This window comes from Pipistrellus kuhlii, unplaced genomic scaffold (genome assembly GCF_014108245.1).
Source record: "Pipistrellus kuhlii isolate mPipKuh1 unplaced genomic scaffold, mPipKuh1.p scaffold_m20_p_9, whole genome shotgun sequence".
In the NCBI taxonomy this organism is placed as follows: Eukaryota; Metazoa; Chordata; class Mammalia; order Chiroptera; family Vespertilionidae; genus Pipistrellus; species Pipistrellus kuhlii.
This window is the reverse complement of record NW_023425595.1, coordinates 31,554,302-31,625,682: the sequence shown is the minus strand read 5'-3', so window position 1 is coordinate 31,625,682 and position 71,381 is coordinate 31,554,302. Positions and strand designations below refer to the sequence as shown.

Here is a 71,381-nt window from a genome sequence, read left to right as displayed (position 1 = left end):
GTGTTCCCTGCTGCTCAAACAAGTAAAAGATGTCTTTCAGGACTCGCCCACAACTCTCACAGGGATGGCTCTTCTGGGAGGATAAAGCTACCTTGGGGTTCTTTGCCTGCGACACTCTCACAGAAATAAGCTCTTCAGTAGGTACCTCCACATCCTCTGCTCCACAGCAGCAACCTAGAGAGGATGTGAGTTCAAAGTTCTCCAGCATCACTTCCAGGAACAGGTGTCTCTGAGCCTCATCAAGGAGGCACCATTCCTCCTTAGAGAAGCGCACAGCAACATCCTCAAAGGTCACACCAACCTTAGATGGGGGCCTCTGTGAATTGAACGGGGTGAGGGTGTCAGGAGAGGGGGCAGCCAGGGACACAGTGGTTCCTGTCCCAGGCCCAGCACTAGTCACCTGAGAGACTGTTTGGTGGGGATCAGGACTCTTGCGCCTTCTCATTCTGGCTTCTTTGCCAAGACTCGATGCTTAGGATGCTCTGACCCACGTTGGTGATCCTGAGAGAAGTGGAAATGACCATCAGAAGGAGAGCACTGGAATTCAACTATTGACTTAATTTTTACCTAGGTATATGCCCTCGACAGGAATCAATTCTTGGAGCCTTCAGTGCAGGCCAATGCTCTTTCCCTGAGCCAAACTAGCTAGGGTCAACTGTTCACTTTAAAAACTGCAAACAACTGCACTGCAAAGCTTTCTATAAGAACCTCATGTAATCTGTTTGAGCAAGCATAGCTTAAAATGAGTCAGTTTACCCATGTCCTAAAGTACACTTGTTGCATGAGTTATGAAGTAATTTGGATTGGATAAACAAACTCATGTGTTTGGCCACAGAAATATAAGAGAATTGCTACAGATTTCAGATGAAAAAGTGTCTGGAAATGTTGGACATTCACACAGAAGTAATTACAGAGAGACATAAAATAACTTTGAGAAACATTTTCTTCTAGGATAAATTTTTTTAAATGGATGAAAAAGCAGTAACAAAAAAGACATTCATAACATTAACAAAAACACTAACTGAGAAGCCAAGATGGGGGCGGAGGCATAGGTAAACACGTGAACGGCTGTCTCCCACAACAACTTCAAAACTACAACTAGGGAGAGGATCCAAGATGGCTGCTCGGGTAGACACCTAACCGCAGCAGCACACAACAATTTCAATGGAATACAACTAAAATGTAGAGTGGACATCGCCCAGAGCTACAGGTAGTCAACTGACTGAAAATTCTACAACAAGAAAGAAAGAGAAAACCAGAAGGAAAATCAGAGGAGCTGAAAAAAAGCCTAAGGTATGGAGACATGCTGCGTGCGCGGAGAGGTCGCAGCCGGAGAGGAGGAGAGGGCTGGGTGCTGCCTGGCGTTCCCTAGCAGGAAGGAAATAAAACCCCCAGCCTGGGCTAAACCCCCAAACCAGCAGCGCTGACCCACAGTTATGAGCCAGACCCTGGGGACCCAGGCTCCGGCGGGGGAGACGGGGCTGTGAGGCGGAATCCCAAGCAAGTAGCGAAAAGCAGGGGCCCCGGGGTCGAGCGCACATTGTGCGCAGAGGACTGAATGTTGACTTTGATGCTGGATTACCCTAACGTGAAGAAACAAAGCCTCTGGCAGCGCTGTGCCTCAGTCCGGACTGCTCTGAACCCCAGTCCTGGACCAGCCCATGGGGACCCAGGCTCAGGCAGGGGGATACGGGGCTGTGAGGCGGAATCCCAGGGGAGTGGCGAAAAGCGGAGCCCCCAGAGTCGTGCGCGCAGAGGACAGTCTGTTGACTCTGATCCTGGATTCCCCTAGCGGGAAGGAGAAAAAAAAAAGCTCCAGACTGGAGGAATGCGACAGGGAGCAGGAGCCCCTGCCGGACACCAGCCAGCCGGGCGCCGGCAGGGAGCCGGGCGACAGGGCCCCCAGTGGGGGGGGGGGGTGGCCCTGAGCCATCGACCTATGAGCGCGGGCAACAGAGCCAAGGCCGGGGGCTGCATCCTGGGCGGCGCCGACCCGGGCAACAGGCTGGAGCAGCACGGGAGCCTGCGGAGAACAAAGGGGTGCCACAGGCCAACCTGCTGAGCTCCCAGGACAGGAGGAAGAAACCAAAGTTCTCAATGTGAAGATATCAAGTGATTGCAAAAGATAGTAAAATTACTTAAGAAAGAATACAAAGAAGATCTTGAAAATTCAAAAGACTAAGTCAGAACTCAACTCACCAGCCAACATTGCAACATAAATGCGTTAAAAAACAAAAAACAAAAAAAGACAGAATGTTGGAACAGCGGCGGCCAGGCCTAGAGTGCCCGGGCACAAAGCAATGGCAACCGGGCCCGGAGCAGCAACGGCCAGGCCCCAGAGCAGCAGCAGCCAGAACCAGAGCAACAACAGCCAGCACTGGAGCAGCCAGACCTGGGGCAGTGGAAGCCAGGCCTGAGGAGGAGGCAGCCAAGCCTAGGGAGGCCAGTCCAGGAACACCCAAACCCGGAGTGGCTGGGCCCGGGCCCAGAGCAGCCGGGTTGGGAGCAGCCAGGTCCAGAACAGCAGTAGCCAAGCCCGGAGCATCCAGGCTGGGAGCGGCCAGACTCGGAGCGGCCGGGCCCGGGGCAGCCGGGCCCAGAGCAGCCGGGTCTGGTGCGGCCAGGCCCGGAGCAGCGGCTGCCAGGCTGGGAGCGGCCAGGCCCGGAGCAGTGGCTGCCAGACTGGGAGCGGCCAGGCCCAGAGCAGCCGGGTCGGGTGTGGCCAGGCCCGGAGCAGCAGCAGCCAAGTCCAGAGCAACTAGGTCGGGAGCAGCAGTGACCAGACCCGGAGCAGCTGGTTGTGGAATGAACCAGAGCAACAGAGGCCAGGCCTTGAAGAGCCAGGCCCGGAACAGCTCGCTCTTCGCCTGCCCCTTCCCCACGGCTGCCTCTCAGACATGGCTGGAAACTTTTGTGGGAACTTGAGGGTCTGCTGAATCAAGTGATGAAGGCTTAGATCTGGATGTGTTGAGTTAGTATAGCGCTGGGGTGTTGATCTGTGAGGGCCTTGGGTGGGGCCTGGATGAGGCTGGTTGACCTATTTGGAAATGTCTTTTGTGTGAAATGTATCATTGGGCATGTGGTGGTATTATTGATATGAGAAAATGCTAAGTAACTGATTTACTATCTGAAAAGGGATTTACTATCGGGGAAAGGGAGGGAGGAAGAGACTGAACATAAACTGCACCTATGGATGAGGACAATGGGGGATGGGGAGGGGGCGGAGGGTGGGATGGGAACCTGGTGGAGGGGGGAAGAAATGAGGAACCTTTGTAACAATTTGAACAATAAAGATTGATTAAAAAAAAACAAAACAGAAAAAAAAAACTACAACTAAAAGACAAAATGGACATCATCCAGAACCACAGGAAGGCTTGCTGAGTGGAAATTCTACAACCAGAATGAAAGATAAAAGCACTCTGACACTGAGAGGAATTGATGAAGTAAAGGCAGAAGTAGAGAGGTACACATGGAGAGGGCTGCCAAATGAGTATGCGGCTGACTTTATCAGGTGGGAGGGAGAGAAAAGCTCTTGAATGGTCTGAACTCCCAGTTGTGGGTGAGACTTTGGGAACCCAGACATACGGGAGAAAGTGGACTGACACCGGGTGGAACACAAGGACAGCTTTCTCTTAGAGGTGCGTGCAGTGATTACTGCAGGACACTGAGACTCCGGGGCCTCTGAGGGCAGGGCTGATGGGAAGCAATTGCTGTTTCCTCTTCCCTGAGACTGTCCCATGCAAGCGGCCCATAGAGATCTTCCATATGAATAGCCTGGTGCTTTAAAATCTAAACTTACCTAACAAACTGCAGCTCAGTCAGTGAGACCCAGAACATCCAAAAGAAGGTCCGAGGCCTCGCAGCAGCTTTCATTTGCTTCACAGTTGGGCCTCATCTAGGAATCTTCAAAACCGAAACAAAGAACAGGAATCTAGAGATCTCTCCATAGCTCCTGCTGGGTGGCCAAAGGCACAGGCTAAGTTCACACCTCCTTTGAGACCCAAGAGCCAATGTACCCAGGGGTCAGAGTAGGACCATCCAGATTACAACTCCTTAGATCTACTAGGGACACACTCAGGGTGCAGACTCAGTGAGCACTATAGGCACACTAAAGCATGTCTTGCTTTATAAGTGTGTCTCAAGCACAGAAGTTCTCCCTTCATAGACACAGCTGACCCTCACTGCCAATTGTCCTGGAGGTCGATTCCTCCCAGTGATAACAACAATCAAGGCTTAACTACAAAATGACTGTGCAAACAGCCCACAAAGGGGTGAACCAAATGTGTCCACTTCAGGTAACTGAGGAGGCTGAGCCACTGGGCCCAATTGGACACCTCGTGCACCAAACCACTCTATCAACACAGGCAAGCAGCCAAAATGCGGAGACAAAGAAACAGGTCATAAATGAAAGAAATGGAGGAAAGCAAACACCTGGATATGGGGTTCAAAACCAATAGTTATAAGGTGTTTCAAGCATTTTCTACAAAAGGCTGATAAATTTAGTACACCCTTAAGGGTAGAAAAAGGACCAGCTAGGAATTAAGCATACACTCACTGAAATTAAAAATAATATATATAGAGATCCAACAGCAGACTAGAAGATTGCAAGAGTCAAATAAAACTTGGAAATACAAAGTAGCAAAATATACACCATTGGAAAAGCAAAAAAGAATCCACAAATATAAAAATAGCATAAGGAGCTTCTGGGAGAACTTCAAGTGTATCAATATTCAAATTATGGGCATACTAGAAGAAGGGAGAAAGCAAGATACTGAAAACCTATTTGAAGAAATAATGACACAATACTTCCCCACCTGGTGAAAAAAATTGATTTACAAGCCCGGAAGTGCAGAGAATGCCAAACAAATGGAATCCAAAGAGGACCACACCTATGGTAGGGGGTGGGGAACAATGGTAAGATATGTACACAAATAATAATTTAATAAAAAAAAAAAAAATTAAAACAAAGCACACACACACACACACACACACACACACAAAAAACAAAAACAAAAAACAGAGGACCACACCAAGAAACATCATAGTTAAAATGCCAAGAGCAAAAGACAAAGAGAGAATCTTAAAAGCAGCAAGAGAAAAACAGAGTTACCTCAAGGGAGCACCCATACCATTGTCAACTGATTTCTCAACAGAAATTATGCAGGTCAGAAGGAAGTGGCAAGAAATATTGAAAGCGATGAACAACAAGAACCTACAACCAAGATTATTCTACCCAGCAAAGCTATCATTCAGAATTGAAGGTCATATAAAGACCTTCACAGATAAGAAAAAGTAAGAGTTCAACACTGCCAAGCCAGAATTATATAAAATGCTAAAGGGTGTTCTGGAAGAAGAGGAAGAATAAGAACAAGGTAAAGATAAAAATTATGAGAAACAAATACATATGTATCAACAAGTGAATTTAAAAATCAAGTGAATAGCTGAAACCGGTTTGGCTCAGTGGTAGAGTGTCGGTCTGCGGACTGAAAGGTCCCAGGTTCGATTCCGGTCAAGGGCATGAACATTGGTTGTGGGCACGTTCCCAGTAGGGGGTGTGCAAGAGGCAGCTGGTCGATGACTCTCTCTCATCGACATTTCTAGCTCTCTATCTCTCTTCCTTCTTCTCTGTAAAAAATCAATAAAATATATTTAAAAAAAAAAAAAAATCAAGTGAATAAAAAATCTGATGAACAGAATAAACTGGTGAATATAATAGAATCAGGGGAATAGAAATGGAGTGGGCTGACAATTCTTGGGGGGGGAGGGGGGAAAGGGTTGTAGGGTATGGAAAGAGACTGGACAAAAATTATACACCTATGCATTAGGATAGTGGTGGGGAGGTAAGGGAAAAGGGTGGAAGGGGAAAGGGGTAGAGGGGAGGTATGGGGTAAAAAAGAGGAACAATTGTAATAATCTGAACAACAACAATTTATTAAAACAAACAGCCAGGACTGGTTTGGCTCAGTGGATAGAGCGTTGGCCTGCAGACTGAAAGGTCCCGGGTTCCATTCCAGCTGAGGGCATGTACCTTGGTTGCGGGCACATCCCCAGTAGGGGGTGTGCAAGAGGCAGCTGATCAATGATTCTCTCTCATCGATGTTTCTAACTCTCTATCCCTCTCTCTTCTACTCTGTGAAAAATCAATAAAATATATTTAAAAACAAACAAACAAACAAACAAACCAACAAAAAGCCACTAACTATAAGGGAAAACCATCTCAGTAAAGATGAAAATTAAATACATCATGTTTAGCTAATAGTAAAAAAATCTTAAGTTGATGAGCAGTTCAACAGTGGCCAGAACTGACAGATCTCCAGAAGTTCCATGGAGCCACATGTCACCACTTCCTCTAGCTCTTAGTGCCACCTCTGTCATCTGTGACTGCACTGGGCCAAGCTAAGAATACTTCCCTGAGGCTAAGCAAGAGATGAAGAGAAACAGTTACCACAGCACTGGAGATCATTTTTGATGACACAAAGTCATGTCCTACCTAGACAAGATAAGGCTCTGAGAAAATTCTTGCTCTACATCACATGTGTCAAACACAAGGCCCGCGGGCCAAATCCGTCCCGCCAGGCCTTGCAATGTGGCCCGCACAGCGCTGTCAACACTGCACTCCGCTGCGTTTCCATCACAATGACAGTTTATGACTGTTCAGTAAACCATTCGGACCTCGATTTAGGCTGGATTTTAGATTTTGGCCCCTTCTCTGATTGAGTTCGACACCCCTACTCTACATGTTCCCCATCTGCAGAGCAGAGAGGTCTATATGAAGCAGACACTTAATTGAAAGGTTTGTTTCCTCACGTACTTTCACACATTTAATGTCAACAGCCTCCTTTTAAATGTAGACTTATTGTCTGCACAAAATGATAGTGTTTAATATGGAAAGTAAAACTATGGAAATTTAAGTTCGACAAAAAACACGAATGGATCGGTACACTTGTACCCCCACCGGCTCATCCTCAACAGTAAGGGAAAGAGCTTTACATATTCACTAGTTCAGACTACAAGCTCCAGCTTTAAGTGGGGGACTGACTCAACCCAATTTTCCTGGGGCTGCTCTGGCATGCTCGTCTCCCTCCTGGGAAACCTGGGAAAATTGCCATTGGAGCTGCACAGGTCTCTGTGAGGCCCAGGGAAAGTAACTGGATAAACTGCAGAAAAACAAAAGTAGGTTCAGGCAATAATTTGGTTCTCCTGATGGCAATTCCCTTTAAAGTAGGTGGTGACGTCGCAGAAATCTGACAATGATGAGGAGAGCCCAGCTGGAGAGAACTGAGCTTCAGGCAGGGAAATCTAGACCTCAGCAAGCCCTGGATGTGATTTTCCCGGGAGGGAAGTCATCCTGAGAAGTGGGAGGGAGCCGAGGGCACTGTTACAGAGTTCTCTACTCAGGTCTGGACATATTTCTGAGGCTTATATATGAACTATGGACTAGAACTCACCTGAGCAGTGTCTGATGGATCTTCTTGTGGAAGAAGAGCAGTTGCAGCTAAGGTAGCTTGGAGGAAACACACAGGAAAATATTAACCTGAGTACTTCTTCCAAATTAATTTACTGTATGCCAAAATGATAGTGCTTCATATAAAAAGACTCTGGAAATTTAATTTTGAAAGAATATTAATGGATCTCTACACTGGCATACTCATTGTCAAATTCCTCATTTTGGGCCTCAAAGAACTAGGAAAATGTTTTTATTGCATGACAATGTTGATTTCTCTGTCCTACTCACTGCAGTAATTTCAACTATATACTCAGTATGTGACACCTTTTTAAAAATTTTAGTACCAGTGACCTGGTGCACAAAATTGCTGCACATTCAAAGGGAATTAATAAGACCAAATATTATAATATTGGTATTTGCCCTTTCACTATAATATGTGTCAGAGATTAAAGAAAATTAGTAAACTATCTATGAAAATCTTCCTCTCTTGTCAGAGTCTGGGGTGTGCCAGGGGACCCAGAGTCACGTCCCCACTAACCTGTGCACTTTTCATAATCATGCGAGACTCAGACCTGTCCTGTCCCAGCCCCGCAGGACCTGAGGTGCAGCCTCAGGTCCCCTGGGCCAGTCAGAGCGCAGCCTTAGGTCCCCTGGTGTAGTGTCCAGGGCAAAGTTTCGTGGCTGCAGTGAAGACCCACCTGGTTTTGGGATGTATCCTCAGGTTCTCCTGACCTGAGCTGGGGATGTACCTTGAGGGCCCCAGTCAAGGCTTGCTGGGTGGAGATGTGGTATGAGGTTACCGGCCTAGTGCCAGGGCTGGGGGGAGTTGTCTGAGGTCCCCCATCAAGTCCTGCCGTGTGGGGGACATGGCCAGAGATTCCCCTGTCAAGCCCAGCTGGGTGGGGGACCCAGCCTCAGGTCCCTCTGATTGCTGGATAAGTCTCATTAAGGCAACTCAGCCTCTGCTTGGGTGCAGCAATCTTGTGTTACAAAAACCCCTGCCTCTGCTGTAGGTACAGCCATCTTGTTAGAACCCCCACCCCCTTCTGTGGTCGCCTCCATCTTTGTGGTTGTCAATTTTCATATTTTCTCTTTATTAAATAGGATATTTGTATTGATTTCAGAGAGGAAGGGAGAGGGAGTGAGAGGAAGATTCTCATGATGAGAATCACTGATGAGCTGCCTTTTGCACGCCCCACACTGGGGATTGAGCCTGTAACCATGCATGTGCCCTGAGAATCAAACTGAGACATTCTTGTTCATAGATCAATGCTCAACCTGAGCACCCTGGCTGGGCTACACAACTGTTTAGCCTTGCAACTGATGCTTACTACCTAGGGGCTGGGAATCTAGCCCTGGGCTCTTACTGCTTAGGAACTGAGAAACACCCCAAGTGGAAACTGCACAGTGAATTTTGGGCACATTTCTCCAAGGTTTCCACTTCCCTTTCAAACCTCAGACTCCATGGTATTTCTGAACTCCAACTTCCTTCTTCCCAGCCAACTGAAATGCCACCAGCCCTGGCCACCTCTTTCAGCTTGGTCCCTGTTCCTTGCTCTCTGAGTTAGTAAATGTTCTTGGGGGAAGCACAGGTAAATGTGGGCCTTCCTAGGTGCTCCCACATTCTCTGCAGCAATTTCCTTCAAGTTCTGTCTGACTTGATTTTTCTCTAATACCTTCAGTTGCTCTCAGTATTTTATTCAGCTTTTCTATGATATAAGCAACACTTGTTGTCACTCTCCGATGTGGAGGTTGAATGTACTTCATGCTCATCTACAAATGTCCTAAAGCTCCAAGGTACTGACTGGGTTAGGTTTCATTCAATCCAGATTCCTGACTGTTCTCTAACCCCTTCCTTACATATTTAGAAGCACAAGAGACTTGTTTTTTAAAGAGTACATTCTGATAACAGGGTAGCGAGTGGAAGGCTGCCTGTCCTGTTTATTGTAATTCCGACTTATGGGAGTGTCGAAGGTGGCACTCCTAAATATTTCTTAACCTTTCCAAGCAAGTCTGTGCTTATGCAGGCCCCGGGTGTTTACTCAAATCCTCCGCTTAATCCCTGGATGACCTTGTCTAGAGCAGCGTTTTTCAACCGCTGTTCCGCGGCACACTGTTGCCTGGTGTGCCGTAGGTGCAGACAAGACAAGAATTTTATAATTTTTCACTATTTTGTTTACTTAATATTTCATAATAAAGTAATTACAAAATACTTTCTTTGTGTTTATTTGATTCCTATTCAAGAGAATTACTTTATATTTAGTCAATATAGGCACAGAGTTAAATTTTTTAACATTTTCTAATGGTGGTGTGCCTCGTGATTTTTTTCATGAAACAAGTGTGCCTTTGCCCAAAAAAGGTTGAAAAACACTGGTCTGGAGGACAGTGTAAACACGTGTATCTCTCCCCCTTCCCCCCAGGATCTAAACTAATCTAACATATAAAAGCCTAGAGTTAGTTTGGTTTAATTTCTTACCTTTTGAAATTCTAAGAAACTAATTCATTATTTCTGAAGGAGGCCAAGGGAGGACGGTAGGCATACCTCTCCTCTATAACCTCTGTTCCCACTGCCAAATCTTAGACTTTTCGGGCTTCAGTATAAGTGGACAGGACGTACCTACAAGCCGCCCTTACCAAATCCAATGCCTTCATTTGGTTCTTAGTGTTCCCCACGGCGTCTCAGTGGCATTTAGCCCAGGGAACACTCGGCTCGCGCGGAACCTTCCCTCCCTTGGTCTTCACAACGCCTTTTCTTCATTCTCTTCTCTCTCTATTTCTCTGCCTCCCTGGCCCTCGCTGCCCAGCGCCGTCTGCGGTGCTGCCTCCCTGGGCCCCGCCAGACTCACCTGCCCCCCTTCGCCTTCGCGCTTCCCTTTGGGTCCCGCAGGGAACGGCAGCCGGCGCTCCTCGGGCTCCGGACCGGGCTCCGGGGTGGCGGGCGGGGATCCGGGCGGCCGAGTCCAGCCCTGAACTTGTGAGGAGTCCGCGGCCGCCTCTCAGACGGTGGAAAGCGGATGGCTGGGTCCCGGGCGAACCAACTCCACCGGGCGGGCGCGCTCCTCAGTCCCCCGGGACGCACACGTAGTCACCGGAAGTGCGGTGTTGCCGGAAGCGCCTTCTTGGAGACTCGCCCTTGTGGGCGGGGCTACACAGTCCCGCCCCGTGAGAGGCGGAGCCAGCCTCTCGGTGTGGCTTGTGGAGGCGCCCAGCTGGGGTCTGGGTGCGGGTGAGAGGGGAGGGGAAGACCCGGGGTGGGACCACGTCCTCTGGCCGGTGCTTCCCCGTCCTGCCTGGCTAGAGGCCCGGCTCCCAGCCCCGGTGAGGCCAGTGGGCGCGGCCGGCTGCGGGGCTGTGGTAGGAAATGCTCTGAAAAGGCGCCGCGGGAACTTGGAAATCGCGCAAGGCCGACAGGAGAAGGCGCCGGGCCCAGCACCCCGAAGGGAAGGCGGTTCTCTGAACCTCTGAGGCGTGGCTGCACCGGCTCCCATCGGGCTAAGGGCGGGGCCTCACCCTCTGTTGCGAATATGATGGGTTTGGCACTTCAGGTCCCACTGAATCCTGGGCCATGGGGCTTAACTCATTACAAGTGTGAAAGAAAAGAGCCACATGCTAACATGACAAGCTCAGGGAAGGCCTGTGTGGCAGTGTTGCAAACCCAGAGACCTAAGATAACCACAAAAGATGGTTTGAAAATTAAATATCTAACAGGTTATGGTAGGTAGTCATGTCCCAGATATTTCACCTGACAAAGATCAACTTTGATCTTTTACAGAGCCCATCTGCCTCCCGGCATCTGAGAAAACATATCTGTGAAACAGCTGGGTAAAATGTAACTTCCTTTTTACTCTGGACCTCTCAGGGCACAACAAATGGCCTTGAGACATTCCTCATTGTTATTGTTATTCAGTTAATTGTCAACTGTTAATTAAATACAGTATCCTGTATCCATCTCTGTAATAGAAGCTCATGTTTAACCTTTTACCCTATCCCAGAGGTACCCCCCCTTCGCTTTGTCCCACCTCCCTAATCTATCACCAATCAATTTCATGTAACTAACCTACATCCCTTTCCTTTGATTGCAATGTATAAATATAGAAATGTAACCCGCCGTTCTCCGGAGCATTATCTCAGTCCGTTGAGGTTCTGCTTCCTGGCATATGTCGACAAGTTAAGCTCAAATAAACTCACAAAAAAAATTCTTTACAGGTTTCAATTTTTTTTTTCCTCCTTAACAGAAGGAAGGGAAACCGCAACACTGATTTGATCCAAGTGTACATAAGAAGGAAATAAAGTTAGTATCTAAACTATTATTATTTGACAGAAAAGACCCCTTGATCCCTACACTGACACTGGTGGCTTAACTCCTCCTACCCCTGCGGTTCCTCTGTGGGTCCCACTCATGAGGTCCCAAGAACAAGGATGAAACAGACAGTGTGTATCTTTGAGGGGGACCAGCTTAGTTAGGGGTTAGGTGAAGAAATAGTTACATCTGTTCCATGCACTACAAGGGAGTTGTAAAACGAGAGTGCAGGATGGAGATCTTTTTTCCTTATTAAAGTTTTTTTAAATTGAATTTATTAGACTGACAGTGACTTACAAAACCATACATGTTTCAAGTGTACAACTCAATAAAGCATCATCTTGTTAGCATAAAAAACATTCAGACCTGTAAAGAATTTTTGTGTGCTTATTTGAACCAAACTGTCCACAAATGCTGGGAAGCAGAATATCTACTTAATGGGATAATCCTCAAGAGAATGGCAAGAGGCTCAAGTGGGTTAGATGAAATCCATTTTTGATGGATTAGGGAGGCGGGAGAAAGCTAAGTGGGAAGGGGAAACCTCTGGGATTGGATAAAAAGTAAGATGATAGACACATACTCCTTTATTTAGGGGGTGCAGGAAGTTAACAGCCAACAATTAAGATGATTACAATAACAATGAAGGGATTTGTGATATCTATCCTGAGGCCCTGGGCTTTTTTGGTTGTGCCCTGAGGGGTACGGATAAAAGGGAAGTTACAAGTTATCAGACATTTCAATGATCTGTTTTATAGCTGGGGGGAAAAAGTCTCAGATAAGGTAAAGATTGACCTTGCCAGGGAAGATACCAGCCTAGGTTGTGATTACCCAACAAAAGTGCTTTTAGTTGAGGTTTTAATTTCACACTGTCCTTTGTGGTTGCTTTGAGTTTGCAAGACTGCCATGCAAGCTTTTCCTGAGCTTGTCAGATTAGCATGTGGTCATTTCCCCCCTTCTGCCCCCCATCTGCAGACAGCATTATGTGCCTAATTCCAGAGGCAAAGTCTCTTTACATTCCCATTTCTACCACCCTTTGCCCACCTCCACCTCCCCTTCTCCTCCTTTCCCTCTAGGTATATTTTTTGGGTAATCCTGTCACCTTTCATCTGGCTCCTCCTCCCCTCCCCCTGACAGCTGTCAGTCTGTTGCATGTATCCATGCCTATATTTTTCTTTTATTCATTAGATTCCACTTTGTCCCAGTTATGCCGCAATTAATTGATTATCTGTCTAGACTTAGTGGGACAAACGCAGGTGACCAGGAGTCAGCCTAACCCCTGGTACTTCAATGTCTAGACAGCTGAGCCGAACCTGAACCCATGACACACAGTCAGAATCAGGATGCAATCACACAGGGTTTATCTACCTATTCCTAGTGGGTCCTGGCTCTGGCAAAGGCTACCCGGCCATGCACACTGAAGGACAGACGCCGAAAACAGAGACAGGCAGGCGGCCGCAATTGGTTCCGGCTCACCCAGCCGAGCAACCAGGGGCTTGTCTCTCAGAGGGACATGGAGTCCTCCTCTTATGGGGCAGGAGACCTCAACTGAAGCTGGTCGGGGGTTATATGGACCGCCATAAGCAAATTGTGTCCTTATCACTGTGGGCCAGACGGTGTGCCTTATGCTGGGAGCAGGGCATTTACATTTTAAGGGCTCAGAGCTTTTACATCAAGATAGTGGGATCTTCATTAATTTTGGAAGTTACAGAGTATTGGGAGTTTCCATACAGCAAACATTTCACACAACAATTATTTCATACATTAGAGGGGTTACATTATTATAACATTCCACTCGGTGGTCCCCGAGGGACATATATGGAGGAGGATCCGAGGGAGCCAAACTTAATTTAGTTTATTCTTTCTGCTGCCTAAGAGTCTAGTGAAGAGGGAGATGAGGTAGATAATGGCTAAGAGAAAGAAAGTGGTTTTAGCTGTTTGCCAAGCAGAGATAAGGGAGTTCCATGCTTTTTGGATGTGATAGATGGGGTTAAAAAGATTCCAGTGAGGGGTACAAGTCCTCCAGAGAGAAACAACGATGGTCCCAAAGTCACAAAATTTATCCAGGTCCCCCAGATCCACAGCTGTGTTTAGGATCATGCTGTTGTTTATCAGGAGCAGGTGGTCAATGGCTTTTGATGTTGCTTCAAGTTTCTATTTTTTATTTTTTTAAATCAATCTTTATTGTTCATATTATTACAAAAGTTCCTCATTTTTTCCCCCCCTCCACCAGGTTCACACCCTACCCTCTGCCCTTTCCCCACCCCCCATTGTCCTCATCCACAGGTACACAATTTATGTTCAGTCTCTTCCTGCACCCACGACTCCCCTTTCCCCCCCAAGAATTGTCAATCCACTCCTCTCCCGTATCTCTGATTCTATTATAATCAACAGTTAATATTGTTCATCAGGTTTTTTTTATTTCCTTGTTTTTTTTATTAATAAACTTTTATATTTTTAAGAATAAATTTTAAAATCTAATAATTTTAAACCTTGTTTTTTTTCTGCTCTGGGAACTGAGAAGCAAACTTGTTTACATGTAAACTTGCCCTTGGGCTATCAAAAGGCGTAGCCATTCAAGTGTAAATGAACACATTGTTTAAAGATAGCTGCTGGGTCTGGTGCGGCCAGGCCTGGAGCAGCAGCTGCCAGGCTGGGAGCGGCCAGGCCCAGAGCAGCCGGGTCGGGTGTGGCCAGGCTTGGAGCAGCAGCAGCCAAGTCCAGAGCAACTAGGTCGGAGCGGCAGTGACCAGACCCGGAGCAGCTGGTTGTGGAACGAACCAGAGCAACAGAGGCCAGGCCCGGAGCAGGCAGGCCCAGAACAGCTTGCTCCTCGCTCTCCCCTGCCCCACAGCTGCCTCTCACACATGGCTGGAAACTTTTGTGGGAACTTGAGGGTCTGCTGAATCAAGTGATGAAGGCTTAGATCTGGATGTGTTGAGTTAGTATAGCGCTGGGGTGTTGATCTGTGAGGGCCTTGGGTGGGGCCTGGATGAGGCTGGTTGACCTATTTGGAAATGTCTTTTGTGTGAAATGTATCATTGGGCATGTGGTGGTATTATTGATATGAGAAAATGCTAAGTAACTGATTTACTATCTGAAAAGGGATTTACTATCGGGGAAAGGGAGGGAGGAAGAGACTGAACATAAACTGTGCACCTATGGATGAGGACAATGGGGGATGGGGAGGGGACGGAGAGTGGGGTGGGAACCTGGTGGAGGGGGGAAGAAATGAGGAACCTTTGTAATAATATGAACAATAAAGATTGATTAAAAAAAAAAAAAGATAGCTGCTGGCTGGAATTGGATTACCTGTTCTGGGTGGGAAGGGCTTGTCCTCCCCTTTCTCCATTGAAATTAAGGTGTTAGCTTTAAAACCTCTTTTTGGCAAGAGACCTTAAACTTTCAGAACTTTAAATTTTTCAGGTAGCAAATCAATTACTTAGCATTTTCTCAAATCAATAATATCTCCACATGCCCAAGGATACACTTCAAACAAAAGACACACCCAAAAAGATTAACCAACTTCATCCAGACCCCACACAAGGCACTCACAGATCAACACCCCAGCGCTACAACAACTCAACACATCCAAATCTAAGCCTTCATCACTTGATTCAGCAGACCCTCAAGTTCCCACAAAAGTTTCCAGCCGTGTCTGAGAAGCAGCCCTGGGGCATGGGCAGGCGAGAAGCGAGCTGTTCCAGGCCTGGCCGCTGTTGCTCCGGGCCTGGCTGCTCCTTTTTTGAGTCCATCAGCTTTGCTTCTAAAATAGTTGGTATCCTTGTGGGCAAAGCTTGGATGCTTGCTATCAAAATGGCGTTTTAGTTTGTTCAGCTTCATAGATTCTGCTGATAGAACTTCACAACAAATAACACATTGTGGTTTCTCAATCCCTACTGTAATTATTGCAGTAAAACCATACTGTAAAAAATCCTCACTATATTTTCTTTTCTTAACATTCTTCTTTACACAATCCATTGTCATGGGATGATTTGCTAATGAAAATAATACATAACAATAGATTTAATAATACAAAAGATGATACATGGCATAGTTCAGTCAATACAGTTCATTAAAGTTTCCGGTGATTTACCATTCTCTGTGGGTTTTTTTGTGTGTTTTTTTTTTTTACATAATTGTTACTATCACAAGGGGGCAGTATTCACATCAACCACAGTTGAATATAAAAAATCTGATCAGCATCCAGATTAAGTTGCCATGGTACAGATTTTTTTTTTTTTGCAGTAGTTGATGATTTTACAGTACATTATAATTCATGAAGTCTCATTTTACCACCAATACTTCTGCTTTCTACACAGCAGCTGCTCTCTACACAGTAGCTGCTTTCTACACATGTGTGACTGGTCCACATAAGTACACTATGGTGCCAACCCTGTCACATAAACTGGTATTTGTACGGGGTGTTTGTGATGGGGTTGGCATGATGATGTCATCACGCTGGGTACTTGCATGTGGGTGGACCTGCCTGGAGACGAATACAGGAGTGGTATCTCGGTTCCAAAGACCATTGGAAATATGTGTTTTCCGATGGTTTTAAGTGACCCCTGTGAAAGGGTCGTTTGATGCCCAAAGGGGTCACGACTCACAGGTTGAGAACCGCTGGTGTAGAGAATATTTTGTTGAGCCGAAACCGGTTTGGCTCAATGGATAGAGCGTCAGCTTGGGGACTGAAAGGTCCCGGGTTCGATTCCAGTCAAGGGCATGTACCTTGGTTGCGGGCATATCCCCAGTAGGGGGTGTGCAAGAGGCAGCTGATCGATGACTCTCTCTCATCGATGTTTCTAATTCTCTATCTCTCTCCCTTCCTCAACAAAATCAATAAAATATATTAAAAAAAAAAAAAGAAGCACACTTAAAAAAAAAAAGAGAATATTTTGTTGAGTTGTACACTTGAAACTGCTATTTTTGTGAACCAATTGCACCCAAAAAATTCAATAAAAATATTTCACATATATATATATATATATATATATATATATATATATATATTTAAATATATTTTATTGATTTTTCACAGAGAGGAAGAGAGAGGGACAGAGTTAGAAACATCAATGAAAGAGAATCATCAATCACTTGCCTCTTGCACACCCCCTAATGGGGATGTGCCCACAATCCAGATACATGCCCTTGACTGGAATCAAACCCGGGACCTTTTAGTCCGCAAGCCGACGCTCTATCCATTGAGCAAAACCAGTTTCGGCAATTTCACATATATTAAGCTTAACTTCATAATGTAATTTGTTTTTGAATTTTTTAAATATATTTTTATTAAATTATTATTTTCATAATGTAATTTTTATTAAAATATTTCACATATATTAAGCTTAACTTCATAATTTTACATTTTTATCTAATAAAAGAGTAATATGCAAATTAACCATACCTCTGCTACACCCACTAGCCATGCCCACAAGCCATGCCCACAAAGCCAATCAGGAGCAAATTTGCAAATAAACCCAACCAAGATGGCTGTAGCTACAGAGAGCAGGAGGGAGGCTTGGGTTTCCACAGCAATGGAGGAAGCCAAGCTTCCTGCCTGCCCTTGTTGGTCTAGGCCTCCACTCAATGCTACAAAGTTTTAATGACAGAAGATAGATCCCAACAAAAATGGGGGCAGCCACGGAGCTGGAGAGAGCAGGAAGCTAAGGTTGTCCCCAGCGAAGGAGGAAGCCAACCTTCTGTGGCCCTGGTGGGCCTAGGCCTCCACTTCAGGCTACAGAATTTTAATTATAGAAGATAAATAAATCCCAACAGAAATATCTGCAGCAACTGAGGTGGGCAGAAGGCTTGGCATCACTCTAGGCTACAAAGTTTCAATTGTAGAAGATATTTAAATCCCAGATACCAGGGCCTCCACTTGGGTTGTTGGGGTGGGGGGGGGGGAGGTGGGCGGGTGGCTGGCCTACAAACCACCACAGGCCCTATCCACCATGGGAACCCCTACCCTGATCGGGGACACACTTCAGGGCAAACCAGCTGGCCCCCGCCCATGAACCAGGCCTCTATCCTATCTAATAAAAGAATAATATGCTGATTGACCATCACTCCAATACACAAGATGGCTACCCCCATGTGGTCAAAGATTCTGCCCCCATGTGGACACAAGATGGCCAGTAGGGAGGTCAGTTGGGAGGGACCAGGCCTGCAGGGGAGGGCAGTTGGAGGCAATGAAGCCTGCAGGGGAAGGCAATTAGGGGTGACCTGGCTGGCAGAGGAGGGAAGTTTGGGTGACCAGGCCTTTGGGGGAGAGCAGTTGGAGGGGACTAGGCCTGCAGGGGAGGCAGTTAGGGGTGACCAGGCCTGAGGGGAGAGCAGTTAGGCGCAAACGGGCTGACAGGAGAGCAGTTAGGCATCAATCAGGCTGGCAGGCAGAAGTGGTTAGGAACAATCAGGAAGGCAGGCAGGCAAGCCGTTGTGTGCCAGAAGTCCTGGATTGTGAGAGGGTTCCCAGATTGGAGAGGGTGCAGGCTGGGCTGAGGGACATCCCCTTCCCATGCTTGAATTTTATGCATGGGGCCTCTAGTTACTCTATAATTTTGCTGTAAATCTGGTGTGTCACCTGGATGTGGTGCAGGTAGCTTTCACCTACTCTCTAGCCATCTTGAAATCTCCACAATGATATATTTTCATGTGAACAATGTATTTCAATCTATTTCAAATTATGAATGTCTTTTTATATAGTCCATCAGTGGATTCTTTCAAATGATTCCCAATGCCAATAAAATTGTCATAAACATAATAATTCATGAGTCTTTGATTATGGTCTATTATATTTTTTTATATAGGAGAAATTATTGAAATTAAAAAAATTATACTTACCTTGTTCCTTATCAAGTTTAATATGTATAAAGTGTTAACAAAATACACATTATACATACTAGGATTATTTATATTTTTAAATTAAAAAATATTACTTGATTTGGAAAGAGATATGACCTTATAATTAATGATCACAGGTTAAAACACAAATAAGAAGACAAATAAATAACTCAACTGTTGGAAATATCAGGCAAAATTTTTAGAATTTTGTTAAAAATAAAATATAGTTATGATAAATGTTTAGTGAATAATAGGATTTAGGATCTTGAAAGTATTTAAATGTTATTATACAACTAAAAACATTATTACCTAAAAAGATGCACTTAATGGCTGGATTTGAACATGGATTAAAAAAAAAAGACAGGATTAGGAACTGGGAGATAGATTAATACAAATGACAGAAACTGAAGTGAAAGGAAGAAAAAGAGAATTTCAAAAAATGAGCATAAGACAAATGATAGACACATTCAAAGTATATACAAGAATAATTGTACTTCCAACCAGAGAGAAGAGAGAAACTAGAGAAAAAGAATATTTAAGAAAATAATAACAGAAACCATTCCAAGATAAATGAAAAGCTATAAGTTCACAAATTCAAGGTCAGAAAAATTCCAAGAAGATGTATGCAAACTATCCACAGATGGATATATTATAAATATTCTTAAAAAAAAAAGACAAAAAAAAAGCCAGCTATAAAAGGTACATTACATTAATAGCAAGAGTATAACTTTCAAGTCAGTTCTTAATACAAAAGATAGAATTAAAAAGTACTTGATGAAAAATTTGAAGTTCTAAAAACCCCTGCCAAATTAAAATTCTATACCCGTGGAATTATCTCTTTCAAAATTAAGACTAATAAAATAAAAATGTTTCCACACAATCAAAACATGAGATAATTAATCTCTTGCGTTTCTATACTAAAGGAAATATTGATCAAAGTTTGAACATATTTTTTAAAAAATAAAAAACCTTTAACTTATTCTTCTTTATGCTCACTGTATAAGTATTAGAAAATTCAGACTAAAATTATTATAAGCCGAAACCAGTTTGGCTCAGTGGTAGAGCATCGGTCTGCGGACTGAAAGGTCCCGGGTTCGATTCCGGTCAAGGGCATGTACCTTGGTTGTGGGCACATCCCCAGTAGGGGGTGTGCAAGAGGCAGCTGGTAGATGTTTCTCTCTCATCGATGTTTCTAGCTCTCTATCTCTCTCCCTTCTTCTCTGTAAAAAATCAATAAAATATATTTTTTTAAAAAATAAATAAATAATTATTATAAAAATCACCTATACCTTATAACCCAAGTATAGTCACCCATTCATACAATTTTAGCATAGATTGATGTATGATAGTTAGTTAAAAATATTCTTTAAAAATCCCATCATATTTAACTGACTGATCTGGGACATACCTGTCTCACAAATATAATGTGAATACTGCTGGTGGGAATGCAGACTGGTGCAACCACTGTGGAGAACAGTGTGGAGTTTCCTCAAAAAACTGAAAATGGAACTCCCATTTGACCCAGTAATCCCACTCCTAGGAATATATCCCAAGAAACTAGAAACACCAATCAGAAAGGATATATGCACCCCTATGTTCATAGCAGCACAATCTACAATAGCCAGAATTTGGAAACAGCCTAGGTGCCCGTCAGCAGATGATTGGATCAAAAAACTATGGTACATCTACACAATGGAATACTATGCTGCCATAAAGAAGAAGGAATTCTCATCATTTGCAGCAACCTGGATGGAATTGGAGAACATCATGCTGAGTGAAATAAGCCAATCAATGAAAGAGAAACACCACATGACCTCACTCATTTGTGGATAATAAAGAGCATTATAAACTGATGAACCAAAAGATAGATATAGAGACAGTAAAGCAACAAGCAGATTGTCAAATTACAGCGGGGAGGGGAGGAGGATCTGGGGGAGATAATAGATCAACCGAAGGACTTGTATACATGCATATAAGTACAACCAATGGACATAAAACTATGGGGAGGGAGGGGCTATGGGGGAGGGAGGGAGGGGGGCAAAAAAAAATCATTAAAATATGTAAAAAAAAAATAAATAATTAAATTAAAAAAAAAAAAAACAAAACAAAACAAAAAAACAAATATAATGTGAATATATTTCCATCAGCAAACATATGAACCCATATTATTACATCTCACTACTCTTTTATATTATAAATTATACTAGTAGATGTGCCATGGTTGATTTAACCTACTATGCACTTTTGTTAACCTAGATAACATTTGTTACATAGTAGTGTATTTTCTGTTTAATACTTGTTTAATATATATTTTTTTGTGTGTACTTTATTTGGTCTCATGTTGAATATTTTCTTCTAAATGATTAACAACATAAGTAAAAATTTTACAAACATAAGCATTAATGAACTGTTTGGTATTTTAAAAGCGAGAAGAAAAATGTATTTACATGAGCACTCATTTATGCTAAAAGCATACTAATGGTAAATTGAATATATATGACATGTAATATATACATTTCATCATAATCTGTCTAAAAGAAAAGATATAAGGATATGATATAGGGGCAAATGACTGGAAAATGTCCTAATGAGAGGAATAAGACAAGGACTGACATTCAAAGCATAGAATATCTCAGTATAGTTCAACAATTTTCCATCGAAGGCCAGTCTCCCCTTCATTGCATTCTAACCTCTCATCTAGGGTAGAGAGGTGAACTGATCTGAATTCTATGAGAATGCTAAGACCCCAAAGAAATTGATATCTAATGACCTATTCAAGGCTTTACAAGAAACATCCACCAACATACGGTATTACTCAGATCACTGCTCTAAGACAACTCAACAAGGAGACATTTGACTAGTATCTCTACTGGACCTCTTCACATCCTGATAAATAATGTCACCTCAAGCCTGGTGAGAATTACTGAGAAAAGTACAAGGTTAGTTTCTATTATTAAAGTCATTTCTGTTTTGGAAACAACAAACCACCAGGTCCCGAATCTGCTTGGTCCTAATGCCATAAATGATGGGATTTAACACAGGTGGAATGAGAGTATAGACATTGGCCAGCAGAACGTGAATGTGAAGTGCGATGTGGCGTCCAAAGCGCTGAGTGAGAACTGAGAAGATCCCAGGCCCATAGAAGAGGATGATGACACAGACGTGGGAGCCACACGTGTTGAGAGCTTTGTGGCGAGCATCTCGGGATGGGATGCGGAAGACAGCACGGAGAATAAGCATATATGAAACAAAAACTAGCACAACATCTAAGACCAAGGTGGACATCAGGACAAAAAAACCATACCAGATGTTTACTCGTATGTCATTACAGGAAATTTTGGCCAAGACAATGTGCTTACAAGTGGTATTTGGGATGATGTTGCTTTTGCAGAAAGTCAGTCTTTTTAGAAGAAATATAACAGGGAAAACTGTCCCATAACTTCTCAGAAAGATTGTCGCACCAATTTTCCCAATCAGTGCATGTGTAAGAATAGCTGTGTATCTCAGCGGGTAGCATATGGCAATGTAGCGGTCAAATGCCATCACCAGCAGGATCCCTGACTCCGACATGAAAGTGGAAGTGAGGAAGAATACCTGAGCAATGCAACAATTCAGGGAGATCTTCCCAGCATGGAACCAATAGATGGCCAAGGCTTGAGGCACTGTGCACATGGAGAGAACAATATCTGTTCCGGCCAGCATGCTGAGGAAGAGGTACATGGGTTCATGGAGACTGCGTTTTGTGAGGATAATGAAGATGAGCAAACTGTTCCCAACCAGGGCGATGATGTAGGAAATGAAGAAGGGGATGGAAATCCACATGTGCTGGTCCTCAAGGCCAGGGATGCCCAGCAAGCGGAAGACTGTGTGGCTAACACCAGTGTGATTTAATGCAGTCATGCTCATGGAAATCTTTTAAGACTTCATCATCTATTTACAGAGACAGAGGAAAATTTGATTATCTGTATATTTTTCTTTGCTTATTAATCTTAGTTATACATGAATCCTTAAATATTATATGGTCAAATTATGACTTGTTTTTGTTTCCTTTGTGTTCTTTAAAATCAAACATGAATTACATTATTTTAAAATATTGTTTCTATTTAACTTAGCATTTGAATAATATAAAAATGTCTGTTGATATAAAAACATAAAATTACAAAGAGGCATTTTAATTATCACTAATCATACCCATTAAAGAGTTCATAATTATAAAATGTTTTGTTCTTTATGCAGATTTTCACATATTATTTTATGCCTTACTTTTTTATGTAATGTTGTATAACAAGTATTTTCCTTTGTCATCAAGAACATTACATACATATTAAGATGAATAAATGTATAACATACTATTATGTGGTATACTCTATTTTAGTAAACTAGGAAAGATTCTGAACATTTTTACTGCAACTAGAAATAAGTGACTGTGTCCTAGCCAGGCTGAATATGTGCTTTTTATGTGCAAAAAATTTTTAAATGCACTTTTTAGAAATTCTAGGAAATTCATGTTTTCCCAAAATTTGAATGGAATCCAATAGCAAAATGAGAATTTAAGGAACAATTTTTCATCTTTCTATTTTTTCATGTTTAATCATACAAATGAATAAAGTGAAATTCACTCTTTAGTTTACATTTTTAAGTTTCAATAAACATGCAACTACCACAATAAAATACAGAATTGTTCCATCAGCCTTCCCAAGACACCCATCGGCACCCTTTTAGTCAACTCCCACCAGCCCTTGTAGCCTTTTATCTGTTTTCTGTGCTTACAATTCTGTCTTTTCCAAAATGTCTTACAAATGGAGTCATGCTGTGCATACCCTTTGCAGTCTGGGTTGCTTCACATCGCCTAATGCATTTGAATCTTTCTATGTTGTACTTGTATTAATAGCTCATTCCTTCATTGCTGACAGTATTCCATCATATGGATGCATCAGATTAAGTCATTCATTTTCTAGTTAGAGTACATTTGGATTGCTTTCAGGTTCTCATGATTACAAATAATGATGTTAAAATGTCATATATTTGATATGAAGTAAAAGCTAAATCACACTTCATTTGGCTAAAAATCTAAGGCTAGCCCTGGCCTGTGTTTCTCATTGGTAGATTGTAGGCACTCCGATGGAAGGGTCTCAGGTTCGATTCCCAACCACGGGCAGGTACCTGGGATTGCAGGTTCAATCCCTATCCTGGTCCGGGCATGTGTGGGAGGCAAGCCATCAATGTCTGTCTCTTTCTTTTCTTTTCTTTTTTCTTAAAAAATACATTTTATTGATTTTTTACAGAGAGGAAAGAGGGATAGAGAGCTAGAAACGTTGATGAGAGAGAAACTTCGACCAGCTGCCTCTTGTACACCCCCTACCGGGGATGTGCCCTCAACCAATATACATGCCCTTGACCGGAATGGAACCTGGGACCTTTCAGTCCACAGACCGAAGCTCTACCACTGAGCCAAACCGGTTTCAGCTGTCTCTTTCATATCAATGCTTATCTCTCTCTCTCCTCCTCCCTTCCTTCCACTTTCTCTAAAATCAATGGAAAAAATATCCACAGGTGAGTATTTAAAACAAATCTCAGTCTAAGATTGCCAGGTCATAGGATAAGCATATGTCTAACTTTACTTAAAAATTGCCCAATTTCTCCAAAGTGCCAATTTTGTGACTTTCCAACAGCAATGCATGAGTTGCCATTATTTCACATCCTCATCAGAACCTGGTACTTTTTTTTTTTTTTTTTTTTTTTAAGACACACATATATTTTATTTTATTGATTTTAGAGAGGAAGGGAGAGGGAGAGAGATATGGAAACATCAAATGAAGAGAAAGAATCACTGATAGGCTGCCTCTTGCATGTCCCCCACTGGGGATCGAGCCTGCAACCCAGGCATGTGCCTCTGAATGGAATTGAACTTGGACCTTCAGTTCTCGGCTAAAGTTCTGTCCACTGAGCCAAACCGGCTAGGGCCTGGTACTACCTTTTTAAAATTTTAAGCATTCTAATAGGCTGTTAAAGATACATCATTGTAGTTTATTTTACATCTCCATACTCTAAATACATAATGCAAATACTGCCTGATTGGCAGTATTTGCCAGTTTCTGCAGTGTATATTCTCCTACCATGGTCTTGTTCTGGCTGCCCACATGATGTAAGCGAATGTGGAGTCTGCAAGCAATGGGCACAAGTGAGTCAGTACAAGTGGCTCTAGCACACAGCTGATTTTGTCTCTTCAATTCTGTCTATTTCTAGACAATGGTCCTAATATTGTCCACCACCTACTGTAGGCCCTTGTAGCATCTAGTCTGGAGAGGGCATTCTTGCCTGAAATTTCATCCCACAGAAATTTTAAATAAAAATAAAATAAATAAAATAAAAAATCACTCACCTGCTTTAAACGGAGTTCTCACGGGCTAGATGAAGCAAGTCGTAAGAGGTCTCCGAGTGACTGGCGCCAGGGCACTGAGAGTTTATGTATTCGCCTGAGAGTCTCAGGGGCACCTCTTATTCCAGAGAGTCCAGCTTTAGAGCGGTCCTTTCAACAACATCTCTTTCCTCCCACACTTGGGATCAAGTCATTATGGCTCTTCAAGTCTGACTAATCCCACGCTTTCCTCTGCACATCCCTTTGCTATTTGTGCTCATGTACTTATTTCTAATAAATTGTTAGCATTACCACAATTTATTCCTGTTTCTATTTTAATGACAATTAGTAAATATTAACCCTGTTCTTAGTCAGCACAATTATGAAAATCAACATAATTTAAAAACATAACAAAAGGGTTCCTTGGTAATATTAGAGAAATGAATTAAATTTATACCACATTTGTTAAGTCAATACAACTTTGGGGTTTATAATAATGTTTTACATGAAACTACTTGAATATCTTTTGGAAAGTCTACTTGCACTACTTAATGTGAATCAAGGTCAACTATGAAAACCACTCTGTATCCTCTTTTCCTTTGGCTACCAGATGATCTACATTTACTTTTCAGTTATTGTATTCAGCTCTGCTTCTGGTAAACGTATCTCCACCTTTTTTTTTTTGTATCTTTTTATTTTTATTTAATTAAGCCAAGTAACTGTATATATAAATAGTTGTATATGCCTAAGAATATATTTTTATAGACTAGGAATGAATTAAAAAAGTGAACTGGTTTATTTTTCAGACTCTGAGATAGCTCTATTATTATTATTTTAATCCTCACTTAAGGATATTTTTTTAATTAATCTTTATTGTTCATATTATTACAAAAGTTACTCATCCCCCCCCCCTCCACCAGGTTCCTACCCCACCCTCTGCCCTTTCCCCACCCCCCATTGTCCTCACCCATAGGTGCACAGTTTATGTTCAGTCTCTTCCCGCATCCACCACTCCCCTTTTCCCCGAGAATTGTCAGTCCACTCCCCTCCCGTATCTCTGATTCTATTATAATCAACAGTTACTATTGTTCATCAGGTTTTTTAATTTCCTTGTTTTTTTAATTAATAAACTTTTATATTTTTAAGAATAAATTTTAAAATCTAATAATTTTAAACCTTGTTTTTTCTGCCCTGGGAACTGAGAAGCAAACTTGTTTACATGTAAACTTGCCCTTGGGCTATCAAAAGGCGTAGCCATTCAAATGTAAATGAACACATTGTTTAAAGATAGCTGCTGGCTGGAATTGGGTTACCTGTTCTGGGTGGGAAGGGCTTGTCCTCCCCTTTCTCCATTGAAATTAAGGTGTGAGCTTTAAAATCTCTTTTTGGCAAGAGACCTTAAACTTTCAGAACTTTAAATTTTTCAGGTAGCAAATCAATTACTTAGCATTTTCTCAAATCAATAATACCTCCACATGCCCAAGGATACACTTCACACAAAAGACACTTCCAAATAGATCAACCAACTTCATCCAGACCCCACACAAGGCACTCACAGATCAACACCCCAGCGCTACAATTCAACACATCCAGATCTAAGCCTTCATCACTTGATTCAGCAGACCCTCAAGTTCCCCCAAAAGTTTTGAGCCATGCCTGAGAAGCAGCCCTGGGGCATGGGCAGGCGAAGAAAGAGCTGTTCTGGGCCGGGCCTCTGTTGCTCGGGGCCGCTCCATGCCCAGCTGCTCCAGGCCTGGCCTCTGCTGCTCCTGGCTCGGCCGCTCACTTAAGGATATTTTTATTGATTTTAGAGTATGAGAGAGAGACAAAGACAGAGAAACAGGAAGAGAAAAGAGAGAGGGAGGAAACATTGATATGAGAAAGAAACATTAATTCGTTTGCTTCTTTGACCCTGACCAGGGATTGAACCCACCACCTAGGCATATGCCTCGTCCAGAACTTCAACCTCCAACCTTTTAGTGTATGGGATGACACTTCAACCAACCATGTCACCCAGGCAGGACCAATCTATTATTATTGATCAGAGAGTTGAAAATGTATGTTCCCAAGCTCATCTGTGAATTTACTTCAGAAACTTACACTCCGTGAGACATTTATCTAGTCTCAACTGTTCCTTAACCTAGTAGGGGTTCCAAAGCTCACCTCATGACTATTGGGAAAACAGTAGCTTGGTTTCCATTCTCAAAATCATAGTTCTTTTGGGAAGAAGACATGAGTCATCAGGTCTCTGACTTGTTTGGTCTTGATCCCATAAATGATGGTGAAGCATCCATCTTATATAAAAACTGCTGTTTGAAATTTTAACCCTGCTTTTTGGCTTCTGTAAATGCTTGCTTGCTTAAATAATAAGGAAAATAAGACTACTCCCACTTCAGAGAGGATTACACCTTCCCCTGATGAAATTATCAGTGCTGGCACCAGGCCAAGACTTTGGTTGAGGTCTCAAGGCCCCAGCACATAGAGGCTCTTTAAAAACTTGCAAAGGGGGCTGGAAACACCCCATATCTGGGATTCAAAGAAGGTAAAAACATATAAATAGGAAAAATTCCTCCATGTTGGGGCCCACAATTTGAGACATTTTCCTCTGGACTCGCACGTAATAAATGTAACTCTATCTCTCTAAGTATTGCTTGGTTCTTCTCCAGTTTTCTGTAACAGTGGGATTTAGCATAGGAGAAACCAGCATGTGGACGATAACCAGCAGTCCATGGATATGGGATGAAATGTGCCATCCAAACCGGTAAGTGAGGACTGAGAAGATCCCAGGACTATAAAAGAGAATAATGACACAGACATGGGAACCACATGTGTTAAGAGCTTGTGACGAGCATCTTGGGAAGGGATGAGAAAGACAGCATAGACAATAAGCATGAATGAAACACAAATTAGCATAACATCTAAAAGCACTGTTGACATTAGGACAAAAAGTCCATACCAGATATTTATTCGTATGTCATCACAGGAAAATTTGGCCAACCCAATGTGCTCACAAACAGTGTGTGGAAGAATGTCAATCTTTTCAGAAGAAATACTATGGGGAATATTGTACCATAACTTCTCAGAAAGACAAACCAATTTTCCCAATCAGTGTATGTGTAAGAATGGTGGTGTTATCTCAGTGGATAGCATATGGCAATGTGGTGGTCAAATGCCATCACCAGCTGGATCCCTGACTCAGAGAGGAAGGTGGAATGGATGAAGAAGAGTTGAGTGATGCAACAATCCAGGAAGATCTCCTGAGCATGGAATCAGAAGATGGCCAAGGCCTGAGGCACTGTGCACATGGAGAGGACAATGTCTGCTCCGGCCAACATGCAGAGGAAGAGGTACACGGGTTGATGAAGACTACACTTGGTGAGGATAATGAAGATGAGCAAGCTGTTCCCAAGCAAGGCAATGATATAGGAAATAAGAAGGGGATGGAAATCCACATGTGCTTGTTCTTAGCACCAGGGATGTCCAGCAAGTGGAAGACTGTGTGGCTGACACCAGTGTGGTTTGAGGTAGTTATACCTGGAGCATATGACCTGGTACTTCACCTTCTATTTACGGACATAGTCGACATTTCCAATTGTACTCAAACCTTATGGCACTCAATTCTTTTCCATAACCAATGGTCCAGGAAAACTAGGATGAAAAAAGAAATAGGATATTGTCTTTTTCTTCTTCTTCAGTGAAGTAATAATTTTACAGAAGAGGTAGATATTTATTTAGCCAATAAAATAATATGCTAAGTGAACATGTTCATTGTAAAAAACAAACAAAATACACACACACACACAAAAAACTACTACAGGAACCTAATTGAGTGGGTAATTCAGCCTATTTAGCTGTAGGATGTCAAGTGAATTAGGTGGAGAATGGGATGAAGTCCTCTTGGAGTTTAAGGATTGACTATTGTCACATAAATATTTAATGCATTTAAAACATATTACAATCCTGTGTGATTGTTTGATCACATCTACTATGCATGCAATGGTAAAAAGATCAAAACAGATGTATATTGTTTGGTTACAAAACAAGGAGGTTGGATGCTAACCTAGGAGGAGATAGTCAATCACCTTCAGCTTTAAATTGGATTGTAGATCATTAGATATTACTCTGCTTATTTAACATCAGACAATGTCTTTTTTTTTTTTTTAATATATTTTATTGATTTTGTACAGAGAGGAAGGGAGAGAGATAGAGAGTTAGAAACATTGATGAGAGAGAGTCATCAATCAGCTGCCTCTTGCACACCCCCTACTGGGGATATGCCCGCAACCAAGGTACATGCCCTTGACCGGAATCGAACCCGGGACCCTTCAGTCCCCAAGCCGACGCTCTATCCATTGAGCCAAACCGGTCTTGGCGAGACAATGTCTTAATATTATATTAATTTCAAGTGTATAACATAGTGATTAGACACTTATGTAACTTATGAAGTGATCAACCAGATAAGTCCAGCTCCCATCTGACTCCACAGAGTTTTACAATATTATTGACTATGTTCTCTAAATTTGACACTAGCCACTTGGTCTTCATTCTGCTGGGCATCCCTGCCCTAAAAGACCAGCATGCATGGACCTCTTTAGGCTGTACTTTACATCCCTGTGACTATTTTTATAACTGGCAATTTGCACTTCTTAATCCTTTCACTTTTCCTCCCAACCTCCTCCTGTCTGGCAACCCTGTTTATTCTTTGTATCTGTGAGTTTGTTTCTGTTTGGTTCATTTATTTTGAAGTTTACCTTCCAACTTTAGTGTGACAGTTGGCCAATCTGTCCAAGAGATAAGGACTCTGGAGACAGACCTGGCCAGGGGGGAAAAGTTAAAAAATAAATAAATAAATAAAGTCAATTGTAACTCAATGCCGAGAATTCCTTTGTAGTAAGATATGCAGACCTCCCTCCAGACCTGGCTAGGAGATTGGCCATCAAAACAGCAGCATCCTGCACTTCTATTTGAAGTCAAAACAGACATTCTGCTTGAGGCAAAAACAGGCCAGGTAGTGTAAACTGCCTGAGAAATAGCTCAAGAAGGCCAGGTCTTTGTCCTGAGGGGCCAATCTGGGAGTGACATACTAACGGTGGGAGGGGTGGGGAAAAAGAGGTATAAGAGGAAGGACTGCCCCTCCATCTGGGCTCTCACCTGGGTGTTTGCCGGCTGCTGCGTCAGCCAAGATTTGAGCCCGGATTCGAATCTGTAATAAACTCTAGCAGTGTTTTTCAACCTTTTTTGGGCAAAGGCACACTTGTTTCATGAAAAAAATCACAAGGCACACCACCATTAGAAAATGTTAAAAAATTTAACTCTGTGCCTATATTGACTATATATAAAGTAATTCTCTTGAATAGGAATCAAATAAACACAAAGAAAGTATTTTATAATTACTTTATTATGAAATATTAAGTAAACAAAATAGTGAAAAATTATAAAATTCTTGTCTTGTCTGCACCTATGGCACACCAGGCAACAGTGTGCCGCGGAACAGCGGTTGAAAAATGCTGCTCTAGCATGCTTAATCAAATTGGCTCCGGTGGTTCATCTCTTGGGAAACTCGCTTCGTAACATTTAGTTTTAAGGTCGTAAAAGACCCAGAGCAAGAAAGTAATGTTACTGAAATCACATGGCAAATGAATCAAAGAGATCACAAAAGTCAATAGATCTCATTTGAATTTTAAAGTATCTGAATTTTTCATGAAATTTAGCAGATGTTCTAAGGGCACATCTGATACTCTATTTTCGATAAGGAACCAGGCTTACTGGAGAGATAATGGCTCTCTCATGGCTTATTTTTTTTTAATCAATCTTTATTGTTCATATTATTACAAAGGTTCCTCATTTCTTCCCCCCTCTACGAGGTTTCCACCCCACCCTCCACCCCCTCCCCACCCCCCACTGTCCTCATCCATAGGTGCACAGTTTATGCTCAGTCTTTTCCTCCCTCCCTTTCCCCAAGAACAGTCAGTCCACTCCTCTCCCATATCGCCAACTCTACTACAATGAACCGCTATTATTATTCATCAGGTTTTTCAATCTCCTTTTGTTGTTGTTGTTTTGTTTTTTTTTAATTAATAAACTTTTACACTTCTAAGAATAAATTTTAAAATCTAATAATTTTAAACCTTGTTTTTTTTCTGCCCTGGGAATTGAGAGCAAACTTATTTACATGTAAACTTGCCCTTAGGCTATCAAAAGGTGTAGTCATTCAAGTGTAAATGGACACATTGTTTAAACATAGCTGCTGGCTGGAATTGGATTACCTGTTCTGGGTGGGAAGGGCTTGTCATTCCCTTTCTCCATTAAAATTAAGGTGTTAGCTTTAAAACCTCTTGGCAAGAGACCTTAAACTTTCAGAACTTTAAATTTTTCAGATAGTAAATCAGTTACTTAGCATTTTCTCAAATCAATAATACCTCCACATTCCCAAGGATACACTTCACACAAAAGACATTTCCAAATAGATCAACCAACCTCATCCAGGCCCCACACAAGGCACTCACAGATCAACACCCCAGCGCTATACTAACTCAACACATCCAGATCTAAGCCTTCATCACTTGATTCTGCAGGACCCTCAAGTTCCCCCAAAAGTTTCCAGCCATGTCTGAGAGGCAGCCTTGGGGCGGAGGCAGGCGAGGAGCAAGCTTGTTCCGAGCCTCTCTCATGGCCTATTATTGCTCAGGTACAAAGCTTCATTGTTCCAATCTTAGAAGTTTAAACTTAAAAGAGTATTGGCTTTCACTAGGTGGTGCGATCATCTCAGTCCTGGCCTTCATACCAATCAGTTCCACTGAAGAAGCAGAACTAGTAAGTGATATTGAGATTTACTGCAAGGGATTCACTTAGGCCAGTAGTTGGCAAACTCATTAGTCAACAGAACCAAATATCAACAGTACAACAATTGAAATTTCTTTTTAGAGTCAAATTTTCTGAACTTAAACTTCTTCTAGTACCACTTATTCAAAATAGACTCGCCCAGGCCATGGTATTTTGTGAAAGAGCCACACTCAAGGGGCCAAAGAGCCGCCTGTGGCTTATAAGCTGCAGTTTGCCGACCACAGACTTAGGCAATTATGGGGGCTGGCAAGGCAAGTTCTAAATCTGCAGGACAGACCATTAAGAAGGACAAGACTGGAACTCTTGGGCATGAGCTTAAGCTGCTCTTCATAGATGAAACATCTTCTTCAGGGAAGGCTTGATTCTGCTGTTGGTGCCTTTCACCTGATTGAATCAGACCCATTCAGCTCATCTAGGGAAATCTCCTCTACCTACAGTCACATAATTATGGACTTGAATGACATCTACCAAACACCTTCACAGCAACATGTGGATTAGGGTTTGATTGAAAAACAGGGTGCTTAGAACCTAACCAAGTGGGCACATCAAAAATCCATCACAACTTTCATTTAGATTGATGTGTTCTTTAACATACTCCATTATCGAGGTATGGCTGGGAGATAATGGTGAGAATGGGTATGCAGGCACCCTAAGGTGTGCATAATTCATCTTAAAAAAAAAAAAGTGGAGCCACCTATGATCAGATGTGCTTGTGTTAGAAAGATTGTCCCAAAGGAGTATGAGGACAAGAGTTGAATGGGGTAGATTGAAGCACAGTTTCCTTGGGAAACCCTTTTGCAAATGATGTAAGATAAAACAGAGATCTGAACAAAGGCCTAGAGACGGGGAGGAGAAAACAAACAAACAAAAAAGAAGGCAGAACATGATTTGGTTGATCCAGATCAGTTTGGGCCAAATATAATTAGTTTCTTTTGTAGAGGGAATCATAAGCAATCTAGGGCAGGAGGTTGAAGATCACTTGACATAGATATTCAGTGACCTCCTTGTCAAACCTGGCTTGCTGGTATCCCAACACCTCTGCAGAGACAAAGGCAGTTCAGAGGCCATGGGGAAATAAGACAGGATCAGTGGCTGAGGAGCGGAGTCATCAACAAAGGAGGTGTCAATGTCCAGAGAGAGCCATCAACAGTCAGTGGATCCCTATCATCCCATCCTCAGAGGACAGAGGGTCAGAGGGGCCGAGTTTCTTCCGTCATCATTGAAACCAGGATTGAAGAAAGGCCGTAGGGGCCCAGCGAAGGCACATTCTGAGAAGGTGTAGATGAGGGAGCCGTGGTCAGTGATGTTGTAGAAGGAGACAGTACGGGCCTCATAGTCCAGGAAGATCCCAATTTGGCGTGGCTGCACCGAAAGGTGGAGTGGAGTCTGCGGGCAGGTGCCAGCCTCATAGCCTTGTTTCTTCCACAGCCAAATTGTCCAGAAGCCATTCGTGGGGCTGAGTGTAAAATGCCCCTTTCTCTGCACAGAGTCTCTACAGACGCCCAAGTCCCAGACTTCCTTTCCCGTCACATCTACCTCCCAGTAACGTTTTCCAGAGTCGAAGCACTGGGTACCCAGGACCATAGGATAAGTATCAAATCTCTCCTCATTTTCAGGCACCTTCTGTTGGGTGTCTCCAAGCCTTACTTGTCTCTTGTCCTCTGAAATGATAAGCCACGGATTGGCTGTGTGTGGATCCAGAGTGATGTGAACTGCAGAGAGAGGACCAGTTAGGCCGGGAGAGTGTGTGTGGGGAGTAACTAACTCTGTCTCTGTGGTGGGGGGAATGATAAGGTGAGCCTGACCATCACTGTGTGAGGAAATGACACCCAAGCCAAGCCAGCGCCAGCCCTTGTCGGGACTTCTGAGGGAATCCCTTTCCCTAGCTCTGTTCCTGCCCAACACCCCCTCCCCCTACTTTGACCTGACATCTCTCCCTGACCCTGGACCTAGTCACACTCCAGCCATCCCATTGCTGTTCAGCAGGCCGGCTCTGTACTCCTGGAGCTTGCCTCACCTCCACACGTCCTCAGCATACTCTTCAGCCCCGGCACAAGGCACACACTCCTCAGGTCTGGGGAGGTGATGTCCACCTCTTCCAGTTTACAGGATTCACTCCTGGGGGAAAGAGAGTTAGCCGCCTCATCTTCAACTCCCCACCCCCACCACCTTCCCCAAACCCTAATGCGATAACCTCTCTTGCGGATGACTGATAACTTAACGAAACATAAATTTACAAGCTCCTGCTATATTAGAATCCCTGGGGGTGAGAGGCAAAAGGAGGCAGGATTTACACCCTATCCAGTCCTCCCCATCACATGGGCCTCTGGAGCACGTAGTCCGTAGCTCCTCTCCAAGCCCGAGGTCACCGCACAAGCACATCCGATTTCATTTTACAGGCAGGGTGCTGGTCTACGCTGAATCATTTTCTAAGGAACGTCATGGAGTCCCACCCTTGCCGTGGGTCCTACTCATGGCTCTTTCTGGGAGGTGTGTAGCTGGTTAGTTTTTTAAAAAAAATATATATTTTATTGATTTTACACAGAGAGGGATTGAGAGGGATAGAGAGCTAGATACGTCGATGAGAAACACCGACCAGCTGCCTCTTGCACACCCCCGCACTGGGGATGTGCCCGCAACTAAAGTATGTGCCCTTGACCGGAATCGAACCAGGGACCTTTCAGTCCACAGGCCGAAGCTCTATCCACCGAGCCAAACCGGTTTTGGCTGTAGCTGGTTAGTTTTTAAAAGAAGTCCCATCAGTTCAGTAGACCCAGAACCTCCCAGAATTTCCCTGTTTGTCGGGGCTTCATTTTGTAAAGATGTTACAGTCCAATTACTATGGACAACTCACCAAATGAGGTGCCCAAGAATTAGCCCTTGGAGACCAGAAAATATTTTGTGGAGGATTGTATCTCTGAGAATAGGAAGGATGCATGTTTCTCTAACTCAATAATCATTTATGCAGGTAAATACACTTCTTGCCACCCCTTCCTCCAATAAAGAAAACCTCTCCTTACCTTTCCAGGACACTTTTCACCTCCTGAGGAAAAAAGAGACAGAGAGTAAGTTCCAGAATCACTGGTTGAACGACTGAGACGTCAGTCCTGTGGGGGACGTGATGCCACCCCGAGGTCCTTAGGACGTCGCTCTGCCCAGTTCCTCTGGGCCATGGCCCGAAAGACATCTCTGACCAACTTGGGACAAAGGGATGTGTGGATGCTTGTGGGCAACCAGAAACCCACATATAACCATATGTAACCTGGAGCCAAAAGGATGATCAAACAAGTTAGAAAGACTAGATTCTTGGGGAGAGGAAGTGGGTGGGGAGGGTGGAAAGAAGTAAACAGCCCAGCCTGGGGGGGGGGCCCAGAGACAGTCACAGGGAAAGAATAGCCACATCAGGATGCACAGAAACTGCTCTGTCTCATCTGTGGGCTCGAGCTGTTTGGAGAGAAAGGGCTGGCTAAAGCTCTGTCCTGTGCTGTCGTTAGTGTTGCTCCCTCACGTATGTGAAATCAAATCACCTGAGAATATTCTGTTGCTGAGGTTGGGAGCCCGTATCTGATTCTGGCAGGCTCCTCGGTGCTCCAAAAGTGTATTAGAAGCTTGGCAAACGTATCACTGGTGGATATGAGATCATTTTAAGTAGTATATACACTGGTGACTTAAAAAAAAATAGTGATGTACTTATTTTAATCTTAGCTCTATCTCATACTATTCGGGTGAACTTGGTCAACTTAGTATTTAGCTTTTGTCTCTCACTAAGTCTCTTAACATTTCTGTGCCTTAGTTTTCTCATCTAGAAAATGGAATAACAGGAGCACCACCTCAGCACAATGTCAGGAGGGATTCAATACTTGGCGTGTAATATGTGCTATTAAAAAATACTCAGCCCTGACCGGTTTGGCTCAGTGGATAAGAGTGTCAGCCTGAGGACTAAAGGGTCCCAGGTTTGAAAAAAATAAAAATAAATTGCCGGGACCAGTTTGGCTCAATGGATAGAGCGTTGGCTTGGGGACTGAAGGGCCCCAGGTTCGATTCCGGTCAAGGGCATGTACCTTGGTTGCGGGCATGTCCCCGGTAGGGGGTGTGCAGGAGGCAGCTGATCAATGACTCTCATTGATGTTTCGAACTCTCTATCTCTCTCCCTTCCATTCTGTACAAAAATCAATAAAATATTAAAAAAAATAAAAAAATAAAAAATAAATAAAGGGTCCCAGGTTTGATTCCGGTCAAGGACATGTACCTTGGTTGCGGGCACATTCCAGGTAAGAGGTGTGCAGAAAGCAGCTGATTGATGTTTCCATCTTTCATTGATGTTTCTAACTCTCTTTCCCTCTCCCTTCCTCTCTGTAAAAAATTCAATAAAGCCGAAACCGGTTTGGCTCAGTGGTAGAGCTTCGGTCTGCAGACTGAAAGGTCCCAGGCATGTACGTTGGTTGCATGCACATCCCCAGTAGGGGGTGTGCAAAAGGCAGCTGGTCAATGTTTCTCTCTCATTGACATTTCTAGCTCTCTCTCTTCCTCTCTGTAAAAAAAATCAATAAAATATATTTTAAAAATCAATAAAATATATATTTTTTAAAGGAATATGCAGTTATTTTTATTTTTATGAAATAGAAAAATTATCAGCAACAATATCAGCATGATTTCTTGGCTATTATTCATTAGGACAAATTTCCTTTTAAACTAAATTTATTCTGGCAAAAGAGTGAGACAATTTAAAGAAAAATAACATGTTAAGATCACTTAGGTAGTTCATAGAAGAAGCAGAAAGTATAAAGGAGATACAATTATGACTAAAGTTTGGGGAATTCTTGTTTTTTAGTCCATCTCCTTTCCCTTATTTTTCACAAATGGAGAAATTAGGTCCAGGAAAGGAAAAAATGACTTAACCTAGAGTGATAGAGGGAATTGGTGACAGGCCTGGGGCTGGGCTACTGTCTCTAAATTTTCAGTTCAATATTTTTAGGAAAACTTTCCCGTGGCCAGATATTCATCAAAAAGCCTTAGTGTTGCTGAAACCGGTTTGGCTCAGTGGACAGAGCATTGGCCTGGGGACTGAAAGGTCCCAGGTTCAATTCCGGTCAAGGGCATGTTCCTTGGTGGCTGGCACATCCCCAGTAGGGGTGTGCAGGAGGCAGCTGATCGGTGATTCTCTCTCATTGATGTTTCTAACTCACTATTTCTCTCTCTTCCTCTCTGTAAAAAAAAAAAAAAAAAAAAAAAAAAATATATATATATATATATATATATATTTTTTAAAAAGCCTTAGTAGATTATCTCATTTAATTCTCACAAAAATTCTTTGAGATACGTAATATTATAATATCCATTTAACACATGAGAAACCTGATTAAGGACCTTTCTCAAAGTCATGAACCTGGTACGTGTTAGAGCAAGCATTATCAGAGACATTCATTTTTTATTTATTTTTTAATTGATTTTGTACAGAGAGGAAGGGAGAGAGATGGAGAGTTAGAAACATCAATGAGAGTCATTGATCAGCTGCCTCTTGCACACCCCTTACTGGGGATATGCCCGCAACCAAGGTACATGCCCTTGACCGGAATCGAACCCGGGACCTTTCAGTCCCCACGCCGACGCTCTATCCATTGAGCCAAACCGGTCCCGGCAGAGATATTCATTTTTTAAAAATTGCTGCATTTTAAATCTGTATCTTTCCATGCCTTGAATGCAAACCATTCATGGGTCTGAATTCCAGGTGTTTTTTTTTAAAATTTATTTTATTTTATTTTTTTATTGTTCATCAGGTTTTTTAATTTCCTTGTTTCTTTTTTTTAATTAATAAACTTTTATATTTTTAAGAATAAATTTTAGAATCTAATAATTTTAAACCTTGTTTTTTTCTGCCCTGGGAACTGAGAAGCAAACTTGTTTACATGTAAACTTGCCCTTAGGCTAACAAAAGGTATAGCCATTCAAGTGTAAATGAACACATTGTTTAAACATAGCTGCTGGTTGGAATTGGATTACCTGTTCTGGGTGGGAAGGGCTTGTTATTCCCTTTCTCCATTAAGATTAAGGTGTTAGCTTTAAAATCTCTTTTTGGCAAGAGACTTTAAACTTTCAGAACTTTAAATTTTTCAGGTAGCAAATCAATTACTTAGCATTTTCTCAAATCAATAATACCTCCACATGCCCAAGGATACACTTCACACAAAAGACACATCCAAATAGATCAACCAACCTTATCCAGACCCCACACAAGGCACTCACAGATCAACACCCCAGCGCTACAACAACTCAACAGATCCAGATCTAAGCCTTCATCACTTGATTCAGCAGACCCTCAAGTTCCCCCAAAAGTTTCCAGCCATGTCTGAGAAGCAAAAACTTTCCAGGGACCAGGTTTCTGTTTGCTCTGATGGTAGCCCCAGGGAGCTGCGGATTCCGTTGGGTTCCTCCTTGAGAGCAGAGTGGGAGCCCCTCCCGCCTCACCTGCAGCAGCTCCAGATCGGAGCCCCGGCTTCTCCTCTCCAGCTCTGAGATCAGCTCCTGCAGGGCCTGGCAGCGGTGGGCCAGCCTTTCCTCCGTCTCCCCCAGGATTCTCAGCTGTTCCTTCTCTTCCTTCTCTAGCTTCTGCAGTTGCCTCTGTTTCTCTTCAGCCAGGAAGTTTTTCTGCTGCTCAAACTCTGCCTGAATCCTCAGTTTGTGTGTCTCAACCTTCTCCTTTGGTGCCATTGGAAAGAGGGAGGTGTTTTGTTTTTTTTTTAAGTCAAAATCTCCCAAGCTTGGAGAATTGAGGTGTCCATACCCATTTCCACTCCCTGTCGACTTACTACTTTGGCTCTGTCTGGGAACACACACACACACACACACACACACACACACACATCATTTTGCTGGGAAAGTGGGTGGGTGAGGCTTCTGGGATTAAGAGGGGAATGGGATTCTGGGGCACACGCCAGTTGCCCTAGAATAACAGCTGCACCAGCCCATGGAGTCAGAGACTCTCCTCAACTTCTTTTAAAACCCAATCAGCACTCAAATGCATCCCTTTGTCTTCATATGTTACTGAGAAGTAACACCTGTCCCCACTCAACCTCACAAAGAAGGTCCACAACACCACCCGTAAGTCCTGGGCAAGAAAGTCTTTGTGCTGTACTTTGCTCGCCCTCTAGTGGTTAGAGGGCTACCAACGACACAAGATGACCCCTTCTGCCACCATAGCTTGGTTCACCCTCCCTGTTTCCTAATCTCCCTCTTCTGGTACCTATTGGCCACGAGTTCCTTCCACTCCACTCCTGACCCGCCTCACCTCCATATCACCAGTGCAGAATAAGTTTTAGTTCCTCATTCTACTTTGGATCAGTGATCTGGACACAGTCAAGCAATCACCTGGTCAGACTGGTTTTCCCAGCTCAGGCCTTGGTGGTTCCCTTAAGTCCGTTCCTCACAGCCCCTGTCATTTCCTGACAGGCATAGCCTTATTTCTCCTGCGATTTCTCTGTCCCAGATACTAAGGCATTGGTGCAGTCATCCCCTCAGACTGGGCAGGAGCTTTAGGGTGTGGCTTTTCCCTCAGCATCGTCTCTTACGACTCTCAATTTCTGTGTCTGATCGGGAGCTCTCTTTGAGCTCCATATTGCTTACTTCCCTCGACCGGGAGACCCCGAGGACGGTTAGTTCTTGGAGAGTGACACGTGTGGACTCTATCACTCCTCAGACAGGCAGTGATAAGGCTAGGGTTTTCTTGGGGCCAGGACCCTGGACTCTGTCTACGCTTTTGATCTAAGATGCCGGCTTAGGGGATGTGACTCTTGCCTTCCAGGCTGCTCTCTTTGTTACGACATCCATTTCCAACTTCTCAGCCAATTCTTGCTCTCTTCTCAGTTTCTTTAACGCCACCTGGAGCTTCTCCTGCAGAGAAAGATAGCAGGGTAATGCCTCATCAGACCAAGAAGGAGGTGAGGGAAGATCCTATGGGTTGTCAGAAAAGCCTGAGGGCAGAAAAGGAGGGAGGAGTAGAGTCCTATTGGGGTTCAAGTTTTTTGGGAAAAGCCTCATGTTTCTTAAGAAAGAGCCACGCTGTTCAGGTGGCAGTTCTGTCTCTCCACACACAAGGAAATTAATTAATTAACCAGGAAACCACAAGGCAACAAGATCTTTGCAGCATTTCCCCGTAGCGTCTTCCCTGCTCCCGGGAATAAGAAAGCTCCGTTGGGCCTTCAATTAGACAAGAAGGCGGGGAACGCTCTCCGTTTCTCCAGTCCCCCACCTCTACCATCCCATCTCCTGTCCGTGCCTCCGTGCCGACACCTCACCTGGTACTCCTGGGCAGCCTCCTCAAGCGGGACCACCGGGTGGTCTCGGTGTTTCCGAGACTGGGAGCACACCAGGCAAAGCGCCTTCTCATCTCTCTCACAGAACAGGAGAAGTTTCTCTCCATGCACCCCGCATTGCTCCTGTGTGCCCTCCTTGGCGTTCTGGCTGATCTGTCTCAGGTTGTCCACCATATTGGCTAGCTGGAGATTGGGCCGGAAGTTCCTGAGCAGGAATGGCTTCCTGCACACAGGACAGGCGCCGCCCCCACCTTTGGCGACCTGAGAGATGCATTCTCGGCAGAAGCTGTGGCCGCATTCAATGCTCACAGGCTCCACCGTGGGATCCAGGCAGATGGGGCATGTGACCTCCTCCCACATCATTGCCAAGGGCTTTGCTGACGCCATGGGGGTGGGGGGTGTTCCTAGTGAGCAGCACTGTGGAGATGGCGAGGTGACCTAGCGGGGAGAGGAGAAAAGTTAGGGAGAAGAGGAGAAAGGGGGTGAGGAAAACAAAACAACTCAAAAGGGAGAGTGAAGTGAATTGGAGGGGTTAAAACAAGACAAGGACATTAACCTGAATAACAAAACCTTCTCCTCCTTAGTCTGTCTGATTCAGTAAGACAGAAGGGGGTAACTGAGTCCCCAAAAGAGACAGTGAAAACTGTCTTCCCAACCAGGGATCCAACTCCCAACCTAGGTATGTGCCCTGACCAGAATCGAACCCACAACCTTTGGTGTACGGGAGGACACTGCAACCAACTGAGCTGCACTGGCCAGGGCTATTCTTTTTTTAAAAATTTATTTTATTGATTTTTTACAGAGAGGAAGAGAGAGGGACAGAGAGTTAGAAACATCGATGAGAGGGAATCATCGATCAGCCGCCTCTTGCACCACCGCTACTGGGGATGTGCCCGCAACCAAGGTACATGCCCTTGACTGGAATCGAACCCGGGACCTTTCAGTCCCCAGGCCGACGCTCTATCCACTGAGCCAAACAGGTCTCGGCTGGCCAGGGCTATTCTTATAAGTATTTATATATAATATACACATATACACACATACATATATGTGTGTGTATGTGTGTATATAAATATATATATTTATACACACACATGTATGTGTTATCAGCACTCTCTGGGCTCTTCTCTCAGCTACTCTGAACTTGGCAGCTGTCTTCATTTCCTCCATTCTTACCCTACCCCTTTCTCTTTCAGAGGGGTACTTTTTATTTATTTTATTTTATTTATTGAGAGAGAGAGAGAGAGAGAGAGAGAGAGAGAGAGAGAGAGAGAGAGAGAGAGAGAGAGAGAGAGAGAAAGAGACATTGGTGTGAGAGAGGAAGTGCCCAATGTCAGGGATCGGTTGCCATCCATAGGAGCCCGTTCCGGGATCGGACCCACAGCCTTTTTCAGTGCACGAGACTCCCAACCAATGAGCCACATGGGCCCCATAGGGGCGGGGATGGGAGTCTCAGGATCGCAGCCCTCCCCCACGCTGGACTCCTCAGGATCACCCTCCGGCTGGGTTTCCGGCTTCAGTTCTGTCTCTACACACACACCCACACCCACACACACACACACACCCACACACACCCACACCCACACCCACACCCACACACACACACCCACACCCACACCCACACCCACACACACACACACACCCACACACACACACACACACACACACACACACCCACACACACACCCACACCCCCCCACACACACACACCTCCCAGCTTTAGCCGCCCCCGTCCCAGCTCAGGCGCGGGCGGCGGGGCAGCCCCGGCTGCTTCCACAGGACTTGGAAGTCCCGTTCCCAGCCCAGCCTCCTCCCTGGAGGACCTGCTGCGGAGAAGGGGAAACTGACCCCCAGGCTCTGGGGTGGGGACTGGCGGAAAGGGGAGCTTCGGGCCTGGGCAGGGGTACCTAGGTCCCACCTGGTCCACTCACCTTTTCGGGGGACTCCGGGGACTCGGGGGACGGCAGCCGGCGTTCTATTTCACTTTCGATTTTCTGTAAGAGGCGAGTCTGCAAGGGAGGCGGCCCGGGGAGAGGGTGGGAGGGGCCAGAGGAGGAGCGGGAGCTGAAGGGTGGGGCGAGGCCGCAGCGGGGCGCGGAGGTGGAGTCGGTAGCCGCTGGGGTCGGAAGCTGCAGGCTCCCGGGTCCGAGCGCCAGCTCCGCAGCGTTTGCTTCCTGTTCTGTGTCCCGCCCGTGTCCTCACTACGCAACATAGTAATGCCTCTCTCTGCTGGACGGAGGGGCCATCAGCCCATCCGACCTGCTGTGCCCACGTGTGCGCCCTCACTGGCCACCATATCTGCTTCCCACTTTCGGAAACAATTCCTTTCCCCAGCACTTGCTGTTCTTTTAACATCAGGGTACAAGAGATTTATTTTGCAGGATCTCAAGGCGTGTAATCACACCGGTGAGTGGAAGAAGGGAACTGACAAGGATTGAGCACCAGCTGTGTTCTTGTCACTGAGCTAGGGATGTTCTTAGATTATTTCTTTATTTTATTTTTAAAAATATATTTTGATTTTTTTTACAGAGAGGAGGAGAGAGGGATAGAGAGTCAGAAACATGGATGAGAGAGAATCATTGACCAGCTGCCTCCTGCACACTCCCCACTGGGGATGTGCCCGCAACCAAGGCACATTCCCTTGACCAGAATCAAGGAATCAAACCCGGGACCTTTCAGTCCGCAGGCTGACACTCTATTCACTGAGCCAAACCGGTTTCAGCTAGATTATTTCTTTATTATTATTATTTAAAGATTGTGCTAAATACCCATAATGTAAAATGTACCATTTTAACTTTTTAAAAAACATATATTTTTATTGATTTTTTACAGAGAGGAAGAGAGAGGGATAGAGAATTAGAAACATTGATCAGCTGCCTCCTGCACACCCTCCACTGGGAATGTGCCCGCAACCAAAGTACATGCCCTTGACAGGAATTGACCCTGGGACCCCTAAGTCCGCAGGCTGACCTCTATCCACTGAGCCAAACCGGTATCGGCCCATGTTAACTATTTTTAGGTGTATCATCCAGTGGTATTAAGTACATTAACTACAGTCACATTGCTGTGTGGCCATTTACAGAACTTTTTTTCGTCTTGCCAAACCAAAACTCTGTCTCCATTAAACAAGGATTGCCCATTCCTCCATCCCTCCAGCCCCTGCAACCACCGTTCTAAGCAGACATGGTGTGGTGCCCTGCATTGGATCCTGAAATAAAAAACAGGCACTAATGGGAAAACTGATGAAATACCAAGGAAATCTGGACTGTGGTTATAGTAATGAACCATCAGAAATTCCTTAGTTTTGACAGATGTGCCATGGTTGTATTAACATTAAAGAAACTGGCTGGAGAATATACAGAAACGTTTTATGCTATCTTTGAAACTGTTCTGTAAATCTAAATTTATTTCCAAATAAAAAGTTTCGTTAAACATCCCCAAACTCTGACTGTGAGTGGGAAGCATGACATGTGGATGGAGTCCAGACTACCAAAGCCTGTTCTCAGTCCCATATTGGAAAGGAAAGGGAGTACTCTATGGAGATTCTATGATGTTTCAAGTCCTTTTCTCTTTTTTTCTTTCTTTTTTTTTTATTAAGGTATTATATGTGTACATATCTTATCATTGCCCCCCGCCCACTCCCATACATGCCCTCACCCCCCAGAGTTTTGCGTCCATTGGTTATGCTTATATGCATGCATACAAGTCCTTCGGTTGATCTATCTCCCCCACCTCTCCCTAACCTTCCCGCTGTAATTTGACATTCTGTTTGATGCTTTACTGTCTCTGTATCTATCTTTTTGTTCAACAGTTTATAATTTTCTTTATTATCCATAAACGAGTGAGATCATGTGGTATTTTTCTTTCATTGACTGGTTTATTTCACTTAGCATGATGTTCTCCAATTCCTTTTTTAAAAATTATTTTATTGATTAAGGTATCACATATTTGTCATCATCTCCCCCCACCCCATTCCCATCCCAAACCCTTCCCCACTCATGCCCTCACCCCCTTGTTGTCCATGATCACTGGTTAGGCTCATATGCAAGCACACAAGACCTTTGGTTGATCTCTCTCCCTTATCCCCACTCTCCCCTCAAGTCCTTTTCTGAGTGCTCTCATGTTCTATTATAATTCTAACAGTGATCCTCTGAAATAACCATTATTCTCAGTTGACGAGTGAAGCATAAATGGCCCAAGGGGTTAAAGTAACTTGCTTATTATCACAGTTGATAAGTGACAGATCTAGAAATACATCTCAGCTTTTCCATTACATCATGCTTGATGGATGATTTCCAAGGGTTAACACCGGCAGAGACAGGGAGAGACATTACTTCATCATCACAGGCTTATTTTCCACCACCTACATCCCCTAGGTATAGGCATGAGGTTTGAGAATGTCTCTCCTCTCTGACGTGCTCCCCATGTTTAAAGCACTCAGGCACACCTCTTTGGCTGTGCTGCCTGATTTCTCATTGGCAGAATTTGGAAAAAGCTTAGGCTTAGTCTCCTGAGAAATTGAAATGCCTCCCTGTCTCTGTTGCTCCAGAAGGACTGAGTGTGTCCCAGTCCCTAACCATCCTCTCGGTCACCACCTGCTTCCGTTCGTCACCAGGCAACTCATGGGGCTGACTCTTTGGGAAGAGCAGGTGCACAGGACAGGAAGCCTTAGTATTCTTCTGTGCCCTCTATGAAAAATCATCAAGATGTTACCACCTGATGCTTCCCACCAAGTCCCAGAGCTGCCTGGCCCAGGACTCAGGGGGTTCAGTAAGTTCAACTCTGAAGATCTCTTGGATTTGCACCGGGATCCCAGCAGACTTGTTATTTCCCTAATTCTATCAGGAGGATTATAAAGTTCTGGTCTTTATGGACACAGCGAGAAATGCATTTCACAAATGGACAGATAGATGGGAGGAGACACGAACTCTGCGGCTATGGTGAGTGCTGGGCCCGGAGTGTCAAAGCTGGGCTTGCGCTGGGGAGGCTGAACACCGAGGCCTCGCACCACAACCTACACCAGCGTTTCTACTTGTGGGCAGCACTGAACGCTTCCTCACATGTCCCCCTTCATCCCTAGAACATAAAAGCCCCAAACAGCTAGAAAGCAGCTGGAGGTGAACGAGATCTGAGTTGTTTCTGGGAAGCTGGAGACACTCCAGATAGTGTTTGACTGCCCAGGTACAGATGTCTGGCCTACGCAGGTTTTTGCTAAGCTTATTTCTGAGCAGAGCAGTATTAGAGCTAATTTTTCAACCACCTTCATCACCTAGGTATACCCATAAGGTTAGAGAACTTCTCTCCTTTCTGACATACTCCCCATGTTAAAGCACTCACGCACACCTCTGTTACATCATACTTGATGTAAAAGAGAAGCTTGCTATGTTGCCTGATTTCTCATTGGCAGAATTTTTTTGTTTTGTTAATCTGCACCGTAGGATATTTTTCCATTGAGTTTTCGGGCGAGTTGAAGAGAGACACATCGATGTGAGAGAAATATTGATTGGTTGCCTTCTTCATGAGTCCCGACCAGGGATGAGCCAAGCAGGAGCCTGAAGCCAAAGTATGTGCCCTTAACCGGTACAGAACTTGGGACCCTTTGGTCCATAGGCTGATCCTCTATCCACTGAGCCAAACCAGCTAGTGCTGGCAGAACTTGGAAAGAGCTGGTGCTCAACAGTAACATGGGCTTGGGGAAAACTTAGGTCCCCAGCTCTTGACAGTCTTTGCTAGGCTAAGGCTGCTGTGCCAGCGCCTATTTCTCAATAATTTCTCTTAGTCCCAGGCTGGGGCTTCTTCAGTCTCAAGACTCAGCTGGCGAGTCCAGAAACTTACAGCCTAATATCCTCTTGAGTACTGGAGACTAATGCCTGGTTGCCATGGAAATCTTCTTATGGGAGAAGGGTCTCCAGCCTTCTCTAAACTAGGTATTACTCTTAATGGCTCTTAGTTTGGCCATGAACCATTTGGAGACAGACTTCCTTGATTAGAGAAAGACACAGTCTTTGCACTATTCATGGTCTTCTGGAACCCGGATGAGTAGATGGTAGAGGGACAGAGAGTGTGGTTTAATTTTCCCCACACCCTTAGAAGGTTCTGTTTTGCATTGATTCTCAGTCTCTCTGTCTTTTTCTTCCTTCCTCTTTGTTTCTTCTTCTCATTGTTTTTCTTTACAGGTGTAGGTTTATCACATTTCTCCTTTGCTCTCTAAGAGGTTTATTTATTTATTTATTTATTTATTTTTTAGGGGGAAGATTTTCTTAAGCCATGAGTCTGTATTTAAACTCCTGTACTATGAAATGTAAGGATGGCCAATAAACACATGGACCTCTGATAAACTTAGAACTTTTCAATGGGAAGTTCAAGGATTGATGTATATAAGAGGTGAGGGAAGAGATAGGGGTGGTAGATGAGATTGCATAAATCTAAAATTGTATTTCATCTTTAGGAATGAAAATGTTAAGCATTAACGATATCAGTAATCATCATAGCTAGCAGAAAGAAGCAACATAACACAGTGCTGGAGAGTGTGGGCTCTGGAGATTGACAGCTTAGATTTAAAGGCTGGCTCATCTACTTTCTTACTTCACGATCTTAGGCAAATTATCCAATTACTTGGTACCTTAGTTTTTCCATATGCAAAATGGAAATGATAATTGTACCCAACTCATAAAGTAGTAAATACTAAAACAACCCATAATAGTTAACACTCATTAATTGCTTATTATGTGCCAGGCACTATTCTAAGTGCTTTGCATATATTCTCATTTAATCTTTATAATGATATCAAGAGACAAGTATTATCATTAAAGATTTTAGAGATGAGAGTGCTGAGGAATGAACAGACACATGAGCTTTGGAGTCAAATGAACTGCACTTGAAGCTGGTCTCTTATGCTTACTCTTTTATATATATATATATATATATGTATATATATATATATATATATATATTTTAAAAGAGTGCTTTTTTATTTTATTTATTTATGTTTTATTGATTTTTTACAGAGAGGAGGAGAGAGAGATAGAGAGCTAGAAACGTCGATGAGAGAGAATCATCAACCAGCTGCCTCTTGCACACCCCCTACTAGGGATGTGCCCGCAACCAATGTACATGCCCTTGACCGGAATCGAACCTGGGACCCTTCAGTCCTCAGACTGAAGCTCTACCACTGAGCCAAACCGGCTTTGGCTCTCAGGCTTATTCTTAATGTGGCCATTGACAGATTTCCACACCTCTCAGGCTCTATTTCCTCATCTAAAGAAAGGAGATGGTGCCATTCACTGACTTGGGAAGGAGGGAGACTTCATGAGATAATGGATGTGAAATCCTAGGGTATCTTTGCTTATCATCTCATTTTCATAAATGCCTACTGTGTGCTAAACAGTTTGTAGTCTTTCCCATGTTCACACCATTCTATAAGGTCAGTATTGTTGTCCTTTTATTATTATTTTTAAACATGGCAAAAACACATTTTGCTGAACTCCTTCTCACCCCTGCAGCATTAGAACATAGGAGGAGGATGCCTTTTCCCTTGTATCATACACTGCAGCATTCTTGGGCCTTGAGTAAAGATGAGGTTGTGGAAGGCAACTTGGCCACTGCATCTGGAGGATGAAGGGACTGGTCCTGAGAACTACTTCTTTCAGCAGGTGACCTCACTCTGGTCTCAAAACGCTGCATCTGCTTTAGAGGGACATGGGGTTAGAGAAAGGGGAGAAGAAAAAACTGGCCTTCAAATGATCTTGATGGCTCGTGTGAGTTTTCTTTTTCTTTTCTTTTTTTTAAAATATATTTTATTGATTTTTAACAGAGAGAAAGGGAGAGAGATAGAGAGTTAGGAACGTCGATGAGAGAGAAACATCGACCAGCTGCCTCTTGCACACTCCCCACCGGGGATGTGCCCGCAACCAAGGTACATGCCCTTGACCGGAATCGAACCTGGGACCTTTCAGTCCGCAGACCGATGCTCTACCACTGAGCCAAAGCGGCTTCGGCTCGTGTGAGTTTTCTTTGCTATTTGTCATTTCCTAGTACCGTACTTGACATATAACAGAAAGTCAGTTTAGTAAGATAGTGCTGGTAAAAAAATAAAAAATAAAAAATAAATAAAATAAAAAATCATATGTTCATTTCTTCAACAAACAGACATAAATTTGAATGAAAGAAAGCAGATAGAAAAGAGTATATCCTACATGATTGTAATAGGCAAAATTAACCTGTGGTATTAGAAGTCCGGATGATGATTAACCCTGAGAGGAGGGGTAAACTGCAGGGGGTCACAGGAGTTCTCTGGGGCTGACAATATTTTGTTTGTTGATCTGAGTGCTTGTTGCTTTGATTTAATTCATTCATCAAACTTCAGAATTATAACATGCAGGCTTTGCTGCATGTATTTTGTACTGCAACAAAAGAGATATTTTAAAAATTATCAAATATGGTAAATTTGGTGAGTAGAAAAATGTCTTCTGAATAGTGTTTATAATGCTTAGGAGAGAGGTAACTGAGTAAGTTAAAAATGTAGGATAGACAAGGTCTTTCCTCGTATGGACATAATTTAATGATCTCACTTAGATTTGATCCTGCAGCCTTAGGGACCTGTGAGTAGTTTGAAACAAAGATATTATAGGACACATCTTCCTAAAACAAATCTGATCCCTATGCACATGTTCATTTAAATGTCCATGTTCCTTTTCTCAAGTAGTCTGATCATGATTCAAATGGAAATTTGGACAATACATTTAGAACAATAAAGAGTGACAAAAGTGACAAAAGTAGGACAGTTAGGAGGCTGTTCATACTAGGGAAATGATGGTGATTTTGGCTACATTAATTAACTGGGATGTGAAAGGAGAGGATATTTCAAATGTAGATATGGGGAATATGTTACAGGATGAAAAGAGATACTAGGCGTGAATGTGTGTGTGTGTGTGTGTGTGTGTGTGTGTGTGTTTCCCCTGTCAATTTCACGGATAACAGGAAAGGAAGCAAAGCTTGAGAGGTATTAGAAGGTGAACTTTGGGGAGAAGATAAGGGAATTACAGTTTGTGGTACTGTAGGACATTTAATTTACAATAAAAATCAATGTGGCCGAGACTAGTTTGGCTCAATGGATAGAGTGTCGGCTTGGGGACTGTAGGGTCCCGGGTTTGATACGGTCAAGGGGATGTACCTTGGTTGTGGGCATATCCCCAGTAAGGGGTGTGCAAGAGGCAGCTGATCGATGACTCTCTCATCGATGTTTCTAACTCTCTATCTCTCCCCCTTCCTCTCTGTACAAAATCAATAAAATATATATATTTAAAAAAAATCAATGTGAAAATACTTAGGAGACAAATGGAGATGCAGTCCTGTTGACGAGGAGAGAACTTGTGGAGACTGCAGCTTAACTGCTATGGAAACAGATGGACTCTCAGTACCCATTCTCAGCTCTTTGGGCTTTGGGAGCTCATGTTTCTCTGCCCCATTCTTCAGGTGGTGTCCTTGAGACCTGTCAGTCTCACCATTCTGTCCACACTGAGGAGAACTTCCATGCACTTGTAAATGTCACAAGGTACTTGCGTTTATCACCACAGCTTTTATGATAAAAGGGATGAAAGAAGAGATATGTAAGAGGAAGGTGCCTTCAGATTAAGTGTGTCCAGAGAACTGTCTCAGAGGCAGAGTCAGCAGAAAATGTGCAAGCTTTAAGCAGCCAATGATGTGGATGTGGGATTGAGGAAGAGAGAGTTTAACAAAATTCGGTGCATTGATTTTACCAGACTTAGCTTTGAAGAACTCTTGATTACTTTTCCTAATTCAACCCATCTTCATAGGAGAGAAATATGTCACCATTGAATACATTCAAAGAGCCTGTTAGGGGCCTTGAAAGCATTTCCAGAAAAGAAATACAGAAAATGCTGGTTGCATAATGGCACCAGAGGAAAAACTAACCAGCCTCCACAGAAGATGGTTTTGAAAATACACCATTTGTTTGAGTATCCTTTCTGGAATATTTGTTAACATGTATATAAAACTGTGGAAAACTTGTCTCTAAGAATATTATTCTCCTTTTTAGTTTTTAAAATATATTTTTATTTCAGAGGGATGGAGAGAGAGAAACATCAATGAAGAGAGAGAATCATTGATTGACTGCTTCCTGAGCCCACAATCTGGGCATGTGCCCTGACCTAGAAGCGAACTGTGACCTCCTGGTTCACAGGCTGACACTCAACCACTGAGCCACTAATTATTTCATCTGAAAAATCACTTTGAAGAGATAGACTTTTGGGTGTTGCTTAAGTGAATAAAAGAGGTTGTGTAGGCAAAAGAGAAGATAGGTATTGAGTAGCTAAAGCAATACAGATAGATCAACTCAAAATTGATTCAATACTATTTATTCAAAGATAATATTAAACTAGCCAGGAAATGGAAGGGAATGGTTCTCCTAAGAGGAATGAGGTTTCTTTCATGGACTCAGGAAGGGTTAGGGAGCAATTCTTCTTTTTCAGCCCACACTTAGGGACTTTATAAGTGACTAATGGCCTGGTGCACAAAATTTGTGCAGCGGGAGGGGTGTTCCGTCAATCCAGCCTGCACCCTCTCCAATTGGGGACCTCTTGGCAGATGTCCAATTGCAATCTGAGACCACTGGCTCCTAACTGCTCACATGTCTGCCTGCCTGATAATCCCTAACTGCCTCTGCCTGCCTGCCTGATTGCCCCTAACCCCTCTGCCTTGCTTGCCTGATTGCCCCTAACCTCTTCTCCTACCTGCCTGATCATGCCTAATTGCCCTCTCCTACCAGCCTGATCTTGCCCCCAACTTACCTCTCCTGCTGGCCTGATTGTCCCTAACGGCCTCTGCCTTGGCCCCCACCCCCATGGCTTTGTCTGGAGGGAACTCTGACATCTGGAAAATGTCCTATTGACCGGGTCTAATTAGCATATAGATAGATTGTATATGATAGTATTCTTAAATGGGGGGGGGGAGGGGAACTTTTTCAGCAGGAGGAGATGCTCTTGGCAGACAAAAATACATAATCCATATATCTGAACTGATACCCAGCCATATGCACTATACTGCCAAACCAGTCATTAAAAAATGGAACCACTTTCTTACACCTTATACCAAACAGCTGTTGCCCTTAAAACCCCTCCTCTGCCCCCACATTAAGTTCTTCCTTCGCAGTTCACCCAGATTAGGTTCTGATTGGTTGGTTTCTATGCCAGTCAGCATCTCTGGGCCTATAAATGGGCCTGATCAGAGAGGCAGGGCTGAGCAGTGAGGCCAGAGAGAAAGAGAGGCACGGTTTCTGGCCAGGCCCATAGCGAAAGAGAGAGGCAAGTGCTGATCAACAGCTGTCACTGAGGCTATGGATCAGACCCTGCTTCTCTCTCCCCAGGTCTCTCTCCAGGCCTTATCCGCAGCCCCATTGGCAGTCAGTGCTGGTTCCGGGCTCCCACAGCTGAGGCAGTCAGTGCTGGGTCGCCCTGACTTCTGGTTGGTCGAGCCTCCGGTCGTTGTGGATGTTATGGACCCTGGGGTTTTATATATTAGGATGATCAAATGAATGAATGCCTCTTACTTGTAGGTTGCACAATCCCTTCCTGGAATCATGATGTTCTCCTGCAACACCAGCACTTATGGTCATTCTACCTTCCTCCTCACTGGCTTTCCAGGCCTGGAAGCTTCTCATCATTGGGTTTCTATCCCCATCAACCTTATCTGTGTGGTTTCCATCCTGGGAAACAGTATCATCCTCTTCCTGATCCGCACAGACCCAGCCTTACAACAACCCATGTACATCTTCCTGTCCATGTTGGCAGCCTCAGATCTGGGCCTCTGTGCCTCCACCTTCCCAACTATGGTACGGCTCTTCTGGCTGGGTGCTCGTGAGCTGCCCTTTGATCTCTGTGCTGCACAGATGTTCTTCATCCATGCCTTCACCTATGTGGAATCTGGTGTGCTGCTGGCCATGGCCTTTGATCGTATTGTTGCCATCCGAGATCCTCTGCACTATGCTACGATTCTTACCCACTCAGCCATGGCCAAAGTGGGGGCTGCCATCCTGGTGAGGGCTGTCATGCTCAACCTTCCAGGACCCATGCTCCTGCGGAATCTGCTCTTTCCCCAGGTCAGTGTACTCTCTCACTGCTACTGCCTGCACTGTGATCTTGTAGGACTGGCCTGCTCAGACACCCAGATCAACAGCTTGGTTGGCCTGGTCTCCATACTCCTCTCACTGGGCCTTGACTCCTGCCTTATTGTGCTCTCCTACACCCTGATCCTAAGGACCGTGCTAGGCCTTGCATCACCTGGGGAACGTCTCAAGGCACTCAACACGTGCGTCTCACACCTCTGCATTGTTTTCATCTTTTATTTGCCCAAACTGGGGCTATCTGTGTTGCACCGAGTAGAGAAGCATAGCTACCCCACTCTGGCAGTGCTCATGGCTAACCTGCACTTCTTGGTCCCACCCTTCATGAACCCCATCGTTTACTGCATCAAGTCCAAGCAGATCCGCCAGGGCCTCCTAAAGCGCTTCAAGGAAAAAAGGATTGATGTTTCCTAGAACAGCAAAAGGACCCAGGTCATCCCAGGCCTTGGGGTGGAGGAGGGATTTGTAGTGAAGATTTAAATTTTAGGGATTTTTAAAAAATGAATCAGCTCCAACTATTGAGCCCTTTGTGTGGCACGATCAGCTTCTATCATTATAGTTTTTGGGGACTGAGACCATTGGAAAGTACATCGAAGTATCATCTTGATAATCTTTTCATTGCTCTATCTGATTAGAGCTGAACTATTTCAGACTCATACATACTGTAACTTCTCCTTGTCAGGGGGACTTAACCACACTAATTGTGAGGATGCATATGCATATATTTTTGTGCAGGTACCTCTCTCCTTTTCCACCTGGATTAGCACTCCCGCCCCCCAAACATTTAATTTTTAAGCCTAAGGAAGAATTGTATTCCTACTATGTATAAATAGACTATATTTACCTTGACACTGGCCTTCTTCTCCCAAAGTTTATATAAACCATCTCACATATCAAGAAGTAGAAAAAGGGAGTGGGTGGTGGGAAACTCACAGGACAACATGGTAGATGCAGAATATATATAGCACTTATTTGCCATTCAGGGAGTGGTAGTTTTCTCCTGGTTCTCTTCATATGTGTCTCTGTTTATTTTTCTTTTTTTCAGTTACCATTTACATTCAATGTTATTTTGTATTAGCTTCAGGTGTAAAGGATAGTGGTTAGGCAATCATATACTTTACAAGTATTCCCTGTGATATTTCCAGTACCCACCTGGCACCATGTATAGTTATTATAATATTATTGACTTTACATCCCTGACTATTTTGTAACTACTAATCTGTACTTATCATTCCCTTCATTTTTTTCATCAAGTCCTCCAACTTGCCTCCTTGTGTCTATTTTGAACTAGAGACAAAATTTGACACAGCCAAGCCTAAGAAAGCTATCAGTATAACTTCTGGATAGAGCTGGTTTCTCAAGCATCAACGGTAAAGGTGGAATAGCCACTCATTTCCAGTGCAGGTGATCTGCTAGGATGTAAACTCAATGAAGCACAGGATTCAGGAACCATTTTATTCACTGATGTGTCTCCAGCTTCAAGAACAGGACTTACCATATACTAGGTGCTTAACATATATTGTTAAATAAATGAGTAGAGAAGATGAAGCAAAAGAGATTTTTGACAGCTGATCTCCAGGGACGGAGAGAATTGGGAGACCTGACTGCCTGAGGCCTGTGTGGATAAGAACCTTCAATGGAATGAGGTGAGGGTGGATATCAGAGACTTTGGGGACAAAGTAAGATTGATATGGCCAAGAAGTCTGCTTCTAAGGGAGCAGCTCAGCAAGGAGCTAATTTTTTTGTGTGAAGCTTTGTCCAAAGCTGCTTCCAGACTTTGAGGGGGACATTTACCTAGAAACTGAAGGATGTCTCACTTCATCACTAGCATTGCCCTTGGCCTGCTCAGTCCTAAAAAAACACATAACGTTTCTTGCATAATTGAAATAGGAATATTCCTGGCAAAAACAACCACTCAGGTTTAGTTGGAAAGGTTGTTTCCCCTATTAGATGTATTTATATTAGCAACCAAAGCATGCATTTTAAGGAACTCAGAACCCTGTATCTATAGAAAGAGGCCATTGCCAACCTTGTGTATCTGAAGGTCACAGATCCTGCCACTAGATCCTAAGAAGCAAGGACAACAGAAGGTGAGCTCAGACTTTTCTCTTTAGAATATTATCTATTAGACAAACATGTAAGTTCACTGTACCTCCACTACGCCCACAGCCAATCAGGGTGAGTATGAAATTAACCCAACAAAGATGGAGGTTAATTTGCATATTTAGGCGCCCAGTAGCCTGGGTTCTGGGAACTTTCTTAGCACACAGGTCACTTCAAGGTAGGCCCCCTGTGGGTCCTGAGCAACCTGGAAAGGGCCTGAGCTAGGGGGCTCCTGGTCAGGGATGGAGCCTGGCTATTGGAGGGAGCTAGAAGTTCCCTGTCCAGGCCCCAAGTCCTAGCCAGAGTCTTGGGACCTGGACAGGGGCAGAGCCAGGCAATTGGGCGATGGGAGGGAGCTGGGGGGCCTCTGCCCAGGCCCTGAGGCTTTAGGCCTTGGCAAGGGAGGAGCCAGAGATCTGAGGCAATTGGTGTGAACTACAGAGGAAATACTTTTTCTGACTGCTCATTGGCTAAGCTCTATTGCCACTGGTATTATTCTTAATAACTTGGGTATAAGAATCCAAAAAAATGATCTAGAGTTTTTCCACCACACTCCTGGAGTAAAAGAGGAAGACCCACTGCTGGAAGGCTAAGAAATGTCATATCCTGCCCTAGCCAGTTTGACTCAGTGGATAATACTTAGGCTTGCCAACTGCAGGGTCCGGTTTGATTCTGATCAAGAGCATGTACCTAGGTTGCAGGCTCCTTCCTGGCTGGGGCCCAGGTCTGGGCTCATGCAGGAGGCAACCAATCAAAGTGTTCCTCTCACTTTGATGTTTCTCTCTGTCTTTCTTTTTCTCTTCCACATTCTTTAAAAATCAATGGAAACATATCTTTAGGTGAGGATTAAAAGAAAGAAAGGAAGGAAGAAAGAAAGAAAGGAAGAAAGAAAGGAAGGAAGGAAGAAAGAAAGAAAGAAAGAAAAAGAAATGTCATATCTTATGAAAGACACATCTTAAAAATGCCTAAAGAAAGTTGTTATTTTTTCATGAAGGGACTTGAGTCCATGTTGAGAAAAACACCTTGGTGGCTGCAGTGACTGGCAGTGGCTGCAGTAGCAGGGTGATGGGGCTGATGCCTTCCCCTGATCAGCACGGTTGCCTCAGTAGGACATTCCCTGAGGACTCCAAGTATGTGAGAGGGGGAAGGCTGGGCTGAGGGACACTCCCCCCCCCATGCATGAATTTCATGCACCAGGCCCCTAGTCTTAATATTAGCCAACCAAGTTTTCAGTAAATACAATCTAACCAGCCACTTTGAAGACGAGGTAATTAGAAAGACAGTTCCTCAGGGCCATAAATCTTGGACTGAACAAGCAACTGCTTTATCCAGGTCCCTCTGTCAACTTCACATACCACCCCAGTAACAAAACGGTTCTGACCAGGGAACCAGCATGTTCATCTCACTGAGAGTCCTACCAATCTCTACCAGAAACCCTTGGCTGACATGATGACATTTGGGACCCCAAACACCCTTGGGAAGTTAAAACAAAACAAAAAACATTGAATACAGGCCCAGAGGCTGGAAATTTCCTTTTTAGAGTGTTAGCAGAATTAAGTTTAGATAGGTAGACACCCAGAATAGATTTGTGGGGGTTGTTTGGCTTTGTTGGTTTTGCCCTTTCTCAGCAGCAGCTCTGAGCTTGGAGCCTTCTCCCATTCTTAACTCCTACCACCTTACTGTAAGTTATTCCACAGCTGCACTGATGTCAAGGGGAAGGGATTTGGGGTCCATGTGCTTCATGGTATAGATGCATCAGTATGTCCCATAATGCCTTCCTCTGCTCACAGACCCAACAACTAGTATCTGAGCCTGACACAGGTTGGAATTCTGAGATGGTCTCTAAAAAGTTTTACTACTAGTTCAGCCAGTTAAAAGATTATCAGGACATGATATACAGTGGCTTTAGATTTTGGCATTAGTTTTAAAAAGGGTCTATGTACACGAATATAAGACTCCTGCTTTTATTTATTTTTTAAAAAATATATTTTATTGATTTTTCACAGAGAGGAAGAGAGAGGGATAGAGAGTTAGAAACATCGACGAGAGAGAATCATCAATCAGCTGCCTCTTGCACACCCCCTACTGGGGGTGTGCCCGCAACCAAGGTACATGCCCTTGTCCGGAATAGAACCCAGGACCTTTCAGTCCGCAGGCCGACGCTCTATCCACTGAGCCAAACCGGTCCCAGCAAGACTCCTGCTTTTAATCTTTAAGTTAATCAGACTCTTTCACTCAACCATGCAGAAAATCTGTGTTAAGCAAAATTTTACCTTTGGCCTATATCAGCTGTGTGACTTTTAATTTATTTCATCTTCTCTAAACTTCCATTTCCTTATCTTTATTTTTTTAAAATATATTTTTATTGACTTCAGAGAGGAAGGAAGTTGGAGAGGGAGATAGAAAAACAATGATGAGGGAGGATCATTGATTGGCTGCCTCCTGCATACCCCCTACTGGGGATGGAACCCACAACCTGGGCATATACCTTTGACCAGAATTGAGCCTAGGACCCTTCAGTCCACAGGCCAATGCTCTATCCACTGAATCAAACCAGCAAGGGTCATTTCCTCATCTTTATAAAGTGAATACCTATCTCACAGAGATGCTGTAAAGATTCAACCATATAATGTATATAAAGCACTAAATCTAGGTGCAGAGAACCAATTTTAGGTGTGCTTGTGTAGTTATTAAATCAACGCCTGTCTTCCTTATTCATTGCAAACACCAGGAAGTCATTGTTTCTTTTGACTTGTCTAACCCATGCAAATGGGCTGAAATATTGTAAGCCCTTTATGTATAAAATGAATGAATGAATTCCTGGCAAATGGTAAATGTAGATAATTGTATAATTTTTATTGAGATCAATAGATGAGAGCATTTATTATTATTATCATTATGTTTTAGGCAGCTATGTATCAGGTATGATTTTAAGGGTGGCAGAAATATGAAGAACACTGAATGTTTAGTAACAACAGGTCATCTATGTCAAAGTAAATTCCCTGACAGAAAAAGTGTAGGTCTTTAATAGCAACAAATGAGAAATTTTGGTAAATGAGCCCTAGCTACTGAATCTTCAATATTTTTCTGAACTCTTCAGGATGGCAGAGGTACCTTCCTTACCTTGACAGAGAGAATAGTTTCCCTTTGCCTTACCCCAAGCTGGTGCCTTGCAAGAACATTTGTGTTTTCTTCAAGATCCACTTTTCATTGGTCATTGCTTCCAAACCAGGTTATATCTTAGAATAGTGTAAGTGGGAAAGTACAATACCTGGCTCTAGAGAAAATAAGTCACATGGGAGGAAAATTGTAGACTGTATAAGTATGGTGTGCTTCTTAGTCTTCCCCTACAGAGAAAACCAGAGATCTGTGAACCTCAGTTGAGAAACATTGTAGCAACATAATAAAATTTCTATACAAATTTTTAGTTAACCAGTTTCTTCCTTTTGCTGTCTTTTCCTATTCTGACCTTGTATTCTGGGTTGGGTCAGAACTCTGTATACTCTTATGACTTTGGCAACTATCTCCATTTCTAGGCAAAACTGAATGTAGGCTGTCCTAGTTTAATTCACAAGAACATTCTTCTGATTCCAATCACCAGGACATTTAGTATCTGTTTTATGATTTTGAGATGGCCTAGGTAAGTCATCTTATTCATTGCTTCCCATTGCTTCAAAGAATTTATTAGTAGCAATAACTTGTGTAAGCCTGTCTAATCACTCTTCTCAATAGTATATAATGCTGGTCCTAGGTCTATTGTAGTTACAAAATAGAGAAAAGTGATGTCCTGAGAAAGACTTAGACCCCTAATCTTGCTGGAAGAATGCTCAAGGAGCAGGTGTCAAAAAGGACCAAAAGAGGATCCTAAAATTGACCCTCAGGTAAAGAGAACAGGTGGACTTGAAGAGATGAGAACAGAACAGAATATGTTATAATGGATCAGCTGGACCAAAATGAAAGGAGGAGAGAGAGTGCAATGATCCTGGCCACAAGGTGTAATTCTTCTTATATTACAAAGCCATGAAGACTGCAACTAAAAAAGTCACTGAACAATAGCTTTATTTAGAGTAACATCCTTGATATTAGCAATTTCCGGTGCTAGGAAGACAGAGTTTGACATTTAAGTTTCACTGGACTCTTAAACATCTTTCCCAAGGATTAAGGGAAGAGGATAGGATTCCAGGGTGGGGATGAAGACTTTATGACTGTGCAGTGCCCCACTTCAGCAGTCGGAGAGCCCCATGCCGGATCTGTTTGGTCTTCATGCCATAGATGATGGGGTTGAGCATGGGTGGCACAACGAGGTAGAGGTCGGCCAGGAGGATGTGGATGTGCCGGGGCACATGCTGGCCAAAGCGCTGTGTGTAGAATGAGAAGAGCCCCGGAGTATAGAAGAGAAGAATGACACCAAGGTGGGAGCCACAGGTGCCAAAGGTCTTAGCCCTTGCCTCCTTAGAGGAGAGGCCTAGCACAGCCCGGAGGATGAGTGCATAGGAGACAGCAATGCAGACGGAGTCAGTGCCCACCACCAGTGTGGCAGCAGTGATGCCGTAGATGTTGTTTGGCTGTGTGCCCCCACAAGCCAGCTTCACCACAGCCATGTGCTCACAGTAGGAGTGGGCCACCACTCGGCTACAGTAGCTCAGCCTTGCCAGCAAGCAGGTGAGTGGAGTCATGAGCCCCAAGCCACGAAACACAGCAGCAGCCCCCAGCTTGCCCACAGCCTCTAGCGGCAGAAATGACCCATAGTGTAGTGGCCGGCAGATGGCCAAATAACGGTCAAAGGCCATTGCTAGCAGGATACCAGATTCTACAGCTGAGAAGCCATGGATAAAGAACATCTGAGCAGCACAGGCTTCAAAGGCAATCTCAGCAGCATTTGCCCAAAAAAGTGCAAGGAGCTTGGGCACAGTAGAAGTGCAGAGCACCAGATCAATGATGGACAGCATGCACAGGAACAGGTACATGGGCTGGTGCAGTGCAGGCTCTGAGCGCACCACCAGCAGCAACATCATGTTGCCAAGCACTGCCAGGGTGTACATGGAGCAGAAGGGAAATGCAATCCAAAAGTGGGATGCCTCCAGGCCAGGAATTCCCACAAGCAGGAAGGATTTTGGGTTCTGATGGCTGTGGTTTGTGAATTGCATGTCCAGGTCAAGGTTAGGTAGCACAGAAGACCTTATTGTCTTACCCTTAGCCATAGGAAGTCTTGACAGGAGAAGGTATTGGGATTTATTCTTATGCTATTGCTGGAATGGAAATAGCAGCAGGAAATGTTTGAATTATACAGCATGAAAAACATCCAGGATGAGAAGATTGTAGAACAGCAGGAAATGATGCAAGGCAGGAAGTGAAGTTATCTTTACTAGGGCTCCTTTACATTTGTGTCTAGGGAGTCCTTTACATTTGTGTCTAATTCAATGATGTCATGGTTGTAGAATCCTCTCCATGGTAAAGATGAGGGCTAGGAACTCTTAGAGCTTTCTTCTTTCTGCCTATGAATCCTCTTCTGCCTTTATTTTCTTCTGAATCATCTGACAATATAAGGGTAATGTAATTATCAAAGTTCAGGAAGATTAGATCAAAGACTAAAATGTGGCCACTTTTCAAGATGGAAATATCATGACTGAGAAGAGAAAGGAAAACAGGGAGATTTTGGATGGGTTTTTCAAGTCACTGAGCCCATGATTACTCATAGATGAGGCTCAGAAACTGGTTTCTGAGCAGGAACAGCAAAGCACATGTTGAGGTGTTGAATCTCTTGTTGTCTCCTACTGCCATAACATTCCTAGGCTAATGTTAGTACTAGGATCCCATTCTTGCCTTAGGTGTCCAGAATGCATGCTGGTAGAACCAGGTGAGGTCATGCAGAATTGGCCAATGTTAGATGTCAGGCTGATTTAGCCATAATATGTAATTTGTTAAAGTTATTAAGAGATGATTTCTTATAGAAATCAAAGGTACATGGAAGAAAGAGGAGATAAGCAAATTTTAATAATTAGGAGTGGAACCACTCACTGTAAGCAAATATGGAGACTAAACTTGGTCAAATGATAATACAAATCTCCACCCCTCCTATTTGTCCATTATCTATATTTTCTATATTCCCTGATATTCCTTCACCTATATGTACTTTCTCATTTTTTCTCTTATCCACTAGACAGTCAGTGATTGAAAATTTGAAAAAGAGGGGAGATTAGTAAGAAAATTTAAGAAGGGGACCTTATTGGCAAGAGGAGATGAGGATGAAGAGGAAAGAAAAAAAAAAGAAATAAACATTAGAGAGTAGAGGAGAGAGAGAGAGAGAGAGAGAGAGAGAGAGAGAGAGAGAGAGGGAAATGTACCTTTCCTACACTGGTTTCTAATAGAATGAAATGTGACTGTAATCTAGTTGCTAGTTGGGACACATATCTGACTAATTGGGCTCTCTGGAAAGAACCCATTTGTATCCTTTACCTTAAGCTGCAATGCTCCTTGCAAACCCTTGCATCACCTATCCATACCCAGAGAGATAGAGGCAGGAAGAAAGGAGGAGCCCTGGACCAGGATGACTGCTTTCCCATCTCAGTTGTGGCTGTGTAATATTGAACAGGTCACCTGTCCCTTTCTGTCTCATCATCCTGTCTCCCATGTGTTTTCTGTTTTCTCTTCTGTGTTACTTCCTTTCCTGAGTTTTCATCATTCAGCCTGACCCAAACATATCTTGAGGGGATTTTAGCTTTGGTGGTGGCCAAAGGGTCAAGAGGGAAAAAATCTGAGTACAATATGGGACCTTGGGAAATGATATATGTAAAACCGGTCCATTCTATGAATGAGCACACTATGTGACTGAGCATGTGATTGTCTACATATATTGCTGTGCAAGATGCATGAATAAGGCTGTACTCAGAAGACAGGTACATTTAGGTAAGAAATTGTTTTAGGCATGTCCATGCTTCTAGTGCTCTTTCTTTGGTGTGGAGAAAATGGATAGCTGAATAATCCAGTCATAAGTGAGACAGCCTTGCTTTCTTCTTTCTCTTTTCTTCTTTCATTCAGCCTTTAAATAATTGAGTCAAGTTTCCTCAGTTCCTGAGCTGCCACTTAAGAAACTTTTTTACTCTATCTCTGTAGCTACACAACACAATGACCTTAAAGTTTATCTTGCTTCAGTCCCATTTGCACAGACAGAGAAAATGAAGTTGGAAAAGCATATGTAGTGCATAATGTTCTAATATTCCAGGAAAGAGATCGAGGCCAAGGTGAAGGCCTTGAGGTTCTCACTTCCTGACCCATTCACTTACATTTGAGCTAGAGCTCATGAAAAAATGTCTGGGAGAAGAAGACTTTAGGGCACTGGGAAATGATGCCAGGTAGGAACTGGGTTCTCATCACAAGTGTTCAAAGGAACCCCTGCCACTTGTGTTTAATCCAATGATCTCTGAGCTGTGTGGGCTGGAAGGTGACTGGCATGGCTACGGAACCCTCTCCATGGTAAAGGTGAATCACTAGAGACTCTTCCAGCTTCCTTTTTGCCTATGAACCCTCTTTTGCTACACCCTACTGCTGTTTTCTTCTGATTCACCCCCTCTGGAGATCAGGCAAGGAGAGACTCCCTTCCTCTTCCAGATGACTTGTCCAGAATAGCTACTGTTATACCCTTCACCTCTCTTTGTTCTGAATTAACTTAGTATTTGGTGTAAGAAAAGCCTTACCTAAAATACAGGGCAAAAGTAGGTTAACAATAATAAATAATAATAAAATAAATAAATAAATAATACAAGAATAAACTCTCGTGTATTTACAACTTTAAACCTACATTTGCCACCACCGTATATAAGAATAGGAGCTCAAGTCCCTGGGAAGGAGCATGTTCTTCATCAATGGCGGTGCTCCTGAGCATCTGGAAGCTACCTGCCAAGAACTCGACACTCATTCATGGAAGACCATGGGCAGCCTGACTCAGACCCCAGCTCTACTAACTCACCAGCTATGTGATCTCAGTCAAGTCACCTAACATCTCTCAACCTGCTTCCTCATCTGTGACCTGGAGAGATTAATTCCTACTGTAGAGGCTATTATGAGGAATTATTCTAGGAGATACATATCTGAAGAGCAATAGCACTACATAGCACATAACAGTGATCAAAAATTGTGATCCACTTGTAAGTCCCTTTTATCTGAAGTGGAGACCATCTCTGTGAGAAGATTATCTTAGTGGCATCAGGTCTTTGGTCTGATAATAGTGTGCCTATGGTAGGGTTGAACAGACAGACAGACTTACCAGGTCTGAGGCAGGGAGTAGTAGTGGAGTCTTAGGTACTGCCGGGTTTAGAGTGTGGGGACCAAGAGAGCTGGAGTATTTATCCTGTGATTAGAGCCCTAGCTGAAAGTAAACATTCCCTGGGGATAAAATCAATAAAAGGACCTCTGGGATGGTGGAAAGAGGTAGAAAATTGAAGCTAGGAAATTTGGAAATGATAGGATAGGCAGGAGGGATAGGATAGCAGAGAAGATTTACCTTGAAAATTCAATGTGGCTAAGGAGGAGGAAGATGGAGTGCACAAACAATTATGAAGGCTTTTTGGCATAGAAATACAGTTTAGGGGAGAGGATCCAAGATGGCTGATCAGGTAAACACCTAACCGCAGCCGCCCACAACAATTTCAATGGAATACAACTAAAATATAAAATGGACATCGCCCAAAGCTACAGGTAGTCGACTGACTGAAAATTCTACAACAAGAAGGAAAGAGAAAACCAGAAGGAAAATCAGAGGAGCTGAAAAAGCCTAAGGTACGGAGACATGCTGCGTGCTCGCACGCATGCGCGCGCATGGAGAGGACAGAGCCGGAGAGGAGGAGAAGGCTGGGTGCCTGCCTGGCGTTCCCTAGCAGGAAGGAAATAAAAGTCCTGGACTGGGCTGAACCCCAGAACCGGCAGCGCTGAGCCCCAGTTCTGGGCCAGACCCTGGGGACCCAGGCTCAGGCAGGGGGAGACAGGGTTGTGAGGCGGAATCCCAGGGGAGCGGCGAAAAGTGGAGTCCCCGGAGTCGAGCACATTGTGCGCAGAGGACGGAATGTTGACTCTGATCCTGGATTGCCCTGGTGGGAAGGAAACAAAACCTCCGGCTGTGCTGAGCCCCAGTTCCGACTGCTCTGAACCCCAGTTCAAGGCCAATCCCTGGGGACCCCGGCTCAAGCAGAGGGAGACGGGGCTGTGAGGCGGAGTCCTGGGGGAGCGGCGAAAGGCAGAGCCCCCGGACTTGCGCACATTGTGCGCAGAGGACAGTTTGTTGACTCTGATGCTAGACTCCCCTAGCGGGAAGGAGAAAAAAAGCTCCAGACTGGGAGGAATGTGATGAGGAGCAAGAGCCGCTTCTGGACACCGGCCAGCCGGGAGCCGGCAAGGAGCCAGGCGATGGGGCCCCCGGGGTGGGGAGGGTGCCGGTGGGCCCTCGACTGCTGAGCGTGGGCCACGGAGCCGAGGCAGGGGGCTGCTTTCTGGGCGGCGCCGACCCTGGCAACAGGCTGAAGCCGTGCAGGAGGCCGCGGAGAACAAAGGGGTGCCGCAGCCCAGCCTGCTGAGCTTTCAGGACAAGGAGGAAGAAACTGAAGAAGTTTTCAATGTGAAGAAATCAAGTTATAGCAAAAGATAGTAAAATTACTTAAGAAAGATACAAAGAAGATCTTGAAAAAATCAAAGACTAAGTCAGAACTCAACTCACCAGCCAACATTGCAACATAAATGCGTTTAAAAAAAAAAAAAAAAGGACAGAATATTGGAACGGCGGCGGCCAGGCCCAGAGTGGCCAGGCCCAAGGCAGTGGCAGCTGGGCCCGGAGCAGCAGCAGCCAGGCCCCAGAGCAGCAGCAGCCAGAATTAGTGCAGCAGCAGCCAGGCCAGAGCAGCCAGACCTGGGGCAGTGGCAACCAGGCCTGGGGCAGAGGTGGCCAAGCCCAGGGTGGCCAGGCCAGAGGACCCAGGCCTGGAAAGGCCAGGCCCGGAGCAGCCGGGCCCAGAGCAGCTGGGTCGGGAGCAGCCAGGCCCAGAGCAGCAGCAACCAAGCCCGAAGCAGTCAGGTCGGGAGCGGCCGGGCCCAGAGCAGCAGCAACCAAGCCCGAAGCAGTCAGGTTGGGAGCAGCCAGGCCCAGAGCAGCAGCAACCAAGCCCGGAGCAGCCAAGTTGGGAGTGGCCAGGCCCGGAGTGTCTGGGCCCGGAGCAGCCGGGCCCAGAAAGCTGGGTCAGGAGCAGCCAGGCCCGGAGCGGCCGGGCTCAGAGCAGCCAGGTCGGGAGCAGCCAGGCCCAGAACAGCAGCTGCCAAGCCAGGAGCGGCAGTGGCCAGACCCGAAGCAGCTGGTTGTGGAGTGGACCAGTGCAACAGAAGCCACGCCCGGAGCAGCCAGGCCTGAAACAGCTCGCTCCTCACCTGCCCACACCCCAGGGCTGCCTCTCAGACATGGCTGGAAACTTTTGGGGGAACTTGAGGGTCTGCTGAATCAAATGATGAAAGCTTAAATCTGGAACTGTTGAGTTAGTATAGGGCTGGGGTGTTGATCAGTCAGTGCCTTGTGTGGGGTCTGGATGAGGCTGGTTGATCTATTTGGATGTGTCTTTTGTGTGAAGTGTATCCTTGGGCATGTGGAGGTATTATTGATTTGAGAAAATGCTAAGTAACTGATTTACTATCTGAAAAATTTAAAGTTCTGAAAGTTTAAGGTCTCTTGCCAAAAAGAGGTTTTAAAGCTAACACCTTAATCTTAATGGAGAAAGGGGAGGACAAGCCCTTCCCACCCAGAACAGGTAATCCAATTCCAACCAACAGCTATCTTTAAACAATGTGTTCATTTACATTTGAATGGCTACACCTTTTGATAGCCTAAGGGTAAGTTTATATGTAAACAAGTTTGCTTCTCAATTCCTAGGGCAGAAAAAACAAGGTTTAAAATTATTAGATTTTAAAATTTATTCTTAGAAGTGTAATAGTTTATTAATTTAAAAAACCACCACCACCACCAACAGCAACAACAAAAAAAGGAGATTGAAAAACCTGATGAACAATATTAGCTGTTGATTGTAGTAGAGTCGGAGATATGGGAAGGGAGTGGACTGACAGTTCTCAGGGAAAGGGGAAGTGGTGGAGGGGGGAAGAGACTGAACATAAACTGTGCACCTATGGCTGAGGACAATGGGGGGTGGGGAGGGGGCGGAGGGTGGGGTGGGAAACTGTTGGAGGGGGGAAGAAATGAGGAAACTTTGTAATAATATGAACAATAAAGATTGATTTAAAAAATAAATAAAAATGGGTATTAAGAAGTTCTATAAAAACAGGATAAGAAGAAATAATATTGTAATGACTTGGGTGACAGATGGTTACTGGATTTGTTGTGGTGTTCACAGCATAAGGTATATAAATGTCAAACCACTGTGCTGTATACTGGAATTGTTATAATATTGTATATCAGCTATATTTTAATAAATAATAAATTAAAAACAAAAACAAACCCAAACACACACAGAAGGCATTTGTTTGCATATTCTAAGGAGACTCCATTTCTCAGTAGGTTCTACAGGGGAGGAAGGGGAGGGTGGTAAGAAGTAAAGTAATTACTGAAACCAGACGATACTCTGCCTCAAGGGACACATGATTGAATGCCACATAATGGTGAGGGAGTGGGGAATATAGAAATCCAGGGGTCAGAACCCCAAAAGACTGGAGACTGGCATGGAGAAGTTCCCTAGAGTCACCCCCAGAGAAGACACCAGGCCCATCATGGGGCCTTTTAAGGACATTCTTCAGAGAGAGAACCTGCTGTTTTCTTTTTCTTTGGGAAGAAGACTAGCTGGCTGTGAGGATATAGCTAGACCTTCCCTTTCCAACCCCCTCTTTCCTGCCCATCTCTCACTGAAGGGGAAACTGTACCAGTGTCAGTGCTCTCTGAAGCCTACAGAAAATGAACTGAGCATCACACTGAGAGGTGAGAGCACACTGGGTCAGTGGTAGTAGGGGTAGAACAGGAGTACACAGGGAGCAGTAATGGAGTTGGCACAAATGGGATGAAGGGTGAGCAGACTAAGGAGGGGTACTTATGCTGAGATCAACCAGCTACCCGACTCTGCCCCTGTTCAAGGGCCCAGAACAAGGGCAGAGTCATGGAAAGAGGACATGTGAGCTGAGGTTGGCAGAGGAAACTGGAATAACCAGGATAATGATAGAAATAGGACTGAAAATATGGGAAGTGGAGCTTCAGTAAGAAAAGAGTATGTTTAATGATTGACCGAAATAAGATGGTTGGGGGGATGAGTCCAGAGTGCACAAGGCAGAGTCCATCTCTCATGTACCTCTCATGTCCAAACAATTTACCTCAGTCTCAGGCATTACCTCACCTCCTGATTCTCTTGTTTTCTGTTCTCATTTTGTCTGTCTGAATTTAATAGAAGAACTTCTTTCTATCTTCCTCAAATACTCTATTTTCTACAAGTTTCAGATCCCACCATTATTATAAAAAACTCTTTTCTGCCTCCCAAAAACAAGTTGTGCTGTGAATGGGAATAGAATTAAGGGATATTAGATGGAGAAAGATATAAAGCCAAGAATTACAGGATCGTGTTAATTTTAATCAAAACAAAATTTTAGAAAAGGAGACAGGTTTGTGCAAGTGGAGGAAGATAGTAATAAAAATAGTTTTTGTACAACGCTTTACAGTTTTCAAGGTCCATTTTAATATGTGATTTCATCTTTTTTCACAATAAAACTCAGTAAGATGGTCAGGGAAAGTATAATTGTTTCCTTTACTTATAGGTGAGGAAACTAAAACATTAAAAATATCAGTGAATAATGTCAAATTCCTCTGGTTGACTGATGGCATAATCATCACTTGGGCCCAACATTCTAAAGCTTTCCCCTATACATGCTGGATTTGAACTGATCATGGAGCACATGTGACATTGACATTTACCATTCAGGACATTGTCAGTAAGTAACCTAACCTTTAGTTTTCTTAATTGAAAAGAGTAATCACATTTACTAAGCACTTTTTAATGTTCTAGATTTGTGTTAATAAATTTTTAAAATTTATGGGGTGGGGATTGGTAAGGTATGTACACATATAATACCTTAATTTAAAAAATGAGAAAAAAAATTTAAATATCAAGAAAATATTTCCAGTTTCATTGAGATGCAATTGACAATAACATTGTATTAGTTTAAGGTGTACAACATCATGATTTGATATAGGTATATTTGCCAAGTGATCCCAACAAATTTAGTTAACATCCATCACCTTATATAGTTATACAATTTTTTTTTCTGGTGATGAGAACTTTAAGATCTACTCTTTTAGCAACTTTCAAATATATTTATAATGCAATATTGTTTACTATAGTCATCATAGCATATATTACCATCCCAAAAACTTATTTATCTTGTAATTGGAAGTTTGTACTCTGACCATCTTCACTCATTTTCTCCAACCCTTGGTAATCTCCAATCTGTTTTCTGTTTCAATGAGGTTTTTTGTTTGTTTGTTTGTTTGTTTGTTTTTGTAGATTCCATATATGTGACATACACATTTGTCTTTCTTTGTCAGAATTATTTCACTTAGTGCAGTACCTTCAAAGTCCATTCATGTTATTGCAAATGGCAGGATATCCTTCTTTTTATGACTGAATAGTATTCATTGTGTATAAATATCACATTTTTTAATTCATTTATTCATTGTGCTAAGTGTTTTAAAAGATTATCTAAATTAATCCTCAGAAGAAACTTTTTTAGGTTGGAACTGAAAAAATAGAGAAAGGAGCATAGGTCTAAATTTTGGGAAACAAATGATTAAGCATTTCCAAAGAAAATAATAATCAAAGGGAAGAAGAGAGAAAGATAAAGGATAGCAGGAGGAAAAAGAATGGTGTAGTTTGGAGGTCAGTCTTGCAATCAGGTGGGAGTGGACTATTGATTTTTCTGAGTGTCATGAATACTCAAGAGGAAAGTGGGTGAAGGCAGAAGCACCTAGATATGGAAGCTAAACTAAAGTTAGATGATGAGGAAAAACAATGGACCTTCTCATGTTCTCAAGTTAGCTGGAGGTAGGGCTTCATGGTGAGATTTCTGAATGTCAAATAAGGAGCAATGGAACCCCTGCTATAGAACTTGGAGGGAAGTGAATTTTTAGAAGATGCCATGCTTAAGTGTTGTTTACACAGCAAAAGTTGACATTTCAGACCAGAGACTTTTCTTTCATAATTAAGGGTGCACTTTGAATTGGGAGGAAACAGGAGGAAAGTGAACGTTTTTAGTTAAGGTTTGAATTAGGCAGGGATCTATAGCTTCTATAAAGCTGTTCTTGACCATACAAAGACCATAAAAAGCTCTTTGTCCACTCAATTACTTAGTGAAAACTGCCTTGTCATACTAGCTCTATTGCTATTTAATGTCCTGATCACCCAATGATTTTCTGAGCACCCTGAGGGCAGATATCATGTATAATGTTTCATATGCATATTAGGATAATTTTCTAATTTCTTTCAATGTCTAGAAATGGGATCAAGGGCTAATCCTACCATGTGAATGACTAGAGGTTGAACTTGAAGACTATAATTTAGCTCACATTATATATTCTCTGGGAGGGCCCTGTGGAAGACAAAAACAGAAAGAAAAATTCCAGGGGAATGTTACTTTCCAATGTTACCTCAACTCATCCAGCAATCTTCTTGTTGATGGGGATCCCAGGCCTGGAGCATCTACATATCTGGATCTCTATTCCCTTCTGCTCGGCCTATACACTGGCTGTGCTTGGCAACTGCACTCTCCTCTTCATCATCCAGGTTGATGCAGCCCTTCATGAGCCCATGTACCTCTTTCTGGCCATGCTGGCAACCATTGATCTAGTCCTTTCTTCTTCAACATTGCCTAAAATGCTGGCTATATTTTGGTTTAAAGATCGAGAGATCAACTTCTACGCCTGCCTGGTCCAGATGTTCTTTCTCCACTCCTTTTCCATCATGGAGTCAGCGGTGCTGCTGGCCATGGCCTTTGACCGTTATGTGGCCATCTGCAAGCCACTGCACTACACCACGGTGCTGACCAGGCCCCTTATCACCAAGATTGGTATTGCTGCTATAACTCGGGCTGTGACACTAATGACTCCACTCCCCTTTCTGCTCAGACGCTTCCACTACTGCCGAGGACCCATGATCGCCCATTGCTACTGTGAGCACATGGCTGTGGTAAGGCTGGCCTGTGGGGACACTCGCTTCAACAATATCTATGGCATTGCAGTGGCCATGTTTATAGTGGTGTTGGATCTACTCTTTGTTATTTTGTCTTATATCTTCATCCTTCGGGCAGTTCTACAGCTTGCCTCTCAGGAAGCCCGCTACAAGGCCTTTGGGACATGCGTGTCTCATATAGGTGCTATCTTAGCCTTCTACACACCTGTTGTAATCTCCTCAGTCATGCATCGTGTGGCTCGCCGAGCTGCCCCATATGTGCACATTATCCTTGCCAATTTCTATATGCTCTTCCCACCTATGGTTAATCCCATTATCTATGGGGTCAAGACCAAGCAGATTCGTGAAAGAGTCCTAAGACTATTCCTGAGAAAGGATGTGTGAATGGAGAATGGTCAAAGAGTACAAACTTCCAATTATTGTACATATAGGTGGAGAAAAAGTAGTACAGGTTGAATGCAGTAGTAGTAGTACCGTGTTTCCCTGAAAATAAGACATCCTCCGAAAATAAGACCTAGCGCATAAAAAGATAAGATCCCCTGAAAATAAGACCTAGCACAACTTTGGAAGAAAAAATTAATATAAGACACTGTCTTATTTTGGGGGAAACAGGATAGTAGTAGTAGTAGTAGTAGTAGTATGATAGAAAGTGGAGAACTATCAGATACTCTATGTTTAGTTCTTTCTTTGTATAGTTAAAAAGCTTAATATACTGAAACTTATATAGTCATCAGTCCAACAAGGACTCATGGATCTTTGTTCTTTGGTAGCCTTTGGATTCAAACTGATGACTTTTCTGTTTCTTCAAAGAGCCCACTGCTCTATCCTGGGCTTAACAAAGGCTTAACCCACTCTGCTCTTGGAAACATCACCTAAACACACAATGATGCCAAAACCGGTTTGGCTCAGTGGTTGAGCATTGGTCTGCGGACTGAAAGGTCCCAGGTTTGATTCTGGTCAGGGGCATGTATGTTGGTTGTGGGCACATCCCCAGTAGGGGGTGTGCAAGAGGCAGCTGGTTGATGATGTTTCTCTCTCATTGATGTTTCTAGCTCTCTCTCTCCCTCCCTTCCTCTCTGTAAAAAAAATCAATAAAATAAAAAGATACATTAAAGACACAACAATGCTTTCAGCTTCATTTATTAAGAGAAGACTGTGAGAATCTGAGTTTCTATTTTAAGTCATTGGGATTTGGTGGACTACCCACTCCAGATTCATATAAAGTCCAACAATTTATCTGAGGCAGGAATGTATAGGCTGACAGTTGGTGTTCAATATCTTCCTAATTACTACCAGTTTTCGGGAGCTCATAACCTCCCAGGGCTACAGGTTCCAAGTAAGACATATTTGCTTCTTAAAATTTATTTCTTCAACTGAGTCAGCCTATGTATTCTGTGACTTCTTTTGACATCTAAATCTTCATGCCCAATACCTCTCATTAAAGACTTTGAATAAGATGTTTTCTGACATTTCCTTATAGAATGCAATCTTTTCTTTACACACAGATCAATCAATCTTATGTTTTCATCTAAAATGTGACTTCTTCTTTATTTACTAATCTACTCACAAAATATTATTGAGTAGCAAATCTGTGCCAAATCTTTGCTCGGGGTTCAGAATATATAGATTTCTAAGGGAGGGATGCTACATTTCTATGTCCTGAAACAAAATAGGAAATTCTAAGTATAAAGTTGTGCTCTCTAAACTTTTCATCTCAAGGTTCAGAATTATAAACAAAAAAACAAAAACAAAAAAAGGTAGGCAAACAGATGGGAGATAAGGATATTGGCCTCCGCCTCTTTCTTTTAATCCCCATGCAAGCATACATAATAGATA

General features: G+C 43.6%; 5 protein-coding genes and 1 pseudogene across 5 annotated transcripts; 2 read left to right on the top strand and 4 right to left on the bottom strand.

The window, feature by feature from the left end:
• Positions 1-21,527: 21,527 nt before the first annotated feature.
• LOC118713249 (olfactory receptor 52B4) lies at positions 21,528-22,487 on the bottom strand. The gene has a single exon (XM_036427658.2). It carries the CDS (start codon positions 22,485-22,487, stop codon positions 21,528-21,530), a length of 960 nt encoding a protein of 319 aa, XP_036283551.2.
• Positions 22,488-26,924: 4,437 nt separating this feature from the next.
• Positions 26,925-32,388, bottom strand: LOC118713248 (annotated as a pseudogene).
• A 152-nt stretch (positions 32,389-32,540) lies between these two features.
• Positions 32,541-42,143, bottom strand: TRIM21 (tripartite motif containing 21). Its single transcript, XM_036427576.2, has 7 exons — positions 42,029-42,143; positions 40,080-40,535; positions 39,580-39,675; positions 38,254-38,484; positions 34,809-34,831; positions 33,806-33,906; positions 32,541-33,500 (listed from the first exon to the last, which is right to left on the bottom strand). Exons 2-7 carry the CDS (start codon positions 40,482-40,484, stop codon positions 32,953-32,955), a joined length of 1,404 nt encoding a protein of 467 aa, XP_036283469.1. The 5' UTR covers positions 40,485-40,535; positions 42,029-42,143; the 3' UTR covers positions 32,541-32,952.
• Positions 42,144-51,696: 9,553 nt separating this feature from the next.
• On the top strand, positions 51,697-52,650 carry LOC118712778 (olfactory receptor 51G2-like). Its single transcript, XM_036426886.1, has one exon. It carries the CDS (start codon positions 51,697-51,699, stop codon positions 52,648-52,650), a length of 954 nt encoding a protein of 317 aa, XP_036282779.1.
• Positions 52,651-58,538: 5,888 nt separating this feature from the next.
• On the bottom strand, positions 58,539-59,540 carry LOC118713560 (putative olfactory receptor 52P1). Its single transcript, XM_036428253.1, has one exon. The coding sequence runs from the start codon at positions 59,538-59,540 to the stop codon at positions 58,539-58,541; it is 1,002 nt and encodes a 333-aa protein (XP_036284146.1).
• A 9,401-nt stretch (positions 59,541-68,941) lies between these two features.
• LOC118713395 (olfactory receptor 52K1-like) lies at positions 68,942-69,936 on the top strand. The gene has a single exon (XM_036427868.2). The coding sequence runs from the start codon at positions 68,985-68,987 to the stop codon at positions 69,927-69,929; it is 945 nt and encodes a 314-aa protein (XP_036283761.1). The 5' UTR covers positions 68,942-68,984; the 3' UTR covers positions 69,930-69,936.
• The last annotated feature ends 1,445 nt before the right edge of the window (positions 69,937-71,381 follow it).

Bases quoted from the DNA above. Each gene is read 5' to 3' on its own strand.
- LOC118713249 (XM_036427658.2), bottom strand. From the start codon at position 22,487: ATGACTGCATTAAATCACACTGGTGTTAGCCACACAGTCTTCCGCTTG.
- TRIM21 (XM_036427576.2), bottom strand. From the start codon at position 40,484: ATGGCGTCAGCAAAGCCCTTGGCAATGATGTGGGAGGAGGTCACATGC. The intron at 34,832-38,253 runs GTGAGGCGGGAG...TTTTTTCCTCAG, and splicing joins CCGATCTGGAGCTGCTGCAG to GAGGTGAAAAGTGTCCTGGA. The intron at 33,907-34,808 runs GTAAGGAGAGGT...TCTTTCCCCCAG, and splicing joins GTGAAAAGTGTCCTGGAAAG to GAGTGAATCCTGTAAACTGG.
- LOC118712778 (XM_036426886.1), top strand. From the start codon at position 51,697: ATGTTCTCCTGCAACACCAGCACTTATGGTCATTCTACCTTCCTCCTC.
- LOC118713560 (XM_036428253.1), bottom strand. From the start codon at position 59,540: ATGGCTAAGGGTAAGACAATAAGGTCTTCTGTGCTACCTAACCTTGAC.
- LOC118713395 (XM_036427868.2), top strand. From the start codon at position 68,985: ATGTTACTTTCCAATGTTACCTCAACTCATCCAGCAATCTTCTTGTTG.